General features: G+C 57.7%; 3 protein-coding genes across 12 annotated transcripts in view; 1 reads left to right on the top strand and 2 right to left on the bottom strand.

Annotated features, from left to right (window-relative positions):
- The window catches only part of RDH13 (retinol dehydrogenase 13), a 17,729-nt gene extending 3,602 nt beyond the window's left edge, over positions 1-14,127 (bottom strand). Inside the window, exons 1-6 of one of the 2 annotated variants that reach the window (XM_080643331.1) lie at positions 13,938-14,127; positions 11,210-11,328; positions 9,189-9,344; positions 3,637-3,741; positions 2,006-2,167; positions 1-28 (exon numbers count right to left, since the gene is read on the bottom strand). The exon at positions 1-28 is cut by the window's left edge and continues 74 nt beyond it. In XM_080643331.1, coding sequence (XP_080499457.1) covers positions 1-28; positions 2,006-2,167; positions 3,637-3,741; positions 9,189-9,344; positions 11,210-11,328; positions 13,938-14,002 — 635 coding nt within the window. In that variant the 5' untranslated portion in view covers positions 14,003-14,127. Of the gene's footprint in view, positions 29-1,954; positions 2,168-3,636; positions 3,742-9,188; positions 9,345-11,209; positions 11,329-13,937 lie in introns of both variants that reach the window. The other variant, XM_080643330.1, reaches the window with a different exon arrangement.
- Positions 14,128-28,568: 14,441 nt separating this feature from the next.
- EPS8L1 (EPS8 signaling adaptor L1) lies at positions 28,569-44,082 on the top strand. Of its 2 annotated transcripts, none has more exons than XM_080644448.1 (20): positions 28,569-28,730; positions 30,339-30,392; positions 33,193-33,233; positions 34,025-34,083; positions 34,672-34,833; positions 35,139-35,288; positions 36,229-36,311; positions 36,708-36,969; positions 37,272-37,398; positions 37,581-37,669; positions 37,781-37,855; positions 37,968-38,116; positions 38,781-38,922; positions 39,032-39,060; positions 42,090-42,222; positions 42,311-42,442; positions 42,645-42,765; positions 42,908-43,082; positions 43,445-43,577; positions 43,690-44,082. In XM_080644448.1, the coding sequence occupies exons 2-20, from the start codon at positions 30,376-30,378 to the stop codon at positions 43,774-43,776; spliced, it is 2,166 nt and encodes a 721-aa protein (XP_080500574.1). In that variant the 5' UTR covers positions 28,569-28,730; positions 30,339-30,375; the 3' UTR covers positions 43,777-44,082. The 2 variants fall into 2 exon arrangements, with proteins under 2 accessions (XP_080500574.1, XP_080500573.1); XM_080644447.1 differs by having other exon boundaries at positions 28,611-28,844.
- Positions 44,083-46,314: 2,232 nt separating this feature from the next.
- PPP1R12C (protein phosphatase 1 regulatory subunit 12C) lies at positions 46,315-65,960 on the bottom strand. 8 transcript variants are annotated; one of them, XR_013959272.1, is made up of 22 exons: positions 65,510-65,960; positions 61,782-61,912; positions 61,581-61,699; positions 54,742-54,901; positions 52,859-53,003; positions 52,695-52,769; positions 51,930-52,003; positions 51,711-51,841; positions 50,851-50,924; positions 50,429-50,587; positions 50,276-50,343; positions 49,353-49,436; positions 49,124-49,214; positions 48,521-48,604; positions 48,378-48,438; positions 48,155-48,240; positions 47,998-48,038; positions 47,827-47,910; positions 47,551-47,655; positions 47,238-47,288; positions 47,013-47,063; positions 46,315-46,939 (listed from the first exon to the last, which is right to left on the bottom strand). XR_013959272.1 is itself a non-coding variant. In XM_080646035.1 (22 exons), exons 1-22 carry the CDS (start codon positions 65,822-65,824, stop codon positions 46,853-46,855), a joined length of 2,286 nt encoding a protein of 761 aa, XP_080502161.1. In that variant the 5' UTR covers positions 65,825-65,960; the 3' UTR covers positions 46,315-46,852. The 8 variants fall into 8 exon arrangements, 5 of the variants coding, with proteins under 5 accessions (XP_080502161.1, XP_080502162.1, XP_080502163.1 ...); XM_080646035.1 differs by having other exon boundaries at positions 47,827-47,920; XM_080646036.1 differs by having other exon boundaries at positions 47,827-47,920; positions 48,155-48,237.
- Positions 65,961-67,903: the final 1,943 nt, after the last annotated feature.

The raw sequence follows: 67,903 nt of genomic DNA, 5'->3' as shown, positions 1-67,903 counted from the left end.
TGCAGCGCGTTCACCGTCACGCCCGTGCCTGAGGAGAGAAGGGAAGGACGGGGTTGTGGGACGGGGTGGCGGGACGTGGGGGGAGGGGGCAGACGGATGTCAGATTCACTCCTTCCCAGGAAGCCTGACGCTGTCCACCCTGAGCTCCGGGGCTCCCCCGTTTCCTGCCCTTGACCCCGCATCACCTTCTAGATGCTCTGAAACCTCCACGCCAGGTGGTTTCACCGTGCGAGGCGGCTCTGTCACACGGCTGCCCAGAGCACGGCCTCCATCCGAGGGTGTTGAAATCGCGTGGAGCCTCGGGAAACCCAGACCACTGGCCCCACCCCCAGAGGCCTGAAGCAGTGGGTGGGGGGGTGGGGGGTGTCTGACAGGCTCCCAAGTGAGCAACACTGCTGGCCCCACCCCCCTACGAGAAGCAAGGGCAAAGGGCGGGCTTTGCAACGGCCGCACTATGGACGCTGAGGTCCAGCCATTCTTTAACCCGTGCACTGGAGGTGCCGAGGGTGTCCCTGGCTTCTGTCCACTAGATGCCAGTAGCAACACCCACCCCTGAAGTGACAGCCAAAAGTATCTCCAGATATTGCCAAAGGTCCACTGGCCTGGAGCACCAGAGGCTTAGAGGCCAGTCCTAGATGACCAGGAAAGAAGGTGTGATTGATTAGTGATGTCTGCTTCAGGCACTGGAGGGGAGCCTGGTGGTGTGTGATTGATTAGTGATGTCTGCTTCAGGCAGCGGGGGGGGGGGGGGGGGGGCCTGGTGGTGTGTGCTTGATTAGTGATGTCTGCTTCAGGCACCAGGGGGGAGCCTGGTGATGTGTGCTTGATTAGTGATGTCTGCTTCAGGCAGCAGGGGGGGAGCCTGGTGGTGTGTGATTGATTAGTGATGTCTGCTTCAGGCACCAGGGGGGATCTTGGTGGTGTGTGATTGATTAGTGATGTCTGCCTCGGGCACCAGGGGGGAGTCTGGTGGTGTGTGATTGATTAGTGATGTCTGCTTCAGGAACTGGAGGGGATCCTGGTGGTGTGTGATTGATTAGTGATGTCTGCTTCGGGCTCTAGTGGGGAGCCTGGTGGTGTGTGATTGATTAGTGATGTCTGCTTCAGGAACCAGAGGGAATCCTGGTGTTGTGTGATTGATTAGTGATGTCTGCTTCAAGCACTGGAGGGGAGCCTGGTGGTGTGTGATTGCTTAGTAATGTCTGCTTCAGGCACCAGGGGGGATCCTGGTGGTGTGTGCTTGATTAGTGATGTCTGCTTCAGGCAGCAGGGGGGAGCCTGGTGGTGTGTGATTGATTAGTGATGTCTGCTTCAGGAACTGGAGGGGATCCTGGTGTTGTGTGATTGATTAGTGATGTCTGCTTCGGGCTCTAGGGGGGAGCCTGGGTGTGTGATTGATTAGTGATGTCTGCTTCAGGAACCAGAGGGAATCCTGGTGTTGTGTGATTGATTAGTGATGTCTGCTTCAAACACTGGAGGGGAGCCTGGTGGTGTGTGATTGCTTAGTGATGTCTGCTTCAGGCACCAGGGGGGATCCTGGTGGTGTGTGATTGATTAGTGATGTCTGCTTCAGGCACCAGGGGGGAGCCTGGTGGTGTATGATTGTTTAGTGATGTCTGCTTCAGGCACCAGGGGGAAGCCTGGTGGTGTGTGCTTGATTAGTGATGTCTGCTTCAGGCACGGGGGGGGGGGGGGGGGGGGGGGGGGGGGGGGGGGGGGGAGCCTGGTGGTGTGTAATTGATTAGTGATGTCTGCTTCGGGCACCAGGGGGAAGCCTGGTGGTGTGTGCTTGATTAGTGATGTCTGCTTCAGGCACCAGGGCGGAGCCTGGTCATGAGTGTCATGCATTTGCCTCCTGTGTCCTAGAGCCCATGCTTCACCTCCCATCAGCCCAGGGTCACAGCAGGACCGCTCCAGGCTCAGAACTACAGGAAGAGGCACGTCACACACGCACCTTGCAGCCTCCGGCTCAGCTCCCTGGTGAAGAGGACGATGGCCAGCTTACTCTGGCAGTAGGCCGCCTTGGTGTTATACTTCCTCTTCTCCCAGTTCAGGTCGTCAAAGTCTATGTGCCCAGCCACGTGGGCCAAGGACGAGAGGTTGATGATCCGCGAAGGGGCCGAGGCCTTCAGCTTGTCCAGCAGCAAGTTTGTCAGGAGAAAGTGACCTGGATGAATGACGACAAAAAGAGAACTATCTTTAAAGTCTGACCACGTGCCTAGGAGTGGGCTGAGCACATACTTATCTCACCCTCCCAATAACGCCTGGTTCTCAACCAGAAGCAGCATGGCCCCCAGGGGACATGTGGCAACCTCTGGAGACAATTTTGTCTGTCACAACTGTGGAGAGTAGGGACACCACTGCCATCTAGTGGGTGGAGGCCAGGGATGCTGCTCAACATCCCACAACGCACAGCAAAGTCCCGGCAAAAAGCAACTATCCAGCCCCAAATGTCCAGCCCTCTGAGGTCAGCTGGGGAGGAGACTGCCTTCTGCCTCCCAAAATTTTTTCTCCACTTCTTCAGTAATAGAACTTTTGGCTGGGCCCAAGGCAGGCCAGTGAAGGACTACATTTCCCAGGCTCCTTTGCAACTAGATTGGTCATGTGACTGAGTCCCAGCCAACAGGGTGCAAATGAGTGTGTGTGTGTGTGTGTGTGTGTGTGTGTGTGTGTGTGTGTGTGTGTGTAGGGTTGAGTTGTGTCTCCCTACTCCCCATCCCCCAAAGAAATATGTTGAGGTCCTATCCTCCAGAACCACAGAATATGACCCTGTTTGGAGATGGGGTCTTTGTAAAGAAAATTAAATTAAAGTAAGGTCATTAGGGTGGGCCCTGATCCAATATGCCCCATTGCCCCCTGGCCCTTCCTAACAGAACCCCAGGTACATGCAAGGTGACAACAGAAAGGCTAATGGCCCTGACCGGTTTGGCTCAGTGGATAGAGTGTCGGCCTGCGGACTGAAGGGTCCCAGGTTCAATTCCGGTCAAGGGCATGTGCCTTGGTTGCGGCCACATCCCCAGTAGGGGGTGTGTAAGAGGCGGCTGATCGATGTTTCTCTCCCATCAATATTTCTGGCTCTCTATCCCTCTCCCTTCCTCTCTGTAAAAAATCAATAAAAATATATTTAAATAAAAGTATGTTTAAAAAAAAAAAAAGACTGACGGAGTGACTGATGGACAGACTGAGACTGAAGGATGGACAAAGGGATAAAAGGTCACGAGACTGATGGTGGATCCCAAAGACTTTACGAGCGCGCAGTGAGGAACCGGCAACTCCCAGAGCTGCTGAGCGACCCCAGGAGTGACCGCCTGGTCGACGTGAAAAGTGGACACCCCCGCCCTAGCCGGTGTGGCTCAGTGGATAGAGAGTCAGCCTGCGGACTTAAGGGTCCCAGGTTCGATTCCCGTCAAGGGCACATGCCTGGGTTGTGGGCTTGGTCTCCAGTGGGGGGCGTGCAGGAGGCAGCCGATCAATGATTCTCATCACTGATGTTTCTCTCTCCCCCTCCTTTCCTCTATGAAATCCATAAAAATATTTAATAAAAAAAAAAAAAGAAAAAGAAAGTGGACACCCCCTCCCAGAGCACGTGCCTGACCCACTAGGCTCACGTCCCAGGCGTGCACAGCGCGGCCTCACCCAGGTGGTTCACGCCGAGCTGCATCTCGAAGCCGTCCTCCGTGGTCCAGTGTGGGCAGCGCATCACGGCCGCGTTGTTGATCAGCACGTGCACTTTCTCCTCCTCTGGAAGACAGGGACCAGGGCAAGTGTGTCAGCTCCGTGCCTGCCCTGGGCGGCACGGTGTCCCCCGACATTCACTACCACCTGAAACCTGGGCATGTGACCTTCCTGTGGAAACGGAGTCTTTGCGGAAGTAACCGAGTAAAGGTGAGGTCACAGGGTCCTCATCCAACTCATCCAACATGACTCAGTGTCCTCACAAGAAAGGGAAGTCTTGCCCTAACCGGTTTGGCTCAGTGGATAGAGCGTTGGCCTGCAGACTCAAGGGTCCCAGGTTCGATTCTGGTCAAGGGTGTGTACTTTGGTTGCGGGCACATCCCCAGTGGGAGGTGTGCAGGAGGCAGCTGATTGATGTTTCTCTCTCATCGATGTTTCTAACTCCCTCTCCCTCTCCCTTCCTATCTGTAAAAAATCAATAAAATATATATTTTAAAAAAAAAAAAAAAAGGAAGGGAAGTCTGGCCCTGGCTGGTGTGACTCAGTTGGTTGGGTGTCGCCCCAGGTACCATAAGGTCACCAGTTCAATTCCCAGACAGGGCACGTGCCTGGATTTGGGGCTCGATTTCCAGCAGGGAGCATGCAGGAGGCAGCTGATGGGTATTTCTCTTTCTCTCTTCCTCTCCCTCCCCCTCTCTCTAGAAATCAGTAAACATCCTCTATAATAAAAGCCTAATGTGCTAAGTGTCCAGTCGACTGGTCAGCCATTCAACCAATCGAAGCATAATATGCTAATAATAGGCTAAGGCCGCTCAACCACTCGCTATGATGTGCACTGACCAGCAAGGGGCAGACGTTCCAACTGGTAGGTTAGCTTGCTGCTGGGGTCTGGCTGATAGGGACTGAGCAAGACAGGCCAGACATGCCCTGGAGCCTTCCCGCAGTCCCTCCCCAGCTGGCCAACCTCCTGCATCCCTCCCCGACCCCGATCGGCCTGGCCTGTGCCCTTTCGCAATCCAGGTCCCCTGGGGAGATGTCAGAGAGACGGTTTCGGCCCGATCCCGCAAGCCAGGCTGAGGGAGCCCACTGGTGCACAAATCCGTGCACCAGGCCTCGAGCATTTAAAAGGTTTGGCTCAGTGGATAGAGCATCGGCCTGTGAACTGGAAGGTCCCAGGTTCGATTCCAGTCAAGGGCATGTACCTTGGTTGTGGGCACATCCCCAGTAGGGGGTGTGCAGGAGGCAGCTGATTGATGTTTCTCTCTCATCGATGTTTCTAACTCTCTCTCCCTCTCCCTTCCTCTCTGTAAAAAATCAATAAAATATATTTAAAAAAAAAAAGAAAGAAAACTTCACCATGCAGCAGGGGAAAAGTTAACAGTGAGTCCCCTGAGGTTGGTGTGGAATCAAAGGTGTTCAGTTCTTCTTCACTATTCCGGATTTTATCCATTTTCCATAAGGAGCATGTATTTCTTTGCATCAGGGAAAACAGTCCATTCGTGTTTATTTGTTCACCTCTTCTAAGCCCCCGCTCCTCTGTCTCCCGGCTAGCTTCCCTGCTGTTATTTCACACGCAGCCGGATGGAGAGGAAGAGGCTGTCTCTGAGACGTGCAGACACCATCACATGCGAGTCAAATGACACGGACACGAGGTCAGACGTTTACAGCAGCCGCGGGAAGGCTGGCAGCCAAACGGCCGGAACCCGTCAGACCACAGGAGGGAACACAATACAATGTAGCCACAAGAAAAGAATGAAGAGAGACAATGTAGCCACAAGAAAAGAATGAAGAGAGACAATGTAGCCACAAGAAAAGAATGAAGAGAGACAATGTAGCCACAAGAAAAGCATGAAGCCAAAACCGGTTTGGCTCAGTGGATAGAGCGTCGGCCTGCAGACTCAAGGGTCCCAGGTTCGATTCCGGTCAAGGGCATGTACCTTGGTTGCGGGCACATCCCCAGTAGGGGGCGTGCAAGAGGCAGCTGATCGATGTTTCTCTCTCATCGATGTTTCTAACTCTCTATCCCTCCTCTCCCTTCCACTCTGTAAAAAATCAATAAAATATATTTAAAAAAAAAAAAAAAAAAAAAAAGCATGAAGAGAGACAATGTAGCCACAAGAAAAGCATAAAGAGATACAATGCAGCCACAAGAAAGGAATGAAGAGCCCTGACTGGTTTGGCTCAGTGGATAGAGCGTCAGTCTGTGGACTGAAGGGTCCCAGGTTCGATTCCGGTCAAGGGCATGTACCTCGGTTGCAGGCACATCCCCAGTAGGAGGTGTGCAGGAGGCAGCTGATCGATGTTTCTCTCTCATTGATGTTTCTTGCTCTCTATTCCTCTCTGGAAAAATCAATAAAATACATTACAAAAAAAAACTTTAAAAAAAAGAAAGAAAGGAATGAAGAGAGACAATGTAGCCACAAGAAAAGAATGAAGAGATACAATGTAGCCACAAGAAAAGAATGAAGAGATACAATGTAGCCACAAGAAAAGAATGAAGAGATACAATGTAGCCACAAGGAAAGAATGAAGAGATACAATGTAGCCACAAGAAAGGAATGAGCCCTAACCGGTTTGGCTCAGTGGATAGAGCACGGGCCTGTGGACTCAAGGGTCCCAGGTTCGATTCCGGTCAAGGGCATGTATCGGGCATATCCCCAGTAGGGGGTGTTCAGGAAGCAGCTGATTGATGTTTCTCTCTTATCGATGTTTCTAACTCTCTCTCCCTCTCCCTTCTTCTCTGTAAAAAAATCAATATATTTTTTTAAAAAAAGAAAGGAATAAAGAGATACAATGTAGCCACAAGGAAAGAATGAAGAGATACAATGTAGCCACAATAAAGTCATAAAGAGATACAATGTAGCCACAGGGAAAGAATGAAGAGATACAATGTAGCCACAAGGAAAGAATGAAGACATACCATGTAGCCCCAAGAATGAGGAAGCTGAGAGAACCGGGGAGGGGAACGCTGGGGCACCACCGGGCGGAGGACAGGCTCCAATTTGTATGAAAAGGTCACGGGCGGTGACACACCTTCCTGTTTGTAGATGCATGAACTCTCTGCAGACGGACATGTGAGCACTGGACACACGTGAGGAAGGTGGGGCTGGGAGCCAGGGGCGGGCGTGGCAGGGAGACGTCTGACTGCCTCCCCTTTTGTACTTTCTGAACATTGAATACTGTCAACCTTATTCCTGTTCAAAAAAATTAATACGCCAACAGTTCAGAGAACACCGGGTGGGAAGCAAAATGCGTGAGTCGGCAATCCATGTGACGAGTGCAGAAAACTCGAGCCTGATCCTAGGATTTGCAAAAAAACAAAAGTCCACCCGGCTGGTGTAGCTCCGTGGTTGAGCATCGACCTATGAACCAGGAGGTCACGGTTCGATTCTGGTCAAGGGCACATGCCCAGGTTGCAGGCTCGATCCCCAATAGGGAGCATGCAGGAGGCAGCCGATCAATGATTCTCTCTCATCATTGATGTTTCTATCTCTCCCCCATCTCCCTTCCTCTCTGAAATCAATAAAAATATATATATTTTTTGCCGAAACCGGTTTGGCTCGGTGGATAGAGCGTCGGCCTGCGGACTGAGGGGTCCCGGGTTCGATTCCGGTCAGGGGCATGTGCCTTGGTTGCGGGCACATCCCCAGTGGGGGTGTGCGGGAGGCAGCTGATCGATGTTTCTCTCTCATCGATGTTTCTAGCTCTCTATCCCTCTCCCTTCCTCTCTGTAAAATATCAATAAAATATATTTTTTTAAAAAAAAAAAAAAAATATATATATATATATATATATATATATATATATATATATATATATTTTTTTTAATGTCCAGCGAAGATGTGGGAGGTCCAGTGAACTCGCACTGGGCCTGGGGTCCTCCAGTGGCCTAGGGATTGTCACAGCCATGTCCCCACAGGACCCGGTGCTCCTTGGGGGCACAGCCTGATTCTGACTCATCGGTGTGTCCCCGGCATCACCCGAGAGGGACCGAAAGCCTCAGGGAACAATGGATGAATCCCTGTTTGGGCCCCTCTCCCCCTGGCTAACTGCTGCTCCGTGTCCCATCCTGGCCTCCGCTTCTGGTAGGATCCAAGCTAATACAGAAGGTGTCTGCTTTCCTACTGAGCAGGAGTCAGCAAACACCCTCTGCAGAGGGCCAGACAGCCCTGGCCGCTGTGGCTCGGTTGGTTGATCCTGGTCCCATGCACTGAAGGGCTGCCAGTTTGATTCCCAGTAGGGGCACATGCCCGGGTCGCGGGGTCGATCCCCAGTGTGAGGCGTGCAGGAGGCAGCTGATCGATGCTTCACTCTCACATCGATATTTCTCTCTCTCCCTCTCCCTTCTTCTCTCTCTAAAAATCAATCAAAGTGTGTGTGTTTTTTTGTTGTGTTGTTGGTTTTTTAAGTAGCAGACAGCCAAGCCGGCGTGTCTCAATGGTTGAGTGTCCAAGTCTGAACCAGGTCACGGTTCAATTCCCGGTCAGGGCACATGCCCAGGTTGCGGGCTCGATCCCCAGTGTGGGGTGTGCGGGAGGCAGCCAATCCATGATTCTCTCTCATCATTGATGTTTCTATCTCTCTCTCCCTCTCCCTTCCTCCCCGAAATCAATAAGAATATATATATATTTTTTTAAAAGGACCAGGCCCTGTGCCCTGACCAGTTTGGCTCAGTGGATAGAGCGTCGGCCTGCGGACTCAAGGGTCCCAGGTTTGATTCCGGTCGGGGGCATGTGCCTTGGTTGCGGGCACATACCCGGTGGGGGGCGTGCAGGAGGCAGCTGGTCGATGTGTTCTCTCTCATCGATGTTTCTGGCTCTCTCTCCCTCTCCCTTCCTCTCTGTAAAAAAAATCAATAAAATATATTTTTAAAAAAAAAAAAAAGAAAGGAATAAAGAGATACAATGTAGCCACAAGGAAAGAATGAAGAGATACAATGTAGCCACAATAAAGTCATAAAGAGATACAATGTAGCCATAAGGAAAGAATGAAGAGATACAATGTAGCCACAAGGAAAGAATGAAGACATACCATGTAGCCCCAAGAATGAGGAAGCTGAGAGAACCGGGGAGGGGAACGCTGGGGCACCACCGGGTGGAGGACAGGCTCCAATTTGTACAAAAAGGTCACGGGCGGTGACACACCTTATTTTTTAAAAAAAGGACCAGGCCCTGGCCGGTTTGGCTCAGTGGATAGAGCGTCAGCCTGCAGACTGACCCGGGTTCGATTCCGATCAAGGGCACATGCCCAGGTTGCGGGCTCGATCCCCACTGTGGGGCGTGTGCAGGAGGCAGCCGATCCATGATTCCCTCTCATCATGGATGTTTCTATCTCCCTCTCCCTCTCCCTTCCTCCCTGAAATCATTAAAAATACATTTTTTTAAAGGGACCAGGGCCAGACAGTAGAGAGCATTGGCTTTGTGAGCTTCAGGTCCAGGCCTGGTGTAACTCCTGGGTCCTCAGAGCCTGGCCACCCGAGGCCTCACCCACACGGCCAGCGCCCTCCCGCCGACCTTCAATGATCTTCTTCGCAAACTCTCGGACGGACTTCAGCGAGGCCAAGTCCAGGCGCCGGGCGTTGACGTGATGATTCAGGGTCTCCCCACGAATGTCCTTTGCCGCCGCCTCACACTTCTCCATGTCTCGACAGGCCAGGATGATGTTGCCGCCTGGAAGGCCAGGATGGAAAATAATTTTTTAAAAAAAGCCAAAACCGGTTTGGCTCAGTGGACAGAGCATCGGCCTGTGGACTGAAGGGTCCCAGGTTCGATTCCAGTCAAGGGCATGTACCTTGGTTGCGGGCACATCCCCAGTAGGGGGTGTGCAGGAGGCAGCTGATCGATGTTTCTCTCTCATCGATGTTTCTAACTCTCTATCCCTCTTCCTTCCTCTCTGTAAAAAATCAATAAAATATATATTTTTTTTAAAAAAACACCCCTATATGCGTATACCCAACACAAATGAAAACATGGGCCCGCACCGGAATGTGGACGCACGAGCTCACAGCAGCCCAAAGGTGGGACAGCCCAAGGGTCCGTCGATGGAGGAGCGCACGAACAAAGCACGGCCTGCCTGTGCCGGGGAGTACCGCTCGGCCGTGAAAAAGGCAGGAGGCCCTGACGCGGGCGACAACACAGAGCGTGATGCTGGGCGAAAGGCCACAGGCCGAGGACACGCAGTGAACGACTCCCTTTCTAGGAAACGTCCAGGACAGGCACAGCCACGGAGGAGAGATTTATATCGACGAGGGAGGCGGGGGGAATGGAGGGGCGGGGAATAGGAAGCGGCGTTTCCTTTGGGGGTGTTGAAAGTGTTCTCATTGAGCCGAAACCGGTTTGGCTCAGTGGACGGAGTGTCAGCCTGCGGACTGAGGGGTCCCAGGTTCGATTCCGGTCAAGGGCATGTACCTTGATTGCGGGCACATCCCCAGTAGGGGGTGTGCAGGAGGCAGCTGATCGATGTTTCTCTCTCCTCATTGATGTTTCTAGCTCTCTATCCCTCTCCCTTCCTCTCTGTAAAATATCAATAAAATATATTTTTAAAAAAAAAAAAAAAAAAGAAAGTGCTCTCATTGAGACCGGTGGCAGTTGCACGACTCTGAATAGACTTAAAAACCCACCACTCAGCAAACCCTGAGAAGGGCCCGGCCCGCGTGGCTCAGTGGTGGAGCGCCGACCTATGACCCAGGAGGTCATGGTTCAATTCCCGGTCAAGGGCACGTGCCCGGGTTGCATGTAGGTCCCCAGTGTGGAGTGTGCAGGAGGCAGCCTATCAATGATTCTTTCTCATCAGTGATGTTTCTCTCTCTCTCCCTCTCCCTTCTTCTCTCTAAAATCAATAAAAACATATATTTAAATATATACTAGAGGCCCAGTGCACGAAATTCGTACAGGGTGGGGGGGGTCCCCTCAGCCTGGCCTGCACCCTCTCCAATCTGGGATCCTTCGGGGTATGTCCAACTGCCTCTCGCAATCCGGGACCACTGGCTCCTAACCACTTGCCTACCTGCCTGCCTGATCGCCCCTAACTGTTCCCCTGCTGGCCTGATCACCCCTAACTGCCTCTGCCTCGTCCTGCACCCAGGACCCAGGATTCCCTCCTCCAGCCGGTCGCTGGTACCCGGGACCAGGGCTTCCCTCCCTCTGGCCAGCTGCAGGCACCCAGCACCCAGAACGACTTTTCCCGGGCCGGCCGCAGCTGCAGGGGACCGTGGGAGAGCGACCTCGCCCGGGCCACAGCCGCAGGTGTCCGGGACCACAGGGCGGGCGGCTTGTCCCTCTCCCGGGCCCCAACCTGGCTGGTCCCCATTCCTCTCTCCCCAGGGTTGAGTGTCTGAGCTTTTAGGGTGTGAGGGCATGCTGACCATTTGCATATTAGCTCTTTAGTCTATAGGATTGACTGCATTTCCCGTGCTGTATGTTACATCCCGTGACACTCCTGTGACTGCCCATTTGTGCTTCTTAGTCCCTTTCCTTTCCCCCAGCCCCCAACGCCCTGCCACCCCCAGCCCCCAACGCCCTGCCACGGGACTCACCTCTCCTGGCCAGCTCCAAGGCGGTCTCTCTCCCGATGCCGGTGTTGGCGCCCGTGACGATGACGGTCTTGCCCTGAAGGGTGGCCTTGCTGGGACAGGCCCCGCCCGCGACATAGTCCCTGAAGGCAAGAAAGACCCCCTCAGCTCCACCTGCCTGACCACTCAGCACAGGTGACCCCACCGCTTGGATCGCAGGCAAGTGACCCCTCTGAGCTTGTGTTCCCCCAACGGAAAGACGGACGGACACTGCCTGACTCCACAAAGCCGTTGCCAGGTTACGGCTGATGACTTGCTGTTCCGCTTACTTATGCATCACTGTTTGCTCCTTGTTATGTGTCCAAAAAGGGGATCGAACCCGGAACCTGGATGTATTGGGATGAGGCTCTAACCCACTGAGCTACCTGGCCAGGGAAAAATCATCTATACTAATAATAGCCTAGGTGGTGTCACGCCCTCACGTCGTCACAAGATGGCCACGCGCACAGCGGAGGCAGGGCCAGCAGCCACTCCATGCGGTGAGGCCTGGGGATGCCGCAGCTCCGCGCAATGCAGAGGAGGCCGGTCCAGGCAGAGGAGGCAGGTTGTGGCAGGGGGGGCAGTTGGGGGTGATCAGGCTGGCAGGGGAGGGCAGTTGGGGGCGATCAGGCCAGCAGGGGAGCAGTTAAGGGGCGATCAGGCCAGCAGGGGGGCAGTTGGGGAGGATCAGGCTGGCAGGCAGAAGTGGTTAAGGACAATGAGGCAGGCAGGCGAGCGGTTAGGAGCCTAAACCAGCAGTCGGACATCCCCCAAGGGGTCCCAGATTGGAGAGGGTGCAGGCCGGGCTGAGGGACACCCCCCCACCCCCGTGCACGAATTTCATGCATCGGGCCTGTAGTTATTTTATAAAGACCCACTGTATTCCTTGCCTATGGCCGCTGTAACAAGTGGTTAAAACCAGGCAAATGCATTCTCCTACGGTTCTGCAGATCAGGCTCCAAAATGGGTCTCTCGGGGCTAAAATCAAGGTTTCGGGCTGCGTCCCTGCTAGGGGCTCCAGGGCAGAACCACACCCCTAGCCTTGTCCAGCTTCTCTCCATCCCTCCCACCCCCATTCCTTGGCTCATGGCTCCATCCTCTGTCTTCAGGACTGACTCTGGCCCTGGCCGATGTGGCTCAGTTGGGTGAGCGTTGCCCCGGGCACCAAGGGGTTGCCGGTTGGATTCCTGGTCAGGGCACAGGCCCTGGTTGCTTGCGGGCTGGATCCCCAGGAGGGGGCATGCAGGAGGCAGCCCATCGATGTTTCTATCTCTCCCTCTCCCTTCCTCTCTCTCTAAAATCAATTAAAAAAATAAAAAAAAAAAGACTGACTCTGGCCCCCTTGTAAGGGCCCCGGTGACATAAGTGGACCCACTGACTAAGCCCGGATCATCTGCTCACCTCAAGGCCTTTCACTCAGTGACTTCTGGTTCTGGGCATTAGGACCCGCACATCCTTGGGGGCGGGGATGCTGCTACTATAGCGTAACACCCAGAGGTTAAATACGAAACAGCCCAATGTCACCGACAGGGACCAGCTAAGTAAACACAGGTCATCCCCACACAAGAAAATGGCATGTACAACACGACGGTCGACGGTCACCAGCCACCTGAGGCTCTTTCATTTTTTTTTTAATATATTTTATTGATTTTTTACAGAGAGGAAGGTAGAGGGAGAGTTAGAAACATCGATCAGCTGCCTCCTGCACACCCCCCACTGGGGATGTGCCCGCAACCAAGGTACATGCCCCTGGACCAGAATCGAACCTGGGACCCTTGAGTCCGCAGGCTGACGCTCTATCCACTGAGCCAAACTGGTTAGGGCTGAGGCTCTTTCATTTAAATCACTTAATAACTAACCAATCAGTGTTGCGCTCTGACATCGATGTTTCTCTCTCCCTCTCCCCTCTTAAAAAACTAATAAACTATTTTTTAAATAAAAAATAAAAAAACACTTCCATCACCGCAGTAAGTTCTACTGAACAGTGCTGCTAGAGAGCAGTAGAATCCTGTTCTTTGGGGTTTGTTTTGTGGGGTTTTTTAATTGTCTCAAGTTTTACGTATGTCTCCCTTTTCCCCAGTTGACCTACCCCCCAGCCATTCCCACCCCGCCAGTCGGAGAAATATCACATGATCTCACTCATAGGTGGGATATAATGAGCAACATAATTTGATGAACAAGAATAGATCCAGAGACAAATGGCATGGGAGGGAGGGGGGGTTAGTGAGCAACCGGAGGACTTGTACGCATGCCTATTAGCATAACCAATGGGTTTGTTTCGTTTTTTAAGTGAGCTACATACACACACACACACACACACACACACACACACCATGCAACACGAGCTTTTCCTGTGTCGAGTTGCACAGTTCTCTCTGTTCCCCTAATTTCGTATTAGAGAGTTTAGGGGGCACACATTTTTCCTTGCACCCCGGCCCAGCCGGTGACATACGGGACTGCTCGATAACTATGTGCTGAATGAATGAATTCCTCCGTTAGAAGCCCGGAAGCCGCTAGACCAACATGTTTACCAGGGCCCGGACCCGCCCCTTCCTCTGCGTGACCTTGGCGGTGACCTGCCATCCCCGGGGCTTCGGTGCGTCCCCACGTCCTCCGGGGGCGCTGCAGGGGGGCTGGCTGCTGGGCGAGGGGTCGGTGGTCTCCGCCGGGCCTCCCCTCCCCTGGCTGCAGACCGGAGCCGGCACGCACTCACCTGAGCAGCACAGCGCCGCCCACCGCCGTGCCCAGCATGGACACCGGCACCAGGTAGCGGTTCATGCCGGGCCGGCGCGGGACGCAGCGCGAGGCCGCCCGCACATCCGCCGCGCGATCGCTCCAAGGAGCGTGCGACCCGGGATCCACGTGGGGAAGGGCAGGCGGCAGGGCTGGAACCGGTGACTTCCTGAAAGAGGCGTGGCGTAGCGGACCGGGGGCGGGGCTTCCAGGGCGGGACCTATGGGGGTGGGCCGTGAGCGCTACTGCTGCTGGGAATGGTAGTTTACTGGGCTGTGGGCGTGGTCGTGGGCTGTGGGCGAGGCTGGAGGGGCGGGGCCTACGCGGTGTTGGAATGACGTCACACTCGTTCTGCTGCAAAGCGCCGCTCAGTTCTGGGGTGAAACCAGCATTCCAATCCTGCAGCTGCCGCTTCAGGACTGTTCCTCTGGGTGTCTTTCCAATACATCAGCCTGTTGCCTCGTCTAAAATGTGTTTAGACCTTCCTCACAGACGGTGTGGCTGAATTTTAGGATTCCGATGCTCAGAAAGCAGGACCAATATACTACCTTGGGTTTCCAAACTCCTGGTTCTGAGGGAGGAGAGCTGGGGGCCTGGACTCCTGGGTCTGAGGGAGGAGGGCTGGGGGCCTGGACTCCTGGGTCTGAGGGAGGAGGGGCTGGGGGCCTGGGCTCCTGGGTCTGAGGGAGGAGGACTGGGGGCCTGGACTCCTGGAGCTGAGGGAGGAGGGATGGGGGGCTGGACTCCTGAGGCTGAGGGAGGAGGGCTGGGGGCCTGGACTCCTGGGTCTTACTGAGGGAGGAGGTGCTGGGGCCTGGGCTCCTGGGTCTGAGGGAGGAGGGCTGGGGGTCGGTGCCTGGGCTCCTGGGTCTGAGGGAGGAGGGCTGGGGCCCTGGACTCCTGGGTCTGAGGGAGGAGGGCTGGGTGTTTTGACTCATGGATCTGAGGGATCCTAGAGGCAGACCCTAAGGACTGATTGGTGCTGTAGGATCCAGTTACATGACATTGCAGGAAAGTCAAAGCTATAGTGAGAGGATGGAGATCAGTGGCTGGGGCAGAGGGAGCAGGGCAGCGATGACTGGAAAGGAATTTGGAGGGGGGGGCGGAGAGGTGTTGGAGACAGTCTATCTTCATCCTACTGATGGCTATACACCTGACTGCATACATTTGACAAGTCTCAGCGTTCACTTACAAATAGTGAATGCGCCCTGACCGGTTTGGCTCAGTGGATAGAGCGTCGGCCTGCGGACTGAAAGGTCCCAGGTTCGATTCCGGTCAAGGGCACGTACCTTGGTTGCGGGCACATCCCCAGTAGGGGGTGTACAGGAGGCAGCTGATCGATGTTTCTCTCTCATTGATGGTTCTAACTATCTCTCTCCCTTCCTCTCTCTGTAAAATCAATAAAATATATTAAAAAAAAACAAAAAACAAATAGTGAATGCCATTGCATGCAAATCACACTGCAATAACGCTGGCTAAAAAGAAAACAACCCCCTAGAGATTTTTAGGATTTTGTTTTGGAAATTACTTGGCAACAAGGACTTGGTTTAATTTATGATTGGATCAGCTTTGTCAGCGATCAGCAGACATACTTGAGAATGCTTTGAAGTGAAAAATGTCGGACTGTTAAATTATTTCCAACTGTCCCAAAGAGTTTTTTGAATACTGGCTTGGACAATAAAGCTGACAGTTGACGTAATGTTTTGTTTTCTAGACATGGAATGAAATGTGTTCGCTTTGGTTCTGCGGCTTTTATAGTTTAGAGCTAATAACTTTTCTTCTTGGAGAGGTGTGTCTTCTTTCTGGAGTGGGCTGGAAAGCTCAAAGGGAACACAACAGCCCTGGGTCCAGGCTCTATTAATGGAAATTCAGTCTAGGCGTGAGGGAAGACTTCCCAGAGAAAGGGGAACCTAAATAGGGTTTTGCAGTATGAGTAGGAGTTCTTCAAAGGGACCAAGTAGAAAAGGTGGAATAACATATGCAAAAGCTAGGAGTCAGAAGGCAACTTGCGTGGGGAGTGCCTGATATTTCACATTACAGGAGGTGGGTTCGAAGGAGGAGGCAGCTGGTAAGACATGTGGCTGAAGAGAAAAACTTTAAATTAAAAGTAATAATAATTAATAATAATACCAGATACTGCCCTGGCTGGGTGGCTCGGTTAGTTGGAGCATCATCCTGTGCAGGAAAAGGTTTGATTCCCAGTCAGGGCACATATGGGAGACAACCAATCTATGTTTCTTTCTCACATTGATGTTTCTCTCTCTCTCTCTCTCTCTCTCTCTCTCTCTCTCTCTCTTTCTCACCATTCCTCTCTCTTTCTAAAAATCAATAAAAACATATGCTCTGGTTAGAATTTAAATAACTAAAATAAAAATAATACCAGATACTATTTATTGAGTACCTAGTATGTGCCAAGTATTTAATCGATCCAACACACCGAAAAATCGGTTTGCTGTTGAGGATGTAGTAAGGGTGGCTGGATCTGGTGAGAGGCCTCTCCCCTTTCTGAGGTTCTGGGAACTCAGAGCTCCTGGGCCATGGCGGGGCAACGCCAGGGAAAGGAGAAGGTGCCATGGAGGCTCTGTGGTAAAGATCCCCAGACATGGATCTAGACCAGCCGTGGGCAAACTACGGCCCGCGGGCCGGATCCGGCTGTTCTATCCGCTTCTCTTGCTCTCCCCTCCGCTCCTTTACTTTGAATTTATATTAGTTCACACAAACACTCCATCCATGCTTTTGTTCCGGCCCTCCGGTCCAGTTTAAGAACCCATGGTGGCCCTCGAGTCAAAAAGTTTGCCCACCCCTGATCTAGACAGATCTTGTTTCAAATTTCTGATCCACCTCTTCTTAGATGTGTACCTTACGCAGCAACTTCCCCTCTCTCAACTTCTGGATCCCCTTACCCACCAAAATGACAAAGAGCTGGTATCCTTAATATGTAAAGAGCTCTTATGAATCAATAAGAAGATGAAAAAGCTTGCCTCCAACAGGGAGATGGGAACATAGGCAAAGGACGTAACGGGCAATTTGCAAAAAACAAAAGTACGTTAGCAAATGTCAGGAAGCTGCTCAGCCTTACCGGGAGTCAGAGAAATGCTCCTTAGGATCCTAACAACGTATTTCCCGCCTATCAGATTGGCAGGACCAAAACAGTGATGATACCGAGTGCCGGCAAGGATGTGGCAAAACAGGTACGCATACCAGCCGATGGGCGTGTCAGTTAGTAGCGCCTTTCTAAACGGCCATTCCAATGCGTGGCAAAACCATCTGTTCTGTGCAGAGTTTTGATCCCCCTCCCCCGTGGAAGAATGTAAGTAAACAATGGGTCCCGCCAAAACCGGTGTGGCTCAGTGGATAGAGCGTCGGCCTGCGGACTGAAGGGTCCCAGGTTCGATTCCGGTCAAGGGCATGTACCTTGGTGGCGGGCACATCCCCGGTGGGAGGTGTGCAGGAGGCAGCTGATGGATGTTTCTCTCTCATCGATGTTTCTCTCTATCCCTCTTCCTTCCTCTCTGTAAAAACTCAATAAAATATATTTTTTAAAAAAAAATAGGTCCCTGGGAAAGAAACATACATAGGAAACTGTTTCCTCACAGCCCTGCCTCTCTGTCCAAGCGACACACCGGAGGCAAAGGAAAGCAGCCTCAATGTCCATGAGGAGGAGACCGGTCCTTCTCTCTCCTTTCCTACCCCCGCCCCTTCTGCGACCATTATTTAATGAGCACCTGTGTGTCCCCGGCATTGAACTAGACACTGGAAATTCGGCCGCAAGACACACAAGGTCGCCGCCTCATGGATCGCTGACACGGACAGTGAACGTCAACTTCTCTGTACGTATTTCTGGACAGACTCTGTCTATGGCGTCATTGGGTTTATTTTTTTTAATATATATTTTTTATTTCAGAGAGGAAGGGAGAGGGAAAGAGAAATAGAAACATCCATGATGAGAGGGAATCACTGATCGGCTGCCTCCTGCACGCCCCCTACTGGGGATTGAGCCCGCAACCCAGGCATGTGCCCTTGGCTGGAGTCGAACCTGGGACCCTTCAGTCCATAGGCCCACGCTCTATCCACTGAGCCAAACCAACTAGGGCGCGTCATTGGGTTTAAACGTGTAGGAACACCCATGAGTTCCTTAAGTGCCGATACCGGTGGGGAGGCGGGGGAGATGAAGCAAGCTGGCTCTTTCTTAAGTTTATATAGTTACGTGCATACTTTTAGAGTAAAAAAAAAACTAGGCCTTAGAATAAAAAAATAAAAAAACACCAAAAAAAACTATGCCCTGGCCAGTGTGGCTCAGTGGATAGAGTGTTGGCCTGCGGACTGAAGGGTCCCAGGTTTGATTCCGGTCAAGGGCACATGCCTCAGTTGCGGGCTCCATCCCCAGTGTGGGGCGTGCAGGAAGCAGCCGATCAATGATTCTCTCTCATCATGGATGTTTCTCTCCCTCTCCTTTGCCCTCTCTGAAATCAATAAAAATGTATTTTCAAAAAAAAATAAAAGCAAAGCTTACATATGATGATAATGGTGCATACTTATAATAAAAATTACTAGTTGAATACCATGGCTTTTGCTATGATCTATACAAAAATCTCACTTTATTTCCATAATTACAAGATTCCATAATTCCAAAAAGGATGTTAAGAAGGTTATTGAAATAAATATAGCATAAACATTAAACAACAACAACAACAACAACTAGGCCCTGGCCGGTTTGGCTCAGTGGATAGAGCCTCGGCCTGCGGACTCGGGGGTCCCAGGTTCGATTCCGGTCAAGGGCATGTACCTTGGTTGCGGGCACATCCCCAGTAGGAGGTGTGCAGGAGGCAGCTGATTGATGTTTCTCTCTCATCTATGTTTCTAACTCTCTCTCCCTCTCCCTTCCTCTCTATAAAAAAATCAATAAAACATATTAAAGAGATCAACCAAAGGACTTATATGCATGCATATAAGCCTAATCAATGGACACAGACAACAGGGGGGTGGGAGCATGAATGGGAGGTGGGGGGTAATGGGGGAATAAGGACACATATGTAATACCTTAAACAATAAAGAAATTTTAAAAAATGAAAAAATATATATTAAAATGAGACCAAAATAAAAATAAATAAAACAGCAGAGGGCCGTGGTTGGCTGGCTCCTGTCCTAGACTTGGGGAAGCTGCCATGCCACAAGGACCTGACCCACGGTGAGGGCCTGGGCATCCCTGGCCGCCAATGTTATTGTAAAGGAACAATGGATGCCGATGCCTCCCGCTGGGTGCCTCCCACCTGGTTCCCAGACACACCCAGGCTGTTCAGAATCCTCCCTCTGATCTCTGGACTACATACAGGTAGGCTATGCGTGTTTACATACCAGTGTTGATGTCCTTAATAGATGCCTAAGTACTGGGCGCTGTCCCAGGTGCTGAGAGGATTTTCCCACAATGCCCTCTGATTTCCCCATCGGAGGGCTCCTGGGTGTCCAAGTCTCTCTCTCTCTCTCTCTCTCTCTCTCTCTCTCTCTCTCTCTCTCTCTCTCTCTCTCTCTCTCTCTCTCATTCTCTCTCTGTCTCAAAATCTGCTGTTTTTAGGAAGTACATAAAGTTCTTACGGGTAAAGGGATATCAAAGTTTTTAGGGGTAAAGGGATATCAAGCCTGCAATGACAAACGATTGAGAGAAAAGGTGTGTGTATGAGAGAGAAGGAGAGACAGAGAAAGAGAGAAAGATGAAGCAAAAGCACTCATGTTCACGGCTAATTTTGGGGGAACTGAATTTAGTAGATGGGAATTCTTCGTATTTTTTACATTTTTTAAAATTGATTGATTGATTTGTTTGCTTGTTTGTTTCTGGTTAATCCTCAGCAGAGGATATTTTTTCCACTGATTTTCAGAAAGAGTGGAAGGGAGGGAGAGAGAAACATCGATTAATCTATACAACAACCTAAGGGCCAGGGATCAAGCCTGCAACCGATGTACGTGACCTTGACCGGACCCGGGAGACTTCGGTCTAAGGGCCAATTCTCTATCCACTGACCCAACTGGCTAGGGCAGATCCTTCTTATTACAGCTGCAGGAAAGTCTACAATTTTTTAAAATATATTTTATTGATTTTTTACAGAGAGGAAGGGAGATGGAGAGAGAGTTAAAAACATCAATGAGAGAGAGACATCGATCAGCTGCCTTCTGCACACCTCCTACTGGGGATGTACCCGCAACCAAGGTATGTGCCCTTGACTGGAATCGAACCTGGGACCTTTCAGTCCGCAGGCCGATGCTCTATCCACTGAGCCAAACCGGCCAGGGCTAAAGTTTACAATTTTTTTAAAAAAAAGTTTAAAAATAGACATAATGTCCAAAGGTAGAAGACAATATCAGATCTACTGAGCCAACCTGGTTTCCAGGCATCCGATGTTCATCCCCACACAGATATACACACACTCTCCACCTACGATGAGGTTGCTTTTATTTTTTTTTAATATATTCTTTATTGATTTCAGAGAGGAAGGAGAGGGATAGATAGAAATATCAATGATGAGAGAGAATCATTGATTAGCTGCCTCTTGCAGGCCCCACACAGGATTGAGCCTGCAACCTGGGCATGTGCCCTGACCAGGAATCGAACTGTGACTTCCTGGTTCATAGGTCGGCGCTCAACCACTGAGCCACGCCGGCCTGGCGGATGAGGTTGCTTTATAGTCACCCGCGGATCACCCATCTCTTCCTCATCCCAAGGATCTTTCGAATTCACATCTGGTTCACTTTTTTCCTGCCAGGAAAGAAAACAATTAAAAAAAAAAAGTTTCTATGCCGCGGGGGACATGTTGTAAAGTACATGATTGTCTAGCCACTATGCTATCCACCTGAAACGAATACAAAATAGTATTGAATGTAAACAAAAATTGAAAAAAAAAATAACTTTTTTTCAAGTTTCTATTACCAATCCCTTAAAAAAATTAAATTTAAAAAACTAGGAGGCCCTAGCTGGTTTGGCTCAGTAGATAGAGCCTCGGCCTGCGGACTGAAGGGTCCCAGGTTCGATTCCGGCCAAGGGCACATGCCCGGGTTGCGGGCTCCATCCCCAGTGTGGGGCGTGCAGGAGGCAGCCGATCCATGATTCTCTCTCATCATTGATATTTCTCTCTCTCCCTCTCCCTTCCTCTCTGAAATCAATAAAAAAATATTTTTTTAAAAAGTGAGATCTTTCTTTGTCACTGGCCCAGCTCCCCCGCCTCGGAGCCAGCAGTTTCCGGAGCCCTTCCTTCCTCTGATCCCTCCCAGATAGCAAACAGCTCACAGCTTGGCCACCGCCCTCCGCCTCCTGCCCTGCGGGTTCTCAGCCCCGCCCCCTGCCGCCGCTCCCCGCCCCTCCACCCCCGCTCCACCCCCGACAAACACACACACACACACACACACACACACACACACACACACACACACAGCGGCGGCTCTCAGAGGGACTCCGAGGGGAACCTGCCCTGAGCCCATGGCCTGGCCAGGGCTCCTCTGAGCTTCCACACTGCCTGAGCCCACCCGCCCACACCTTTTTCTTTTTCTTTTTTTTAAATATATTTTATTGATTTTGTACAGAGAGGAAGGGAGAGGGAAAGAGTTGGAAACATTGATCAGCTGCCTCCTGCACACCTCCCACTGGGGATGTGCCCGCCACCAAGGTACATGCCCTTGACCGGAATCGAACCTGGGACCCTTCAGTCCGCAGGCCGATGCTCTATCCACTGAGCCAAACCGGTTAGGGTCTTTTTCTTTTTTTTTTAGGAAAGACTTGATTTTATTTTATATGTATTTTTTTTTAATCCTCCCCTGAGGATATTTTTCCATTGATTGTTAGAGAGTGGAAGAGAGAGGGAAAGACAGAGAGAAATATCGATGGGAGAGAAACACATGGATTGGTTGCCTCCTGCACGAGCCCCGACCAGGGCCTGGGCCTCCGGGAAGGAGCCTGCAACCGAGGGCCATGCCCTTGACCGGAATCGAACCTAAGACCCTTCGGGCCGCAGGCTGACGCTCTATCCACTGAGCCACACGGGCCAGGGCCGGTCATCACACACGTAAAGAAGCCACGTCTGCCCTGGCTGGTGTGGCAGAGTTGGCTGGCACCAGAAGATTGCCGGTTGGATTCCTGCTCAGGGCACATGCCCGGGTTGTGGGCTGGATCCTCCGAAAGGGGCGTGGAGGAGAGAGGCCGCTGATGCATGTTCTGCTCTCACATCGATGTTCCTCTCTCTCTCTCTGTCTCTCTGTCCCTCTCCCTTCCTCTCTCTTTAAAAATCAATGCACAGCCCTGGCTGGTTTGGCTCAATGGATAGAGCGTTAGCCTCCAGACTGAAGGGTCTCGGGTTCGATTCCGGCCAAGGGCACATGCCCGGGTTGCGGGCTCCATCCCCAGTAGGGGGCGTGCAGGAGGCACCCGATCCATGATTCTCTCTCATCGTGGATGTTTCTCTCTCTCTCCCTCTCCCTTCCTCTCTAAAATCAATAAAAGTATATTTGAAAAATAAAAATAAAATAAAAATCAATGCACATACTTTTTTTAAAATATGTTTTTATTGATTATTTACAGAGAGGAAGGGAGAGGGATAGAGAATTAGAAACATCGATGAGAGAGAAACATCGATCAGCTGCCTCTTGCACACCCCCTACTGGGATGTGCTCACAACCAAGGTACAAGCCCTTGACCGGAATCGAACCCGGGACCCTTCAGTTCACAGGCCGACGCTCTATTCACTGAGCCAAACCGGTTTGGGCGCACATACTTTTTTAATAAAATAAAACACGTTTGTGTCGCCTCCCCAGCCAGAGTGGGAGCTTCTTAGGCTCAGGTTTAGGACAAATCCGCTTGCCCTGGAGGCGGGCCACCCTCTGGTTTGCTCTCTGTGGCCCTTGCAGCAACATCAGGAAGGTCCCCATAGCTAGGTCTCCGTGCCACCCCCTCCCCCCAGCCCTGCCTCCTACAGATTCCCCCGCCCCCCCCCCCCCCCCCCCCCGCGTCCCCAAGGTGTCTCCTGGCCTGAATCTCTCTCTCATTCTCCAAATTCAGGTCACAGCTTGCATGCCACCTCCTCACAGAGGCGTCCCCCACACCCCCTGACGGGGCCGCGCCTGCCGGCCCTCCACCACGTCCATCGCTCCGCCTTCGTTTCATTTCCACCCTGGCGCTGCTGAGCACTCTCTGGAAGTCTTATCCGTGTGTGTGTGTGTGTGTGTGTGTGTGTGTGTGTGTGTGTGTATTCCAGTCTGTTTACCTTCCAACTCCCCACCACACCCAATAGGATGACTAACACATGGGCAGGGTTTCCTCTGTCCAGGGCTTAGCATGCGCTTGGCACACAGTAGGTGCTTAAGAATGTACTGCTGCCCTGACTGGTTTGGCTCAGTGGATAGAGCGTCGGCCTGCGGACTGAAGGGTCCCAGGTTCGATTCCGGTCAAGGGCATGGACCTTGGTTGTGGGCACATCCCCAGTGGGAGGTGTGCAGGAGGCAGCTGATCGATGTTTCTCTCTCATCGATGTTTCTAACTCTCTATCCCTCTCTCTTCCTCTCTGTAAAAAATCAATAAAATATATTTAAAAAAAAAAAAAAAAAGAATGTACTGCTACAGCCCAACCCGGCATGGCTCAGTGGTTGAGCATCAACCTACGAACCAGGAGGTCACGGTTGGATTCCCGGTCAGGGTACATGCCCGGGTAGAGGGCATGCAGAAGTTAGCCCATCAATGATTCTCTCTCACCAGTGATGTGTGTTTTTTTTTTTTTTCCTCTCTCTCTCCCTCCCTCTCCCTTCCTCTCCGAAATCAATTCAAATATATTTGTAAAAAAAAGAATTTGCTGCTTCAGGACTTCGAGACTTCCTGCGTGCCATTCCCATGTTTGTGTTTTTGTTTGTTTGTTTGTTTGTTTTGTTTTAAATATATTTTATTGATATTTTACAGAGAGGAAGGGAGAGGGATAGAGAGCTAGAAACATCGATGAGAGGGAAACATCGATCAGCTGCCTCCTGCACACCTCCCACTGGGGATGTACCTGCAACCAAGGTACATGCCCTTGACCGGAATCGAACCCGGGAACCCTTCAGTCCGCAGGCCGACGCTCTATCCACTGAGCCAAACCGGTTTCGGCCCCGTGTTTGTGTTTAGATATCATTCCTTGCCACATCTTCCTTGGCGAACTCCTATTCACCCGTCAGAACCCTGCCCAGTTATCACTTAAGCAGGGAAGGCTTCTTTGACTGCCTCACACACCCGTCACAGCAAAGCTGGAATAAAGGCGTCCTCAGGGGAATCGGCGGGGAGGCACCTTGAGGTCTCGGAACCTTGTAATGAATGAGTAAATGAATTTATTAAAAAATAAATAAATAAATAAATAAATAAATAAATAAATAAATAAAAATAAAAAAAAATGAGTAAATGAGCCATAGTTGTACCTCCCTGCCGTCCGGCTGCCATCTTACCACACCCTCCCCACAGCACCCCGCCATCCCTCCCACTCCCTGGGAATTTGACCTCCTTCCCAGTCCTAGGAATTCTTCAGCAAACCCTACAGGTGGGTGGGGGAGGGGTAGGCTGGGAGAGAGGATGCGGGAAGGCAGAGGGCGTGACACCAGGGATCTTAGCTGGCGAAGCCCCAGTGGGGAATTCTCTTTGGTTCCTGGGCTCCCCGGCCCAGAGAATAAACACCAGCCCAGCCCCCTAACGTCAAGTCTGAGGACAGAGATGAGGACAGAGATGAGCCCAGGGCCCCGGCCGGAACTCACTCAGTGAAAGGCGGCCTGGAGAATTCTGGGCAGGCAGGCCGGGTCCCCCTGGAGAGTCTCCCCGACAGGGGCTCCTGGCTCCCCCGGGACTTACTGAGCAAACCCTACAAGGGTGGGAGCCCCATTGGAATGTGGGAACCACTTGTTACGGTTTGGAGAGAGGGAGGGGCCCGCCTTTGCGGCCAGAGAAGGAGGAAGGAGTTACTGGGCCCAGGAGGTAGGGCGGGGACTCAGTTTCGGTCTCGAAGACTGCTCCAGACTTCTGCGGGGGGGGGGGAGGGGGGTGCCTGCTCCAGGGCAGTCTCTTCCCTCAGACCAGCAGTCAAGCCCCCAGCCTCCCCCCTCAGACCCAGGAGTCCAGGCCCCCAGCCCCTCCTCCCTCAGACCCAGGAGTCCAGGCCCCCAGCCCCTCCTCCCTCAGACCCAGGAGCCCAGGCCCCCAGCCCCTCCTCCCTCAGACCAAGGAGTCCAGGCCCCAGCCCCTCCTCCCTCACACCCAGGAGTCCAGGCCCCCAGCCATCCTCCCTCAGACCCAGGAGTCCAGGCCCCCAGCCCCTCCTCCCTCAGACCCAGGAGTCCAGGCACCAGCCCCTCCTCCCTCAGACCCAGGAGCCCAGGCCCCCAGCCCCTCCTCCCTCAGACCCAGCGGTCCAGGCCCCCAGCCCCTCCTCCTTCAGACCCAGGAGTCCAGGCCCAGGACTCCTCCCTCAGACCCAGGAGTCCAGGCCCCCCAGCCCCTCCTCCCTCAGACCCAGGAGTCCAGCACCCAGCCTCTCCTCCCTCAGACCCAAGGGTCCAGGCCCCCAGTCCCTCCTCCCTCAGACCCAGGAGCCCAGCCCCAGCCCCTCCTCCCTCAGACCCAGGGGTCCAGGCCCCCAGCCCTCCTCCCTCAGACCGAAGGGTCCAGGCCCTGACTCCCACCAATTGCCTCTATGAGGTCAGTTTCTCCACCTGCACGTGAAGAAAGGGCCTGGGCTCAGCTGCATGTGAGTCAGTGTCAGAGCCTGGGGCCCTGTGACCTTGGCTGGTGACCCTCCTCCCCCACTCTGAGCCTCCATCTGCTCCTCTGTGAAGGGGGTGCCCATCCCGTTTGCCTGCCTCACAGAAGGTAAGGGGTTTGCTCCTTCCCTCGGACCCTCGGACCCCAACCCAGGCCAGGCCGGGCTCAGAAAGCATCTGTGACACGGAGGTGACAGGGACCCAGAGCTCGGCCTGCTGACAGCACCCAGGTGTGCCCAGCCCTCCCCTCCGAGGCTCCGCAGGCTCCCTGGCCTGGAACCCTCCTCCCCCGTCCTCTGGGCCACCCTGGGCTGCCGAACTGGCCCTTCAGGTTCCTCGCCGGCCGCCCCTCCTCCTCCTCCAGGAAGCCTGCCGTGCCCTCTCCCTCCCGCAGCCTCCTCTGGGCTTCCGATCGCTGCCCTTTGCCTCCACGTGACAGCACGTGCGGGAAGAGAGAGGCCGCCTCTGTCATCTCCTTTCCTCTTGGCCAGTTAGCCCGCTGAACGCTCGCCGTAACCTCATGCAACCCTGCCCGTGCTGTGCGGCACAGAGAGGTGAAGGCACTGGCCCAGGGTCACACAGCCAGCCAGGGGCCAGGTCAGGGGAGGGTAGCACCCAGAGATGAAGGGGCCGCATTGCATGATTGCATGGCCCGCGTTCAACAGTCTCCATCATCACGCCCGGCCGCCATGGCTCAGTGGTTGAGCGCTGACCTAGGAACCCGGAGGTCACAGGTGGATTCCCGGTCAGGGCACAGGCCTGGGTTGTCGGCTCCACCCCCAGTGTGGGGCGTGCAGGAGGCAGCCGATCCGTGATTCTCTCTCCTCATTGATGTTTCTCTCTTTCTCCCTCTCCCTTCCTCTCTGAAGTCAATACAAATATCTATGTACATTTTTTTAAAACATATTTTAATATTTTACAGAGAGGAAGGGAGAGGTATAGAGAGTTAGAAACATCGATGAGAGAGAAACATCGATTCAGCTGCCTCTTGCACATTCCCTACTGGGGATGTGCCCGCAACCAAGGTACATGCCCTTGACCGGAATCGAACCTGGGACCCTTCAGTCCGCAGGCCGACGCTCTATCCACTGAGCCAAACCGGTTTTGGCTATGTGCATTTTTAAGTCTCCGTCATGTATTGGTTGTGTGGTTGTAAACAAATTACTTACTAGTAACTTGTAATGGGCCTCCGTTTTCTCATGGATAAATGGGGTTCCCGGGACCCATTTCCTAGGTTGTGGTGGGGAGAATCCACACACTAATATAACGTGCCCTGACCAGATCGAACCGTGACCTCACGGTTCATGGGTCCACGCCCAACCACTGAGCCACACTGGCCGGGCTCCTGTTCCAGTCATTGATGCATTCCTTGGTTGGACGTGCCCGGACCAGGGATCAAACCATAAACACGGGCACATCCGGACAATGCTCCGACCACCGGAGCTTCCTGGCCAGGGCGAGGTGCAGTGATCTTAAATGGGGAGTTTCAGGGGGCCTCTCTGAGGAGGTGACATTCAGGCACGACCTGAAGGAGGGGAGGCCGTGGAAGGGAACAGCATTCCAGGAAGAGAGAGCGGCACGTGCAAAGGCCCTGGGGCAGGATGGGGGTCTGGGTACGTGAGGAGCAGCCAGGAGGCTGGTGTGCTGGGACAGAGTGAGGGGGGGAGGGGGACGGTTAGAGTAATGTCGCTGACCACCCCGATGACTCTGCTTTTATCCTGAGAAGGGGCGCCCCTGGAGGGTTCTGAGCAGAGACTGGGACTAGCGCGAGAGGAGGGCGGGAGCAGGGAGACCAGTGAGGGGGCAGGGCCAGGGGAGAGCCTGTGGCGGTGGGAACCAGGTGGGGGTGGGGTGTTCCCCCTCCTGCTCCCAGCCGTCTGAGCTCTGACCTCTGACATTCTGGGGGACTCGCTGCCCATGCCGGGCCTTGGACTCCTAGAGTCATCACCGCGGGGTTTATGAGGGAAATCCCCGAAGGGGCTGGGAAAGGGAGCCGTGGGGGGTGAGGGAACAGGTGGAGACAGAACCACCGACAGATGTGCCGAGGGGCAGGCACTAGCTCTGGGGACAGAAGGACAGCCCTGGCCCAGCCGGCCTGGCTCCGTGGCTGAGCGTCCACCTAGGAACCAGGAGGTCAGGGTTCGATTCCAGGTCAAGGGCACTTGCCCGGGTGGCGGGCTCGATCCCCAGTGTGGGGTGTGCAGGAGGCAGCCGATCCATGATTCTCTCTCCTCATGGATGCTTCTCTCTCCCTCTCCCTTCCTCTCTGACATCAATAAAAAATATATTTAAAGCCCTAGCCGGCTTGGCTCAGTGGATAGAGCGTCAGCCTGTGGACTGAAGGGTCCCAGGTTCGATTCCGGCCAAAGGCACATGCCTGGGTGGCGGGCTCGATCCCCAGTCGGGAGTGTGCAGGAGGCAGCCGATCCATGATTCTCTCTCATCCTGGATATTTCTATCTCTCTCTCCCTCTCCCTTCCTCTCTGACATCAATAAAAAATATATTTAAAGCCCTATCCGGCTTGGCTCAGTGGATAGAGCGTCAGCCTGTGGACTGAAGGGTCCCAGGTTCAATTCCAGCCAAAGGCACATGCCTGGGTTGCGGGTTCGATCCCCAGTGTGGGGTGTGCAGGAGGCAGCCGATCCATGATTCTTTCTCATCCTGGATGTTTCTATTTCTCTCTCCCCTTCTCCCTTCCTCTCTGAAATCAATAAAGAAACATATTTAAAATAAAATAAAATAAAAAAGGAAAAGAAAATGAAAGAAAGACAGGCCAGGTTCGAAGGCCACCCTTCCAGGTACTTCCAGGTCGCCGGGCCCTGGCTTGGACCTTGAGCGAGCGGAAGCGATCGCTGACAGCCCAGAGGGACCGGGAGAATTCCGGTGGCGGCGTCCAGGGCTGGTGTTGTGACGGCTGCATTGTTGTTACAGGGAAACAATCGAGGTTCCCGAGACCGTCCCGCCCCGCCCGCCGGGTGCCCCTGCCAGCCCCGCCCGCCCGGCCACTCCACGGGGCAGTGCCAGGTGAGTGCTCAGGTATGCGGAGGCGGGCCGCCCAGAGGGCGGAGGAAGGAGCGGCGCTCGGTGTGGCTGGGACAGCAAAGCAGGCCTGGCCTCCGTAGGAGCCTGACGGGGCAGGTGAGGAGGGGGCCCCCCGGCGGGGCTGGGGGCGAGGACGCCTGGGTCTGCGGGAGGGAGAGCAGGGCCCCGGACTCAGGAAGGGCTGGGGGATCTAGACTTTTGAGTCTTAAAGGGGTGAGGGCTGAAAATTGGGCCCCTGTGGCTAGAGGAAGAATACAGGGTCATGGGGACTAGGAAGTGGGTGAGGGGTCCCCCTGAGGAGACCCGGGGTCAAACCCCCTGGTTCTCAGGGATGAGCTCCTGGGAGCTGGGCCCGGGGCCCTGAGAAGGGAAGGCTGGGAGACTGGACCTTGGGGAGAGGAAGCAAGTGGGGTTCCCCAGAGATTGGGGAATTGAATGCATGGATTTCTGAAGGATTTTGGGGGAAAGAGGACAAGGTATGAAAGAGGAGGGGCTGGGCATCTGGGCTCCTGGGTCTGAGGGAGGAGGGGCTGGGCATCTGGGCTCCTGGGTCAGAGGGAGGAGGGACTGGGGGCCTGGGCTCCTGGGTCTGAGGGAGGAGGCTGGGGCCTGGGCTCCTGGGTCTGAGGGAGGAGGGGCTGGGCATCTGGGCTCCTGGGTCTGAGGGAGGAGGGACTGGGGGCCTGGGCTCCTGGGTCTGAGGGAGGAGGGGCTGGGGGCCTGAGCTCCTGGGTCTGAGGGAGGAGGGGCTGGGGGCCTGAGCTCCTGGGTCTGAGGGAGGAGGGGCTGGGCATCTGGGCTCCTGGGTCTGAGGGAGGAGGACTGGGGGCCTGGGCTCCTGGGTCTGAGGGAGGAGGGGCTGGGGGCCTGAGCTCCTGGGTCTGAGGGAGGAGGGGCTGGGCATCTGGGCTCCTGGGTCAGAAGGAGGAGTGTCTGGGCATCTGGGCTCCTGGGTCAGAAGGAGGAGTGTCTGGGCATCTGGGCTCCTGGGTCAGAAGGAGGAGGGTCTGGGCATCTGGGCTCCTGGGTCTGAGGAAGGAGGGCCTAGGGGCGGGGACTCCTGGGTCTGAGGGAGGAGGGGCTGGGGGCCTGGAGGAGGGGCTGAGGGCCTGGACTCCTGGGTCTGAGGGAGGAGGGGCTGGGGGCCTGGACTCCTGGGTCTGAGGGAGGAGGGGCTGGGGGCCTGGAGGAGGGGCTGGGGGCCTGGACTCCTGGGTCTGAGGGAGGAGGGGCTGGGGCCTGAATTCCTGGGTCTGAGGGAGGAGGGGCTGAGGGCCTGGGTCTGAGGGAGGAGGGGCTGAGGGCCTGGACTCCTGGGTCTGAGGGAGGAGGGGCTGAGGGCCTGGACTCCTGGGTCTGAGGGAGGAGGGGCTGAGGGCCTGGACTCCTGGGTCTGAGGGAGGAGGGGCTGGGGGCCTGGAGGAGGGGCTGAGGGCCTGGGTCTGAGGGAGGAGGGGCTGGGGGCCTGGACTCCTGGGTCTGAGGGAGGAGGGCCTGGGGCCTGAATTCCTGGGTCTGAGGGAGGAGGCTGGGTGGGAATCATAGGTCCCCCAGGGCAGAGCAGGCCCTCACCTCTTTGCTGGCTCCCAGGGCACCTCCAGGTGACAAGAGCTGCCCACTCGGCACCATGAGCACCAGCATCGGGTAAGTGCCCTGCCCCCAGCCCCTACCCCGGCACCGGTCCCCACCGGCTCACCACACCCGCAGGGCATTCACAGAAGGTCGCCTGGGCTGCCTCCCTCCAGCCCAGCCCGTAGGGCAGCTCAGCTCGGCTCGGAGCAGACAGACCTGGGTTCTAACCCTCAGCAGTGGTGTGACCCTGGCCAAAGGGTGTGGCCTCCTGGAGCCTCAGTCCTATGCAAAACAGGTGCTTTTTTGAAAATACATATTGTATTGATGTCAGAGGGGAAGGGAGAGGGAGAGAGAGAGAAACATCAATGATGAGAGAGAATCATTTATCACTGCCTCCCGCACATCCACACTGGGGTTGAGTCTGCAACCCAGGCATGTGCCCTGACCGGGAATGCTACTGTGACCACCTGGTTCATAGTTCTAAGCTTAACCACTGAGCCACACGGGCTGGGCGGGATTTTTCTTTAATCCTCACTGGAGGACATTTTTTTAAATTTTATTTTAGAGAGGAAGGGAGGGCAGAGAGAGAAGGAGAGAGAAAGAGAGAAACATCGATCCACTTGCCTCCCCTAGGCACCCTGATTGGCGGTCGAACCCCCTACCTAGGTACGTGCCCAGACTGGGAATCAAACCCCCAAACTTTTTGGGGTATGGGACAATGCTCCAACCACTGAGCCACCCGGCCGGGCCACACAGGGACGATTTTCAGGACTTGATGAGATGATGTTCACACAAGAGTTGGTGGAGAACCTGATGAACAGCAGGGGCTCAACTCACAGGAACTGCTCTTGCTGTTGTTATCTTATTATTAAACTAGAGGCCCGGTGCACGAATTCGTGCACCAGTGGGGTCCCTCGGCATGGCCTGCGGGATTGGGCTGAAACCAGCCTTTCGACATCTCCTGAGGGGTCCTGGATTGGGAGAGGGTGCAGGCCAGGCTGAGGGACCCCACCGGTGTACGATCGGGGCCGGGGAGGGACACAGGAGGTTGGCTAGCCGGGGAGGGAAGACAGGAGGGCTCCAGGTCGTGTCTGGCCCGCCAATCAGCCAGACCCCAGCAGCAAGCTAACCTACTAGTCATAGCATCCACCCCCTAGTAGTCAGTGTACATCATAGCGACTGGTAGACTGGTCAGCTGTCTGCCCCCCGGTGGTCAGTGCACGTCATAGCAAGCAGTTGAGCGGCCTTAGCATATCATTAGCATATTGCGCTTTGATTGGTTGAATGGACGACCTGACACTTAGCATATTAGGCTTTTATTATATAGGATATAGAATATCGACCCCTTGCCCTGGCTGGGTAGCTCAGCTGGTTAAAGAGTTGTTTCAATCCACAGTCAGGGTGCATACCAGAATCAACCAATGAAAGTATAAATAAGTAGGACAATAGATCTCTCTCTCTCTCCCTTCCTCTTTTTTTTTAAAAAAAATATATATATATTTTTAAATATATTTTATTGATATTTTACAGAGAGGAAGGGTGAAGGAGAAAGAGTTAGAAACATCGATGAGAGAGAAACATCGATCTGCTGCCTCCTGCACACCCCCCACTGGGGATGTGCCCGCAACCAAGGTACATGCCCTAAACCGGAATAGAACCTGGGACCCTTGAGTCTGCAGGCCGACACTCTATCCACTGAGCCAAACCGGTGAGGGCTCTCCCTTCCTCTTTCTCTAAGATCAATAAGTAGGAAAAAATATATATTTGCTAAGAAGTCAGGGGTGTTTATAATGATGGCTCAGGCCTCCTAGAGTGAGCAAAGACAGACACTTGGGAATGGCTGCATGGGGCGGGGGGTGAGGTAGTGAGTTCTCCAGCCCAGAGGTAATCCAATTGTGGCGATATCTGACAGACAGGAGCGGGGTGAGGAGTACCTGTGTGACTGAAAGGGTTTCTCATTCCTCATCCCTCACCCCACCTGGGCCCCAAGCCTCTGTTATTTCTGTGGAAATGAGGACTCAAGAATTCTTCTTGGAGGAGGTGGCCTTGAAGAGGCGGTGGAAGGCAGGAGACAGAGAAGGGTTTCTCGGGGTGGAGCCTGGCCCATGGGGGGTGGGAAGGGAAGAAGGTAGCTCTCCATCGGCTCCAAATATTTTTTTAAATAGAACTTTATTGATTTCAGAGAGGAAGGGAGAGGGTGAGAGAGAGAAACATCAATGATGAGAGAGAATCCATTGGCTGGCTGCCTCCTGTATGCCCCACACGGGATCGAGCCCGTAACCCAGGAATGTGTCCTGACCGGGAATCGAACCGTGACCTCCTGGTTCATAGGTTGATGCGCAACCGCTGAGCCACGCCGGCCGGGCGCTGCTCCAAATATTAATGCTATTTTAAAATTCCCATTTATTAAGCAACTACTATGTGCCAAGCCTTTAGCATTATAGTAATGATAATAATAACAATTATTATCATTACTATAATGCTAAGAACACTTCACCTGCCTCACTGAATCCACCTGATAGCCCTACCAGATGGAAGCCGTAGGGCAGCCAACCCCTATCTTGCAGAGAGGGAAACTGAGGCAGGAGAGATGAAGTCTCCTACCCTGGGTCTTATGGCAAGGCAGCATCTGACAGGGGATTTGAACCCAGGTCTGTGTGGCAGTAGAGACCACACTCCCCACCACTGCCCAGGACCGTCACCTCCGCTGTCTTCCTAAACTTAGCCTAGCTCTGCCCTCTCCTCCTCGGCTCAGAACCTTCCATGGCTCCCCGATGCCCTCCCAATGAAGCCGCTGCTCTTCTTGGCATTTAAACCCCATGATCTGTCCCCAGTCCCCACTGTCCCTCTCACCCCTCTTTTCCTTCACCAGCCCAGAAGCTGCCCCCAAACCGAGCGCCAAGTCCATTTATGGTAAGTTTATTGGCAAGGGAACCCCCAGCCAAGAGAAACTGGGTCTGAGGGAGGAGGAACTGAGGACTTGGAGTCCTGGGTCAGAAGGAGGAGGGACTTGGGGGGGCCTGGATTCCTAGGTCAGAAGGAGGTGGGGCTAAGGGAGGGGACTCCTGGGTCTGAGGGAGGAGGGGCTGGGGGGCCTGGACTCCTAGGTCAGAAGGAGGAGGTTCTAAGGGCGGGGATTCCTGGGTCTGAGTGAGGAGGGGCTGGGGGCGGGGACTCCTGGGTCAGAAGGAGAAGGGGAGGGGCCTGGACTCCTGGGTCTGAGGGAGGAGGGCTGGGGGCCTGGACTCCTGGGTCTGAGGGAGAAGGGGTGGGGCCTGGACTCCTGGGTCTGAGGGAGGAGGGCTGGGGGCCTGGACTCCTGGGTCTGAGGGAGGAGGGCTGGGGGCGGGGACTCCTGGGTCTGAGGGAGGGGGGGCTGGGGGCGGGGACTCCTGGGTCTGAGAGAGGAGGGGCTTGGGGGGGGGCCTGGATTCCTAGGTCTGAGGGAGGAGGGGCTAAGGCGGCGACTCCTGGGTCTGAGGGAGGAGGGGCTGGGAGCCTGGACTCCTGGGTCTGAGGGAGGAGGGCTGAGGGCGGGGACTCCTGGGTCCGAAGGAGAGGGGAGGGGCCTGGACTCCTGGGTCTGAGGGAGGAGGGCTGAGGGCGGGGACTCCTGGGTCCGAAGGAGAGGGGAGGGGCCTGGACTCCTGGGTCTGAGGGACAGGGAATCCAGGTCCCCTGACCCATCTTCCTCCTCCCCCCAGAGCAGAGGAAGCGGTACTCCACGGTGGTGATGGCGGATGTCTCCCAGTATCCCGTCAATGTAAGTGTGGGGTCTGCGCTGCCGCAGGGAGTCTTCCGGGACGAAAGGAGATGGGGGTGTTGAAAGCAGGTGGGCTTCCGAGCAGAAAGAACTGGGGAGACTCAGTCTGCTCATCTACAACGTGGGCTTCCAACGCCTGCCTTGCCTCGGACGCGGGTGGGCATCAGCGGAGGAGCTCAGAGCCACGCGGATCTGCCAGCTTTTCCCCTGGACCAGCTCTTGAGCTGGCCGGCGTGGCCACAGGCGCAGACCAGAGGCAATCCTGGATGAGCAGGGGGCAGACACGGTCCGGAGGAACAGCAAAGGGAGGCAGGCAGGGGTGCTCTGAAGGGACGAGATAGAATCCAGAACATTCCCGGACGTCAAGGAGCCTCCAGTGTCGGTGGGAAGACAGGCCCAGGTGGTCGCCATTCTGATGAAAGAGAAATAAAGGGCACTGAGCGGAGGCGCCCATGGGGGGAGCGAGTGATCAGGGAAGGCGTCCTGGAGGCGGTGTGGTTAGTCACCAGCTGGAAGGCTGGTTCCAGGGATTCTGAGCCCACCCGGCACCACGCTGGGACTCACCGCTTCCTCCGCGGCCCCTGCCAGCACTTGGTGACGTTCTGCCTGGGCGAGGAGGATGGCGTGCACACGGTGGAGGACGCCGCGAGGAAGCTGGCCGTCATGGACAGCCAGGGCCGCGTCTGGGCCCAGGAGATGCTGCTGCGCGTGTCTCCCGACCACGTCACGCTGCTCGACCACGTCTCCAAGGTGCCAGGGCCACGTGGGGGGACGGCGCGGCCGGATGGAACAGCCGGGCACGCAGAGCTTGGCCCTGGGGAGGTGTGGGGGGGAGGGGGAGAGAGGTAAGAGGGGAATCTTGGTGTGAATCTTGGCTTCCGTGCATCCTTCTTCTGGGAACTGAGGCAAGGAACCCCGCCCCTTCTTGGAGCCCTATTCGTCTCATTTATTAAACGGCCTGCGCAGTGCGTGCACCTGCTGGCACTGCCGTCTCCACGTGGCAGTGTCATGGGTTCCGAGCCTCAGTTTACCCGCTGTCCCGCCCCGCCCCGCAGGAGGAGCTGGAGTCGTACCCGCTCAGCGCCATCCTGCGCTGCGACGCGGTGACGCCGCCGGGCCGGAGCCGCTCGCTGCTGCTGCTGGTGTGCCAGGAGCCCGAGCGCGCGCAGCCCGACCTGCACTTCTTCCAGGGCCTGCGGCTCGGGGTGAGCGGGTGGGGGTGGGGGCGGGGCCACCGGGAGGAAGGGGCTGCGACCCCGCGCTTCCCCTGCTGGAGCTGGAAAGGGGCGGGGGCGGGGCAAAAGGCGGGATCAGGGCGGCAGAGGGGCGGGGCTGGGAAAGACTTCGGGAAGGGAGGGGGCTTTTTAAAAAATTTTTTAATTTAATTTAATTTAATTTTATATATTTTATTGATTTTTTTACAGGGAGGAAGGGATAGGGCTAGAGAGTTAGAAACATCCATAAGCTGCCTCCTGCACACCCCCCACTGGGGATGTGCCCGCAACCTAGGTACATACCCTTGCCTGGAATCGAACCCGGGACCCTTGAGTCCGCAGGCCGACGCTCTATCCACTGAGCCACACCGGTCAGAGTTTTAATTTTTAAAAATTATTTTATTTTTATTGATTTCAGAGAGGAAGGGAGAGGGAGAAACATCAGTGATGAGAGAGAATCGTGGATTGGCTGCCTCCTGCACGCCCCCTACTGGGGACCAAGCCCGCAACCCGGGCCTGTGCCTTTGACCAAAATCGAACCGGGACCCTTCAGTCCGCAGGCTGATGCTCTATCCACTGAGCCAAACTGGCTAGGGCGGGAGGGGGCTTTGAGTGCAGGTTGGACTCAGGGTCAAGGGCTCGGCCAGAGCAGGGGAGAGGGGGCCTGGAGGACAGCCACAGCGGGGATGGGGGGGTGTGGTCTAAGAGTGGGGAGCCACCAGGATGGGGCCTCCGTGGGAGGGGGCGTGGCCTCGGTCTGGGTCAGATTTAGGGCGAAGGAGGTATGAGTCTAGGGGTGTGGACCTGCGTGGGGCCACATGCGTGAACGATGACTGGCCATGGTCTGGGACCGAGCCAAGCAGTCCATCCCGCGCGCGGCCCGGGGCGGGCGGTGGGTGGGGTGGGCGTGGCCTGACCGCGTGATTGGCAGGCGGAGCTGATGCAGGAGGACATCCAGGGGGCTCTGCACAACTACCGCTCCGGCCACGGGGATCGAAGGGCGGCGGCGCTCAGGTAAGGGGCGGGGCTGGGAGCCGGGGAGAAGAGGGGACGGGTGGGTGTGTCTGGGCCTCAGTCTCCCCATCCGATAAATGGGCTGTTACCACTAGCCTTCAGCAGAACGAATGGAGTCCAAGTCTCTTCAAGTCTGGCGTGTACCTCCCAGACAAGTGCGCCCCCTCTCCTGGGCCCTCCTTTTCCTGGTTCTGGTCCTCGTGTTCTCCCCGCTTAGCCCGTTTCCCCCCCCCAAAGAGGCGCTTCCCCCGCCCTCGCCAATATCTTGGAATTCTCCCTACCACTCTGAGCCTAGGTTTGACCCATGTGGGCCACTGTGTCTATTTTAAGCCCCAAATTTTTCCCCTCCTAGAGTCCTCGAGGGACCCAGCTTCAGTTTCCCCTTATTCCACGCAGGGCCACGCAGGAGGAGCTGCAGCGCCGCCCCGCGCCCGCCGCCGAGACCCCGCCCCTGCAGCGCCGCCCGTCTGTCCGCGCAGTGATCAGCCCGGCAGAGTCGGCCACGGCCCGCGAGCGCCCCCAGACGGAGCCCATCCCTGAGGAGGAAGCAGAGAGGAAGCCGGCCCGGGCGGAGACCCCCAGGAGCGCTGACCCGGCCTCCCCGGACCTGGGCCCCCGCCCCCCGGACCTGGCCAGTCTGCAGGCGGAACGCGACGTGGTGAGCCGGGCGGGGCCAAACGTCCGTGGGGCGAGAAGGGCGGGGCTGGGGGCTGGACCGCCTGTGGGGTGTGAGTCCCCCCCCCCCCCCGGCCAGGAGGTGGGGCCAGGTCTGGAGGCGGAGTCAGACATCTGGGAGTGGGACCCGCGGTGACCGAATGGGGGCGCAGAGCCAGGCATCAGAAGGTGTGGCCTGGGTTGGGGGGGGGGGGGTGTCTGAGGGCTCCTGGCTGGAGGGCTTTGCCAGGAGTGATGAGGGTCCGGGATCAGGAGTCCCACACGTCCCCCCATTCTGTCCTCCAGGACATACTGAACCACGTGTTCGACGACGTGGAGAGCTTCGTGTCGAAGCTGCAGAAATCTGCGGAGGCGGCCCGAGTGCTGGAGCACAGGGAGCGCGGCCGCAGGACCCGGCGCCGGGAGGCCGGGGGTGAGGGGCGCCCCGGTGTGGGATCCCGATCACCCCCTCCCCTGGGCACTGCCAGATAGCCTCCCTGTCCCTAGGGTCTCCCCTCGCACCCCCTGCCAGTTTGACTTTCCATCCTAATCTCTCTGGGGCGCTCCCTCTCTCTGACGCTGTCCCCTGTCACCTTGCCTGCCCCCCACCCACAGAGGGCCTCCTGGCGCTGCGGGCCAAGCCTCCCAGCGAGGCCGAGTACACCGATGTGCTTCAGAAAATCAAGTACGCCTTCAGCCTCCTGGTAAGGACGCGCTCCCGGGGTCTTCAGGAGCGGGGGTCGGGGGGGGGGGCACGGCGGCTGGCGACCCCGACCTGTCCATGGTCTAATGCCAGCCTCTCTCCCGCCCCGCAGGCGCGGCTGCGCGGCAACATCGCGAACCCCTCCTCCCCGGAGCTGCTGCACTTCCTGTTCGGACCCCTGCACGTGGTGAGACCAACCCCCTCGGCCCTCAAGACCCCCCTGCAGCAGGAGGAATCGGGGCTCCTCTTCTAGAGGGTCTGAGGGTGTGCCCATTCCTGCCCCCCCATCCCTTCGGCAGATTGTGGAGATGTCGGGCGGACCCCAGCTGGCGAGCGGCGTGAGGCGGCCGCACCTGACGTCGGAAGCCGTGGCGCTGCTGCGGGAGAATGTCACCCCTAGTGAAAATGCGCTCTGGACCTCGCTGGGGGACTCGTGGACCCGCCCCGGGTGAGGGGCGGGGTGATTGGGGCGGGGCGTGGGGGCGCTGAGCGTGGTGATTGGATGGGGCGGGGCAAGTAGCGGGGGCGTGGTTACTGAGGGGCGGGGCAGGGAGGCGGAGCGTGGTAATTGGAGGCCCGAAGGGAGGGTGTGGCCAATGAAGAAAGAGTGGGACCTAGGATAAATGCCAGCATCCGATTGGAGGAAAAGCCAGAGATTAGTGTGAAGGAGAGATTTCAAACTACATCAGATAGATAATCGGACAGGAGCGAAAGGCGGGGCTTATGGGAACGAGGCGGGGCTGCAGGGCGGAGCCATATAGAAGGGGCGGGGTTTAGGAAAGGCTCGGTCTGAGGGTGGGAAAGGGGGCGGAGTCTGTACCCCGACGCGGAGATCCTCCTGTGGTAGGGGCAGCGCCAGCGAGGAACGCGTGTGGCTAGAAAGCGGTTTGGATTCAGAGGCTGGGGGACCATTCGTTGGAATCAGCATATTTAGAAATATAATTGATGTCAGGGGGCGGGGCTTAGAGGCAGGGCCAGAGCTTGGCAAAAAGAGGCAAGGACAGAATAGCTGGGTTAGAGTGCGGTTTGGGGGCAGCGGACAGGGGAGAAGTGACGGGGCTAAGTCGGGGTGCAACAGGGTCATTGAGCCCTCGGCCTATCTTTGGCTGCAGGGTGGAGTTGCCCCCGGAGGAGGGAGCCCCATATATCCCCGAGTTCTACAGCGGCTGGGAGCCCCCGGCCGCTGACCCGCAGGGCCGCCCCTGGGAGGACCCAGTAGATAAACAGCTGCAGCACGAGCGGCGGCGCAGGCAGGTAAGGCTCTGCCCCAGGTGACACAGCAGGGCCAGGACTGGGAGGTCTGGGAGGATGACACCTCCCCCCACCCCGCCCTGCCCCTGACCTGCCGCCTTATCTCCTGCAGCAAAGCGCCCCCCAGATCGCTGTCAATGGGTGAGTGTCAGCCCCAGGGCGGGGCAGCTGGGGTCCAGGAGGGGTGTATCCTGGGGGCTCCCCGCGCTGACTCCGCCCCCCTTTTTTTTCTGTCTTTTTTCCTTCTGTCTTCCCGACTCTTCTTCGCAGGTGGGTGAGGTGGTGACCAGGCCTGGGGCCCGGGCTGGGAGAGGGGGGGAGGGGAAGGGAGGGAGGAGCAGGGAGGAAGGGGCCTGGGCCCAGATTTCTGGGTCTGAGGGAGGAGGGGCTGGAGGCCCGGATTCCAGGGTCTGAGGGAGGAGGGGCTGGAGGCCCGGATTCCAGGGTCTGAGGGAGGAGGGGCTGGGTGTGGGTAAAGTTTTGAGAGGTTGGATCCAGAGTCCCCAAAGGGCTGGTGGAAGGCACTTTCGTTTCCCAGGATCTGGGACGCTCCCTGCTCGGGTCCCTACCAGGACAGAGCCCTGGGTGTTGGGGGGAAGAGGCTGGGAATTAAACATCTGGGTTGTGAGGAAGAGCTCCGGTCTGGTCCTTAGAACCTTGGAGACCAGAGAAGCAGGCTCAGGACTTCAGGGGCTGAGGGGCCAGTCTCAGGGGAGGTCAGGAAGTGGAGAGGGGATGGCTGCGAGGCTGGCCCCTCGCTTTCCCAAGGCTCTGCAGCAATTGTCTCGGTCGCTGCTGAGCGTCAGACTGGGGCCCTTTAAGGATGAAAAGGGCCAAGAAATGAAAGTTTTAAGACTTGGATTCCTCTGTCTCTGGGGGAGGAAAGAACTGGGGGGGGGGGCCAACTTCATGATTCCAACAAGCAGTGGGGGTGCAGACTCTTGGGGCCTGGGGAAGAGGGGGGATAGAGGGTGCCTGGACAAGTCAGGGCAGCCAGCCGGGAGGAAAGCCTCGTGGGATGAGAAGAACCAAGCAGGAAGGCTGGAGGAGCAGAAGGGGGGTCTGGGCATGGGCCCGGACAGCGGGTCTCAGCAGGGACAGCGTGCTGGGAGCCGCCTGCCCCACACAGGGGGTGCCGCGGCCCTGAAGACCCCCCCTCTCCCTTGCACAGGTAGGCCTGATCCGGGCTGAGGTCCCTCTTACCGGGGGGGTCGGAGGTCAAATCCCACGCCTCTTCCCCCAGCTGCCTGGTCTCGCAGACCCCCCCCCACCCCCATGCTTCTGATACCCCCAACTTTTAACTCGCCTTCTCTGTGCCTCAAGTTCTTTGCAGGAAAAAAATATGGGAATAATAATCCCTTCCTGGAAGCCCATGAGGCTATAAGGCTTTCCGTTAAGAGCTCAAGGCCACGGCAGAGCTCAGGTTCATGGCCACCTGAAAGCAGAATTCCTCAGGACAGGGACTCTGGGGCCGGCCGGCCTGCCCAGGTCCCAGGCTGCTGTGGGACCTTCCCATCAGGGGTCACCGCACATCCCTGTCCCTCCGCTTCCTCACCTGTAGAATGGAAATAATAATAGGATCTCTGGGAGGAGGCAGGGAAAGGGGAGTCCAAATTCATGCTTCTACCAGGGGTTGTCCTGAGAATCAAATCAGCGAATATATGTTCCAAACTCTGAACAGTGCCTGGCATATGACGACTGTGAGGTATCGTTATGTAGGAGCCCAGTACATAGTAGATGCTCAGTAAGGAGCAGCTGCCCTCGCCGGTTTGGCACAGTAGATAGAGTGTTGGCCTGCAGACCCAAGGGTCCCAGGTTCGATTCCGGTCAAGGGCACGTACCTTGGTTGCAGGCTCCTCCCTGGTCCAGGCCCTGGCCACGGGCTTGTGCAGGAGGCAACCAATCGATGTGTTTCTCTCACATGGATGTTTCTCTCTGTCTTTTTTTTTTTATATATATATTTTATTAATTTTTTACAGAGAGGAAGAGAGAGGTATAGAGAGTTAGAAACATCGATGAGAGAGAAACATAGATCAGCTGCCTCCTGCACACCTCGCACCGGGGATGTGCCCACAACCAAGGTACATGCCCTTGACCGGAATCGAACCCAGGACCCCTCAGTCCACAGGCCGACGCTCTATCCACTGAGCCAAACCGGTCAGGGCTCTCTGTCTTTCCCTCTCTCTTCACTCGCTCTAAAAACAATGGAAAAATATCCTCGGGTGAGGATTAACATAAATAAATAAATAAATATTAAATATTTTTAAATATTTTATTGATTTTTACAGAGAGGAAGGGAGAGGGATAGAGAGTTAGAAACATCGATGAGATGAGAGAGAAACATTGATCAGCTGCCTCCTTCACACCCCCTACTGGTACATGCCCTCGACTGGAATTGAACCTGGGACCCTTCAGTCCGCAGGCCCATGCTCTATCCACTGAGGCAAACCGGTCAGGGCAAAACATTAAATCTTTAAAAAAAAAATAAATAGCAGCTGTCACAAGCTGTCTGATCTGGGACATTTTATCATCTTTTTTTTTTTTTTTTTAAATACATTTTATTGATTTTTTACAGAGAGGAAGGGAGAAGGATAGAGAGTCAGAAACATCGATCAGCTGCCTTCTGCACACTCCCCACTGGGTATGTGCCTGCAACCAAGGTACATGCCCTTGGCCGGAATCGAACCTGGGACCCTTGAGTCCACAGGCCGACGCTCTATCCACTGAGCCAAACCGGTTAGGGCTATCATCTTTTTTTAAAAAAAAAACAAAAAACTTGTATTGATTTTTAGAGAGAGAGGAAGGGAGAGGGAGAAAGAGAAACATCAATGTGAGAGTGGAACATCGATCCATTGCCTCCTGCACGCCCCCTACTGGGGACTGAGCCCCAAATGCCGGCCTGTTCTCTGACCAGGAACAGAACCAGCAACCCTTGGGTGCAGGGGTCTATGAAATGGAGGTGATGCTAGTACCCGCACAGCATGTTGCAGGCGCATAAGAAGCAACATATATTCCAGCTGTTTTCCAACGTTAAGTCTCGATTAACAGTACTAACCTGGCCCCCTGCCTTGGCCCCTGCTTGGCTCTCACCCCAGCTCACACCAACACCCTCCAGCCCAGAGCAGTGGCGGGGGCTGCCTCCTTTCCCCAACCCTCCCCCTTCTCCTCAGTCACCAGGACCCGGAGTCGGAAGCTGAGCCCCAGCCGGAGCCGGAGCCAGCAGGGAAGTGGGTCCTGTGTAATTATGACTTCCAGGCCCGCAACAGCAGCGAGCTCTCCGTCAAGCATCGGGACGTGTTGGAGGTTAGAGGGGTGGGGGCTGAGGGGCTGGAGGGTACCCAACCCTAACTGCAGACACAGGCCCCGAACCCTCCCTTCTGACCTCCCCCAGGTCCTGGATGACAAGCGCAAGTGGTGGAAGTTGCGGGACCAGCGCGGGCAGGAGGGATACGTACCCTATAATATCCTGACACCCCACCCGGGGCCCCGCGGGAGCCGCAGCCCAAGCCCTGCCCGCATTCTGGTGAGCCAGGGCGGACCCCCGGGTCTTGAGGGAAGAGGCTCTTGGAACCAGATCCTGGGTCCTGGGAAGGAGGGGTGGTGGGTCGAGTCAAGGGTACTGGCGGAGGAGGTGCTTGGGGGTTCAGAACTTGATCTCCATCCAGAGGGGCTGGGACTTGGAGTCCTCCCTCTGATCCAGGTGCTCTCCTCTCGGTCCTCTCCAGGAGAACAGCACTCCCCCGCCCCCACCGACTTCGGCCCCAGCCCCAGCTCCAGCTCCCGCCCCTGCTCGGCCCCACTGGGACAGCTGCGACAGCCTCAACAACTTGGACCCGGGCGACAAGGGTGAGTGGTGCGGGCACCCCGTCAGGGGAGCGGGCCCTGTCCTCCCCGTCCAGGAGGGAAGCCGAGGCTCAGGAAGAGGAGGTTGGCCCATCGCGAGGACCCTCCTCCCTGATCCGCCCTCCCTCGGGTGTCCCGCTTGCAGAGAAATTCTGCCAGATGCTCAGTGTCAACGAGGAGCTGCAGGCGCGCCTGGCCCAGGGCCGCTCGGGCCCCAGCCGCACAGCCACGGGGCCCCGCGCCCCCGAGCCGCAGCTGCACCCGCGCTCCGACGCCTCGGAGGTCCGCGCCTGGCTGCAGGCCAAGGGCTTCAGCTCCGGGTGAGTAGCGGATGCGGGCTCCGAAGGCCTGAGATTCGGGCGCTAGAGGCGAAGTGTTCTCATTGGTCCAGAGGGGAGCGTGGCGGGCCGCGGGGGACCGGGATTGGCCCAAAGCGAGGGCCTGTCTGGTTGCAACAGTGAATGGCAGGTTGTGATTGGAGTCTCTCTAGAGAAATCCCGCCTCCCTCAAATTAGGGTGCCCCCGGCACGCTGTGATTGGTGGGTGGGGATGCAGGACCTGCTTAGCTAGGATGCTGCTGATTGGACAAACGGCTGTCCGGGCATGAAGTGATTGGTAGGACTTGGGAGGCTTGCATTCTGATTGGCTGGCAGGCTGACCGCGCCCCGCTGTCCTTGCTCAGGACCGTGGATGCGCTCGGAGTGCTGACAGGCGCGCAGATCTTCTCGCTGCAGAAGGAGGAGTTCCGCGCGGTGAGCCCCGAGGAGGGGGCCCGCGTGTACAGCCAGGTCACGGTGCAGCGCGCGCTGCTGGAGGTGAGCCGGGCCGCCCGTCCGCCCGTCTGCCCGTCCGCCCGTCCCAGACCGGGACCAGGGAGGGCGCCCAGGGTTCGGACGCCAGAGTCCTGATTCCCACCCCGCCCTCCAGGACAAAGAGAACGTGTCAGAGCTGGAGGCCGTGATGGAGAAGCAAAAGAAGAAGGTGGAAGGCGAGATGGAAACAGAGGTCATTTGACTCTTCCCGGACCTTCGGTAACTGTCCGGGCGGCGGGCTTCCCCGCGCCCCGTGGGAGAATGGACTCTGCATGCAGACTCCCCGCCAAGGGAACTAGACCCCTCGACGGATCGTGGACCTGTTCCAACCCTGCTCTTCCCCAATCCCAGTGGATAAAATGGACCATCCTTGCTGGACAGTCCTGAGCGAGGACTGGCCGGAGCGGGAGGGGCAGGGGAGAAGACAACGTAGGGACTCGCTCAGGAGCCCTGTTCCTTGTCATGTGCTGCCCAGTCTATAAACAGCCTCCTCTTAACAGGCCGTGCCAACTGCTGTCCTTTCTCTACCGGCTCCCAGGGGGCTCAGGAGCCTGCCCACCCCCACCCCCACCCCGGCTGTAACTTCACAGGGGAAAGGAATCCTGGTCCTAGAGTCTAAGAGACGCCCCCACCTTCGCTGGTTCCTTTCCCTGAGTCCTCCTCTCCTTACCCAGAGCCCCAAGCCAGGCTTCCTCCTGACCTCCGGCCCCCAGTTCACTCCAGAGGGCTCTTCTGAACACCCAGTAGCCCAGCCCAGCCCTTGCTCTGACTCCCCATGGCCCTCTTAGCCCCACAGCCTGGTACCCCAGGGCCTGAGTGCTTTGGTCCCTACCCACCTCTGCAACCTCATCTCTTCCTCATTCTTCCACGCGTTGCATTCTGGGCCTGCCCTTTTCCAAATACTCCCGAAACCTCTTCAACCACTGGTTTCTGCTGTTGCAACAGCAAGTCTCTGCCATCTGGTGAACTCCCATTTGGCCTTCCAGGGCCAGCGCCGACACCCAGTTCAGGGAGGCCTGCCCTCATTGCCCCCGCCCCAGTCTCCCAGCATCGGCTCGGCACTGTCCCACCTCCTGCCAGGGGCCCAGCCACGGAGGAGCGACAGCTCCTGAGGGTGACAGGCTTCCTGGCCACGCCATCCCATGGCTTCCTCCCCTGGCTCCTGCTTCCGCGGAGCACCATGGCCCAGCTCCCCCAATGGAATTCCTGCTGGCCCCTCCCCATGGAGCTCAGCTCCTACCCAAGCCACCGATGGCCTGTGGCCGGCAGGGTCACCCGCTTCTCGGACCCACTGCTGTTTCCTTCTTCCTGCCGCCAGGCCCAGTCCCTGCGGTTCCTTCCTCCTGGGACAACCTTGCTCTCATGGGTGCCTGAACCTTAAACCTCTTGTCTGGGCCCCAATCATTTCTATCAGAGGGCCAGAGATGCAAGTGGATCCCCAAACCTGCTCGCCCCAGTTTCCCCTCCTTGATGACCCCCACGCTGCCATCACCTAGGCCAGTGGTCGGCAAACTCATTAGTCAACAGAGCCAAATATCAACAGTACGATTGAAATTTCTTTGGAGAGCCAAATTTTTTAAACTTAAACTTCTAATGCCACTTCTTCAACATAGACTCACCCAGGCCGTGGTATTTTGTGGAAGAGCCACACTCAAGGGACCAAAGACCCGCATGTGGCTCGCGAGCCGCAGTTTGCCGACCACTGACCTAGGCTAACTGGAATGATTCGGGAACATTGGAGGGGCCTGCCTCCAGGGTGTCCTGGCAGGTGGGATTGTGATAGGAATGGAGCTTGAACCAGACAGCTGACCCATGAGCAAACTGGACTGGCCTCCCGTTTCTGTCCCACACTGCCCTCCCCCGGACTGTTCTGATGCCGCAGCCAGAGAGACCTGCACAAATGTAGGTCCCCCCTCAGCTCAAGTCCTTCCCAGGGCCACATCCCTATGTGCAGCCTCTCCAGGCCCATCCCCTACTTTCCTCCAGCCACGTGGGCTTCTTTGGGCCTCAATATGTCCGCACACTTCTACCTCAGGGCCTTTGCACATGCGTTCTCAACACCCAGAAGACTCTTCCCTCAAATACCGACATGGCTCATTCCGACGCCTTCAAGTATGTCTGAGCCAGCTTCTCCGTGAGGCCTACCCTGATCACCCTGTACACACTACATGCACGCAGGCACGCACACACCAGCCCCCCACCCCCGCCCCCTGCTTTTTCTCTGTAGCACCGCCACCTGAAATGCATTCCTTTTGTTGTTGGGTGCCTTATGCCCCTAAGATGTTTCAGATTGCTGCCTTTCTCATTCACTAAGGCATCAGCAACAAGTAGGCCAGGACCTGGCATGTAGAGTATGAGCAGGAATGGATGGATGAATGAATGAATGAATGAATGAATGAATGAATGAATGAATGGGTGGACGAATGCCTGCCCCGCTCGTGGCTCCTACTCAGCTCCAGCTGTTACCATGCAGGACTGTGCGCTCACCGTCACGGCTTCCTACTTCCGAGAAGCCAAATTCCAGAGTTTTCTATGTGAATCACCCACATTTTAAATGCTGGCAACTGCCTGTTTCACAAGCAGTGATGATAAGACCCACCCTCGCCAGCTCCATCTCACCGCTGGTGAGCATGTCAGCCTGCCGGGCCGAGGCACGCACCTCTGCCCTCAGCACCCCACCCTGCCACACACAGCCAGCGGATGCAGCGCCCCACCTCCAGCAGGGGACCCAGCCACTGAGTGGCAACTTCACGACCTTTATTTGTGGTGCCTGTGCTATGTCTCGAAAATACCTTCTCCCCCTGCCCCGGACAGCGCCGGGGAGGGGGCAGCAAAAAATAGAAGACGCCCTCCCTATTGCACACGGACCCTATATACAGGCCCAGCCGGCCCTGGCCGGCGGGATGCTTGGCACATTCTCGGATCCCTGCTCAGGGGCGGGAGGGGTGACTGGTGGCAGCACACGTGAGAGGGGACCTCTGGGTGGCCACTCTGGTCCTGGCTACTGGTCCTGGCACTTCCTGGTCCTCGGTTCCTTCCTGGTCCTGCCTGCAGCCCTGGTCCCCTACTTGGCTCAGCTCCGTCTCCATCCTGGCCTCAGAGGGCCCCCCTGGCTCCTGGGGGCTCTGTCCTCCCCTCCCAGCCTGGAGGTCCCGAGGGGAGGTTATGGCTTCTCAAAGACTCCCCGGCAGCCCTGTCACTCGTGTTCACACAGGGGAAGGGGTGCGTGTGGCAGAAGCAGCTGTATAAATGCGGGTGCAGGGGCAAGTCCTCCGGGGTCACTTGGACAGTTTGCTGATGACGCGGATCAGAGCCGCGTTCTCGTCCTTGAGGCGCTGGTTGTCAGCCCGGAGGTTGGACAAGCCCTGTGGGATGGGATGGGTCAGCTGGAGGCCCCGGCAGGCGAGCCACGGCCCACCGCGCCCCGTGAGTATTCACCTTCAGCTCCTCTTCCAGCTCAGCGGCCTTGCGCTCCAGGGCCCTGCGCTCCTGCAATAAAAGGGGGCGCGGGAGGTGTGTGTTGGGGAGGGCCAGAGGGAGGCTAAGAATGGTGGGGAAAGGTCAAAGGGCCAGGTTAGAGGGTCACTGTGTCCCCTCCACGCAGACCTCCATAGGCTGGAAGCTGGGGACATGGCCTGACCCCACCCCGGCTGCCCCACTCACGAATCTCTCCAGCTCCAGGAGGGCCGGCCTCTCTGCAAAGCGCTCCTGCCTCTGATGGGGACAGAGAAAGCGCAGGGGTCAGAACAACATCCAAACCGCAATGGCCGGGAATGGGGAACCAGCGGGGAGGGAAGGGAGGCGAGGATTCTGTCTGAGTCCTCTGCTCATCGCAAGCCCCGCCCCTATTAGCCAGGTCCCGCCCCCAGAATCCTAGCCCCACCCACTGGTGTAGGGCCCGCCCCCTGAAGGCAGAGTTTTGCTCAGACACCACCCCTCACTGCTCCAGCTCCTGACACAGCCCAGGTGCCCTCACCTGCGTGGCGCGCTCCAGCTCCACCTTGAACTGCGCCAGCCGCAGCGTGGTCTCGGTCAGGGCCTCACGAAGTCTCTCGTTCTCAACGCGCAGCTCTGCGTAGAGCTGGGGGCACGGGGGAGAGGGACACGGCGTCAGGCCCCGAGCAGCGCGTTGGCCGGGCGGGGCTCACTGCGCACAGGTGAGGTCAAGTGAGGCAGAGAATGTGGGGCGCGGGGCAGAGGCCCCGACAGGCAGAGGGCAGGTGTGTAAAGGCAGAGTGTGGGGTTCGCCAACCTTCCTGAAGCCGCCCTCGGGCTCCTCCGATTGGGGCTGAGGTTCTGGGTTGAGGGCCCGCTGCCTCCGGTGGGAAGGGCTGGCCTTGGGAGTGCTGGGGTGGAGGCAAAGCTCGGCGTCAGGGGCGCACGGCCATCGGACAGCCCAGGCCCTGCCCTGCCCACCCCATACCTGGATTCTGGGCTGATGTCCGAGGGCTTCGCCTCCTCCCCCTGTGGGCGGGGCGGGGTTCAGTGGGATGCCCAAAGGGGGTGTGCCCCTGCTCCCCACCCCCACCCCTGCCCAGGCCCGCCCAACATTCCAGCTCGCCCGCCTGGGCCCCCCTCACCTCCGCAGGCCCTCTCCTCTCCTTGCCAGCTCTGCGGTGCTCCCGGGAGGCCTGCGGTCCCTGTCCCTGCCCGTCAGGCACCTCTACTGGGGGAGGGGCAAGAGTTAGGACTCCCTCTCTGTGGTGTCAGGGTCCCTGGGCCCAAGACTCCAGGAAGACGGGCAGACTGCAGCGGGAGGGATGGGGCGGGCTCAGGAGATGACCTCCAGAGACCAGACCTCACCTCTCTGGGCGGGGCCATCGGAATTCTCAGCCCCAGGGACTCGGGGCTGCCAAGAAGGGTCCTGTGGGAGAGGGCAGGGGGTCAGAGGACGAGGGCTGCTTGGACCACCCCAAGCCCCGTCACCTGACCCCGCGGCCTCTCACCACGCTCTGTGGGCATGACTTCTCCAGCTCTGGGGCCTTCCCTGCCACCTTCTCTGCTTCCTTCAGGTCTGTCAGAGTCACACCCTGCAGGCCAGGGGCAGTCAGGGCCACGGTCCAGGCCCCAGCCCCTCAGACCCAGGAGTCCAGGCCCCAGCCCCTCCTCCCTCAGACCCAGGAGTCCAGGCCCCAGCCCCTCCTCCCTCAGACCCAGGAGTCCAGGCCCCCAGCCCCTCCTCCCTCAGACCCAGAAGCCCAGGCCCCCAGCCCTCCTCCCTCAGACCCAGGAGTCCAGGCCCCCAGCCCTCCTCCCTCAGACCCAGGAGTCCAGGCCCCCGGCCCCTCCTCCCTCAGACCCAGGAGTCCAGGCCCCCAGCCTCCTCCTCCCTCAGACCTGGTGTCTAGGCCCCCAGCCCCTCCTCCCTCAGACCCAGAAGCCCAGGCCCCCAGCCCTCCTCCCTCAGACCCAGGAGTCCAGGCCCCCAGCCCTCCTCCCTCAGACCCAGGAGTCCAGGCCCCCAGCCCCTCCTCCCTCAGACCCAGGAGTCCAGCCCCTAGCCCCTCCTCCCTCAGACCTGGTGTCTAGGCCCTGCCCGCCCCCCACACCTGTGTGGACCTCCGAGACTGGCGCATGAGGCGAGAGCGAGCTTTGCGCTGGGATTCTGACTCCTCGTCGCGCACAGGCATCTGGTAGGACCTGGGTGAAGAGCCCCTGACCTCAGGGAGGGTTCCTTGTGGGCCTGCCCCGTGGCTGACGCCCCTGGGGGAGGCAAATTCTTGGAGAGGACCCCTCCCCCACAGAGCCTGGGGAGACCACTGCAGGGGCCTCTTTTACCTCCGGCGGTCCCGCGAGTCCACTGGGGGCGCTGTGGAGGCGGCAGGGACAGCTGGCTTCCCTGGGGCTTCAGGCTGGGGGATCCTGGAGGGGGAGTGGAGTTATGAGGGAGGAGGCTTGGCGCTCTCACACCCTCACACCCGTGTGAATTCACTCGTTCGGCAGACATTACTGGGGCTCGCCGTAGATGGTAGATGGCAGGCGCCCGCCACACAGCAGTGAGCAAGGGCACAAATGACCTCCGCCCAGTGAGCCAAGCTGCGCAGAAAGGATGCGAAATCAGTAACAACCATGAAAACTTAGTCCAGCCCTGACCGGTTTGGCTCAGTGGACAGAGCGTCAGCCTGCGGACTGAAAGGTCCCAGGTTTGATTCCGGTCAAGGGCATGTACCTTGGTTGCGGGCACATCCCCAGTGGGGAGTGTGCAGGAGGCAGCTGATCGATGTTTCTCTCTCATTGATGTTTCTAACTCTCTATCCCTCTCCCTTCCTCTCTGTAAAAAGTCAATAAAATATATTTTTTAAAAAAGAAAACTTAGTCCATCCCAGCACACACCGGGAGGGCAGCCCGTGGGAGAAGACACACAGCAAGGACGGGACACGAGGGCCTGCGTGTCCGGGCTCCACTGAAATGTGACCCGTGGCCGCGGGGCGCCTCCCGGGGAAGGTGACGGGGAACAGACCGAGCGAGGGAGAGCAGAGCAAAGGTCCTGGGGCAGGAGACGGAGGTGTGGGCAAAGGGACAGGTGGGAGCCGGGGGCGAGGCCGCAGGAGGCCGGAGCACTGTGGCCTGACACATTTCTCCGTGAGCTTTCTGGCGCAGCGAAAGGGAAACAGGCAGAGTGGGGGGCAGGGACCAGGCTGCGGAGAGCAGCGCTTGCTCGGGGTCACCTCAGCAGGTCACCTCAGGCCCTGGGTACTCACGGGGCAGAGGGCTCTGGCACCTTCCGGGCGGGAGTGGGGGTAATTCTGGCAAGACGGGGCTCCTTGGCCTGCCGAGACAGGGAAAGAGGGGTATTCTCTCTGACTGGCAGCTTTGCCTAGCAGGGCCTGGCCCCTGCCTCTCGCCCCACTCACCTGAGTGGCGGTCCCTTCCAGTAGCGAGGAGGAAGCTGAGCGCTGCAGCCCAGCCCCAGGGGCACCCTCCGCCCCCTGTCTGTCTGCAGGGCCCAGGGCACCTGAGCTCCCCATCTTCTGGAGGCCAAAGCGCCTGGAGAAGGGGACCTCCTCGGAGGTCTGGGGTCAGAGAAAGGTCTCAGTGATGGAGAAGGGGTCCCTCTTCCCATACATTTCAAATATTACCCCCAGAAGGACCATAGCAAACTACAATTCCCATCAGCCCCTGGAGCAGGTGCAACCAGAAAAAGATCGTCAGCTGTACTAGAGGATTCTGGGAACTGTAGTCTTCACCCTATCTGCCCAGGCAAGAGATGTACAGGATTCATGGGAGCCCCTCCCCTGCCCTCTGCATGCAGGGCCTCCAGGGCCTGCAGACTCACCGAGGGGCCTTTAGGGCTGGCGGGTGGCGGGGAGGACACTCCATTGAGGGTTCTGGTTTCTGCAGGGGGCGACTCTGTTGGGTAAGAAAATGAGATCTTAGTAAGAATATGCCAGCAGCACCGGCCAGTGTAGCTCAATGGTTGAGCATCAACCCATGAACCAATAGGTCACCAGTTTGATTCCTGGTCAGGGCACATGCCCAGGTTGTGGGCTCGATCCCCCACACAGGGTGTGAGCAGGAGGCAGCCAATCAATGTTTCACTCTCACATCAATGTTTCTTTCTTTCTCTCCGGCTCCCTTCCACTCTCTTTAAAATCAACAAAAACATTTAAAAAAGAAAAAAAGAATATGCCAACTGCCTGTGAGAACCAGGCCGACCTTCCCAAACCCAGGAGTCCAGGTCCCCAGCCTCCTCCCTCAGATCCAGGAGTCCAGCCCCCCAGCCCCTCCTCCCTCAGACCCAGGAGTCCAGGCCCCCAGCACCTCCTCCCTCAGATCTAGGAGCCCAGGCCTCCGGCCCCTCCTCCCTCAGACCCAGGAGCCCAGGCCCCCAGCCCCTCCTCCCTCAGACCCAGGAGCCCAAACCCCCAGCCCCTCCTCCCTCAGACCCAGGAGCCCAGGCCCCCAGCCCCTCCTTCCTCAGACCCAGGAGCCCAGGCCCCCAGCCCCTCCTCCCTCAGACCCAGGAGCCCAGGCCCCCAGCCCCTCCTCCCTCAGACCCAGGAGCCCAGGCCCCCAGCCCCTCCTCCCTCAGACTCAGGAGCCTAGACCCTCAGCCCCTCCTCCCTCAGACCCAGGAGTCCAGGCCCCCAGCCCCTCCTCCCTCAGACCCAGGAGTCCACGGCCCCAGCTGCTCACCTGTGGGGCCTTCCTCTCTCTCGTCGTCATCATCCCGGATGGGGGGTCCCCCTGCCCCCCCAGGCCGGCGCTCCTTGGACAAGTCCTGGAGGGAGATCTTCTCTCGGCTGCTCAGACGACACACGGAGCTCCTGGTGAAAGGGAGGGTGTCAGGGTCCAAGCCCTGGGCGCCTCAAGACCTGGGCGCCTCCAGCCCTGCCCCAGGGAGACCCCCGGTACCTTCGGTGTTTGCTGCTAGAGGGCACCTGGGGCTCCGGGACCCGGCTCTGGGAGGCTGCCTTCTGGTTCCGCAGCTGCAGGGAGAAGGGGGCTGCTGGGAGGGGCAGAACATGGGGGTCCCTCCTGGTTCCCACATCCCCAACATGGACGGCCGCCCGCACAGCTGTGGCCACGTCTTCCCAGGTGCTCCACGGGGGAGCTCAGCTTGGGGCGCAGGGAGGGCTGCAGATGGCCAAGCAGCGCGCACCGGAGCACCTGGGTCTCATCGCGCATGCGCCACGTGCACCCACAGGCGACCTGTCCTCCCTGGGCCTCCCGCTTCCCGGCCTCTGGTCTCATCCCCAGAGGGGTGTCCCCACCCTCCAGGGGAGACCTACTCCAACTCCTCCAACCTCCCAGGACCCGGACGCACGCTCCCACAGAATCCACCACAGAGCCGGAGCCGGAGCCAGAGTCCACACCGTTCACTCTTCGCTCCCCGTTTTTCCAGAAACAAGGCCCCGCCTGGTGCTAGTCGGAGGGGCCCTGGGGGTAGCGAGGCCCAGCCCGCACCGGGCAATACCTGTGCACATCCTCAGGCCCCGCCTCCTGCGACGGCCCAACGCAGCCCTCCCTGCACCCTCCCCTGGGGGGGCTTGGTCACCAGTGGGAATGAGCACTGCCCTGGGGAGTCAGGACCGGAGCCCCCTCCCTCAACAGGGGGATGCTGCTAAACCCCACAGTGCAGCTGCGGAGGCCTGACGGGAGGGGCGGGCCGAGACTCACGTCCTCCTGCTTCTGGGCCAGCTCCTCCAACAGGCTCAGCACCTCCTCGTCAGCCAGGTCACAGGGCCGCTGCCCCTGTGGGAGAGGGGAGGAGGGCAGATGAAGGTGTGGGGGCCTCCTCACCCCCCCACCAGTCCCAAAGGGGGGCGGGGCTAGGGCCTCACCGCATGGGTCAGCGAGTCCATGCCCCCACCGTGCTCCGCCAGCAGGCGGCAGGCGTCCTCCACGCCCCAGTGGGCCGCCGCGTGCAGCGGGGTCCAGCCGTCCCCATCCCGGAGCTCTGGGTCATAGCCAGCCTGGAGGAGCAGCCTGGGGGTCAGAGAGGCTGGGGGTCAGAGGGGCTCGGGGTCAGAGGGGCTCGGGGTCAAGGACCAGGACAAAGGCTGTGGTGGCAGCACCGGCTGTGACAGTGCTGACAGCATCCCGGACCAGCTCGTTCAAGGCCCAGTGTCCCGAGCCCCTCCCACAAGTGACCCCTCTGCCAGCAGCCCTGACCTCTCCCCTGCCCGCAGGTGGCCTCTGGTCCCTGCAGCTGGGGGTGGGGCCAGCACTGTCCTGGGACCCCCAGGAGACAGCTGGCGGGCCTGGAGCCGACTCTGGCTGCCACACTGAGGGGCGGGTGCCAGCGGCATCAGGCGTGGGTGCCAGGGATGCTGCTAACCCCACAGCGCAGAGGACGGCCCCGCGGCAGAGGGTGATCTGGTCCAGACGCCACCCGTGGGAGGCTGAGAAACCAAACCCGCCTAATGTTCTTCTCTGGAGACAGTCACCCCCTCAGACCATGCGGTTCAGGGGGAGGCAGGGCTACAAGTCCAGGTGATTCTGCACCCCAGCTCGGGCCAGGCACGGCCGCTTCAGAGGACTGCGTCGGCGAGAAGAGCAGCCCGAGGCTAACGAGATCGCTGCCAAGGAACCTTGTTAACAAAAGCTGCTCCACGGCCCTGCTGACACGGGCACGCCTGCCCCGAGTGCCCTCCGCTCCAGCCCTGCTGGGTGCGTGCTCTCCCCCGGGGTGCCCGCCTCGGTCCTGCCCTGCTGCCCTCTGCCTGCTGCTGTTCTCAGCGCGCCCGGTGTTCCACACAGCGTCCCTTCTCGACAGGGCCTGGCTCAGGGGCGGGCAGTGCCCAGGCAGCCCTGAGCGTCAGACCCAGGACATTGGCTGGAGCGGGGACGGGGCAGCTGGACACCAGCCTGGAGCTGAGGGGTCGTCTTAAACACCTCGCTGGAAAGCCTGCCTGGAGATTCCACACGGAGGGGAACAGAGAGGAAGGGTTCCTCTTAACTCCGTTTTCACACTCAAAATAAAGCTTAACGTCACAACGGGGGTGGGGGTGTTAGAGCCCGAGGGTAAGAACTGGAACCAATGCCAACAGAAGGGGGCGGGCAGCCGCAATGGACAGGACGGAGGTGAGTGGCAGAACGGGAGTAGGCGCCCTAACAAGTTAACCTCTACGTGCCCCAAACAACCGCGCCTCGAATACGTGACAGAGATGGATGGGGCCACAGGAGGACGCGCAAAATCCACAGCATGGTGCTTTATCACGCCTCTTACAATAACTGCCGGAATTAGCAGGAGAAATAAACCACGAAGGACACAGATTTAAATTGCATGACTACGAAGCTGACCTAATAACCTACATACAACACTGTGCCTGACAGCACAATTCTTTTCCACCTTTCTTACACTAGAGAATAAAGCAAAACTTCAACAAATTCAAGGAATCTGGAATCATACAGAACCCCATTCTCTGACCACAGTGCAATTAAATCAGGACATGGGTAATGAAACAAAATTCCATATACTTGGAAATTAAGAACATACTTTTAAATAACCCATGTGTCCAAGAATAAAAATTACGTGCTGGAAAGTGTTTTAAACAGGATGGTGATGAAAGGTCTATACATCAAGACTTGTGGATGCAGCTAAGGCTGTATTTAGAGGCAAATACATAGCCTTAAGTACATAAATTAAGGAAAAACGGCAATGGACAGGCTGGCCCCACAGAAAGAGCAGGGGAAAGGGAGGGTCCCTGCCAGCCGCACTCACCTCATCACTTCGATGTAGCCCTTAGCAGCCGCCACATGCAGAGCGGAGGCCCCCGTGCGGGGGTGCCGGGCCTCAGGCATGGCACCTCCGTTCAGCCAGCACCTTGTGTCGTGAAGCAGCAATTCCTCCTCGGCTCGTTTGGCTGCCTCCACATCCACACCTGGGAGGACAGGAAGGGGTGACAGGTGGGACTCACCCCAAAGTCCAGGAAGCGCAGCTCACCCTGTGCCTTCCCCTCCCTCTCCATCTGTGTGCTCCTCCGGGACTCAGAGGTCCTGGGCCAGCTCACCCCCTTCCCAATCACGTTCTGCGCAGCCCAGCGTGCCACTAAGGGTCTCCGAGTCCCTGTAGGGAGGGGGGGCTGGGAGACTGGAAATCACAAGTGTTTTCTCACTTCAACCCAAGAATCCCCGTGATCGTTCTTTTTAAGGATAGCACCTAAAGTTTACTGAGCAAATACAGCGTTTGATGTATTTAACTCTTCCTATCACTACTGGTACAATCCTTAGCCCACCACCTTCAGGCATTCTGTCACCAGTATCACTTTGGTAACTCGTTAGGACAGACCAAGCAAAAAGCCCCTAAACACAGTGTACATACGGGGGGCCGGGGGCAATTGCTTCTTTCCTCCTTGGCGCTGTTCCCAGCTGTGCTAGCACCTAGCAGGGGTCCTCAAACTTTTTAAACGGGGCCAGTTCACTGTCCCTCAGACCGCTGGAGGGCCGGACTATAGTTTAAAAAAAAAAACTATGAACAAATTCCTATGCGCACTGCGGGCCCAGGACGAGTCGGCTGCTAAGCAGGACAGGCAGCGGCACCCGGCGGGCCGGATAAATGTCCTCGGCGGGCCGCATGTGGCCCGCGGGCCGTAGTTTGAGGACCCCTGATCCTAGAGCAATCTGGTCTCCTAGCTAGGCAATGTCATTGCATCGAATCAGCTTCATGGAAAGCTGTGCTGCATTTACGGGGGCAAAAGGCAAGGTGTGACTTCATCCCGTACGCCCGAAGGTGGCAGGCTCAATTCCTGGTCAGGGCACATATCCAGGTTGCGGGTTTGATCCCCGGTCGGGCCACATGGAGGAGAAACCCGATTGATGTTTCTCTCTCGCACTGATGTTTCTCTCTCTCTCTCCCCCTTCCTCTCTCTCAAATCAATAAAAAGATAATGGAGCGTAAATGAAAAACACGTGCTGAATTCTGAAGTAACTAAAAAAATGTGTAGAAACTCATAGTTTTCTTTATATTGGTTACATGTTGAAATGATATTTTCAGCATATTGGATTAAAAAATAGCCGAAACTGGTTTGGCTCAGTGGATAGAGCGTCGGCCTGTGGACTGAAGGGTCCCGGGTTCGATTCCGGTCAAGGGCATGTACCTTGGTTGCGGGCACATCCCCAGTGGGAGGTGTGCAGGAAGCAGCTGATCGATGTTTCTCTCTCATCGATGTTTCTAGCTCTCTATCCCTCTCTTCCTTCCTCTCTCTGTAAAATATCAATATAATATATATATATATATATATATATATATATATATATATATATATATATATATAAAACCGCCCAACTGGCGTGGCTCAGTGGTGGAGTGTCGACCTATGAACCAGGAGGTCATGGTTCGATTCCCACTCAGGGCACATGCCCGGGTTGCAGGCTTGGTCCCCATTGGGGGGCGTGCAGGAGGCAGGCAATCCATAATTCTCTCTCATCACTGATGTTTCTGTCTCTCTCTTTCCCTGTCTCTTCCTCTCTGAAATCAATAAAAAAATATATTTTTTAAAAATATTACTAAACTTGCCCTAGCTGGTTTGGCTCAGTGGATGGAGTGTCGGCCTGCAGACTGAAGGGTCCCAGGTTCGATTCCAGTCAAGGGCACATGCCCGGGTTGCAGGCTCAATCCCCAGTGTGGGGTGTGCAGGAGGCAGCTGGTCAATGATTCTCTGTCATCATTGATGTTTCTATCTCTCTCTTCATATCTCCCTTCCTCTCTGAAATCAATAAAAATATATTTTTTTAAAAAAATATTACTAAACTTAATTTCACCTGTTTCACTTTACTTTTATGTTTTTAAATATGGTTGTGTTGATTTTTAGAGAGAGAAGAAGGGAGAGGGAGACAGAAACATCAATGAGAGAGAAACACTGACGGGCTGCCTCCTGCATGCCTGCTGTCGGGGGCCCGGCCCACAGCCCAGGCAGCGTGCCCGAACTGGAACGGAACCCGTGACCTTTCGGTGCGCCGAACGAAGCCCGAGCCACGCCAGCCAGCGCTCTCCTGACTGTTTGAAAATGCACCTCCTGGGAGATGTGCAATTACTCCGTGGCTCACACTGGTTTTCCAATGGACAGCACGGGAAAGGACCCCCACGTATCACCGCTCGGCTTAGAATTAAAACGACAGATGCCAGAAGCCCGTGTGCCCCTCGCTGACTCACCCCACACCCCGCGCCCCGAGGGAACCGCCACCACGGGTTAGCTGCCGGGACTGTGTGTTCCGTTGTGTACGTGCTACACACACTGCAAACCTGGGCCCAGTCCACACACGTCCCAGACACCCGAGCCCCACCACCCCTGGCTGAGGGCTCCCCGTTTGGCGCCACCTGGTGGCACCTGGGCCTAACGCCAACCGGACACCTTGGGCCGCCCAGCCGGCCAAGGACAGGGGCTGCTATTCCAGGAATGTCTGCTCGGTCAGGGCCATCTCCGGGCGGTCTGGGTGGAGAGGCCGGAGTGTGCTGGTGTCTGGGGACCCGCCCTCTCCCTCACCCTCTGCCACTTCCTTAAAGGGAATCACCTCTGCCCAATCCCAGGACGGCTGGGTGTGCCAGGCTGCGGGAGGCAGGGCCGCTGCCTCTATTCGGCAAGCGCAGGGGGGACTGCGTTCCTTCACATGTTCGTGCTCATCCTTCTCAGGTTTGCTTTTCCTGGAGACCTGCCTGTGTCTGGTGACAGCCGACAGCCGGGGGAAACAGGCCACCGGACTTTTTAAGTGGGTTTTTTTTGTGGTGGTAAAATAAAGATGAACGTCAAATTTACTGATGGTGCTATTTTAAAAGGCCCAGTCGAGTGGCATTAGCACAGCCACCACGCTGTGCAAGCCATCAGGCTGTCCAGCTCCTGAATCCCACCCCCAGTGAGCAGTGGCTCCCCGTGCCTCCCTTCCCCAGCCCCTGCGCCCACCAATCTACTTCCTGTCACTGTGCATTTGCCTGTTTGTAAATAAAGTTTTACTGGAACACAGCCAGGCTCACACGCTTACTCCTGTGCCTGGCCCCGTTCCCCACTGTGGCAGCAGGCAGGCAGGCAGAGAGCAGGCTGCACAGAGTCCAAACTGTACGCCATCCCCACCAACCAGCCCCTGAACTCCCCTCATCTTTTCTCTAAAAGGTGAGTGTTTTTTAAAAAAATATATATATATATTTTTATTGATTTCAGAAGGAAGGGAGAGGAAGAGAGAGGGAGAGAAACATTAATGATAAGAGAGAATCATGGATCGGCTGCCTCCTGCACACCCCACACTGGGGAGCGAGCCCACAACCCGGGCCTGTGCCCTGACCAGGAATCAAACCGTGACTTCCTGGGTCAACACTCAACCACTGAGCCATGCCGGCCGGGCTAAACATGGTTTTTTAAAAATTGATTTGAGAGAGAGAGAGAGAAACATCAATGTGAGAGCGGAACATCAACCGGCTGCCTCCTGCATGCTCCCCACTGGGGATGGAGCCCACAACCCGGGCATGTGCCCCGACCGGGTATCGAACCCGCGACCTCTCGGTGCGAAGGATGACACTGAACCGACCGAGCCACGTGGGCCGGGACCAGAAGCCTCTTCAGCTGACAACACGGACACCCTGTCCCCGATAAACAAGAGCTCGCCCCTGCGGTCGCCACCATCCTGCTGTCTGTCTGTGAGTCTGACTTCCGGCGCGTCACGCACATGGACTCACACCCTCTGTCCCTAAGGGTCGCCCGCGTGGTCGTGTGTCAGGATTTCGTTCCTTGTCAGGCTGCACGATAGCTCGTGTGCCCAGGCCCCGTCCTGCCCACGCGCCTGTGGATGGACACGCCGTGGCCACCTGCCAGCGGCTGTGAGTAACGCTGCTGGAACATGGGCGCGCAAACCGCTCTGCGCTGAGCCAGGCTGCACGGTGGCCGGCGCCGGCCCTGGCCCTGGCCCTGGCCCTGGCCCTCGCCGTCGCCGTCGGCCTGGTTCACCGCCTGCCGACCACTTCTAATCACAACAGCCCAGAGGCCTGCACGCTGGGCGGGACCTGTGCTCCGGACCGGGGGGCGGACAGACCGCAGTGACCAGCAGCCTGGAGAGAGGCAGAGGCAGTGAGGTGGGGCAGCAGGGAGGACAGACGTGCTCAGGACAGACGCAGCGGCCAGCCAGCGTGGCTCGGTACGGGGCTTATAAACCTACGGACCAGGAGGCCACGGTTCGATCCCAGGTCGGGGCACATGTCCGGGCTGCGGGCTCGGTCCCCGGTGTGTGCCATGCGGGAGGCAGCCGATGGATGATCCTCTCGTTATTACCAATATTTCTATCCCTCTCCCTCTCCCTTCCTCTCTGAAATCAATAAAAAATTTTCTTAAAAAAGATTCAATGACCACGCTGCTGACACACCTTCCTGCCTGGAGCGTCCAGCCCTGACCACCTCGGTCGTTGGGCCTGGCCCTGCTGTGCGAGGCTGCCAGGTGACACTGGGGGCGCAGCACGCTTGGGGGTTCCCCACCACCCTCCCTGCCGCTGGGGTGCAGCCTGGGACCCGGGTGCTGCTTAGGCAGCAGCGTCCCACCCCCAGCAGTCAGCCGAGGGTCCCTCCAGCAGCACCGCTGACGTCTGTCCTCCAAGCCATCCTCCCAGGCTTCTCCTGCCGCACAGCGGGGAGCCTGGGCCCTTGGCGAAGCTGATGCGCGCTACAGGCGATGCCTCCAGGGAAACCCCGCATGTCCCCGAGTTTGAGGACCACTGATGGCCACTCTCGCCCCAGGGCCGGGGCTCCAGGTGGAGACCCAGCAAAGCAGCCTCCCGCATCACTGCAGACCACTTCCTCACAGGGCAGAGGGGCCTCCAGGGCACAGCCACCTGGCTGGCTCCCGGGTCAAGTTCAAGTTAACTTCCCAGTAACGGGACGGACAGACAGGACCTGTCTCCCAGAGCGCCGAGGGCCCCGCCCCGCATATGGCAGCGGCCTGACGCTGCCCGCTGCTCGGGGAGCAGCGATGTTCATCCCACGGTTCCCGGAGACGGTCCTCACTCTGCGAGACACTGGCGCCTGTGTCTGGTGGAGGCCCCGGTGCCAGCAACATACTCTCAAAACGGTTCGGGGAAAAGGAAGGAAGCCAGGGAAGGAGGGCGGGAAGGGAAAAGGCGGATTTCTGGATGAGGCAGGGAGGAGGGAACCCACAGAGATGCACCCCAAAGTTACAAAACTGACGAACCTCTGCTTTCATCTGAACCGAGCCCGGCCCGGCCGCCGTGGCTCAGGGGTTGAGCATCACCCTATGAACCAGGAGGTCACGGTTCGATGCCCGGTCAGGGCACAGGATCCCCAGCAGGGGGCGTGCAGGAGGCAGCCGATCCGTGATTCTCTCTCATCATTGATGTTTCTATCTCTCTCCCTCTCCCTTCCTCTCTGAAGTCAATAAAAACATATTAACCAGAAAATAATTCAAGGCTTTTTCAGAAAGTCATCTGAACCGATGCGGCGATGGGCGCCCAGCACGTTGGGGCTGTGACCCTAAAGGCTGCTCCGACCGGGGAGCCTCAGCGAAGGTCACGACTGCTCGGAGCTGGAAGTTTCTAATGAGAAGCCGCAGGCGAGGAGGGAGCCCCCAGCTCCGCCTCTGCCGCCCTCACTCCCCACCTGAACCCCAGCAGGGCGGCCAGGCCCATGTGCCCCGTGGGGGGTGTCTGGGTGTCTCTCTCTCTCTCTCTCTCTCTCTCTCTCTCTCTCTCTCTCTCTCTCTCTCTCTCGCAGGCACTCACCCTGCCGATGCCAGGCCCTGACCGCCCCACCCAGGCCCGCGGCGGGGCACCTGGCATCAGGTACCTCTCCACGCCCAGAGCCCTGCCTCCGCCCCAGTCAGCGCTGCCCATCTCCTGCCTCCCACCAGGCAAGGATGCCGACCCGAGACGCTGGGCGCCGCAGCCACACTCGGCCCAGGGCTCCTGCGGGCCCCACGGGCGTCACAAGCCCCCCGAGACCCGAGCTGCTCCTGCCCCCCAGCCCACCTGCCCCGCCTCCTCCGCCTGTCCCGGCAGCCCTCACGTCCACGCGTCCTGGGCGGCTATTTTTAGGTGTCTCGGGGAGTGCCCACAAGCCCTGCTGAGAACCTGCTAGAAGCAATGCACACTCTTCTTAGAAAAACAAACAGGCCAGGCACGTGGGGGTCCTGGACCCCACGCTAAGGACCCCTGGGGTTCGGTGAGCATGGGGAACCCGTCCGCAGGGCACCTGCATTCTACTCCCTTCAGTAAACACTCCCGAGAACACCTCCGTCGGGGGTCCCCCATCCCTCCTCGGGGACCCCTGGATGAGCCACCCCGCCCTCACCATGCTCTCCGCTAATCGGAGGGTAAGTGCCGTTCCGGCCCATGTCAGCCTGAGCGCCGCTTCTGCGCCCAGGGGTGGCACAAGCACTTACACGTCCACTCACGCAAGGTGCCGAGCAACCGTGGGAGGAGGTGCTGACACCCCATCTCACAGGTAAGGAAACTGAGGCACAGAGGGAGTCAGAGTCCTAGGCAATGGAGGGCCGGCCTCTGAGCCCCGACTGCCTGACTCCCAAGCTCTGCACCCCGGGGCCACGGGTGGGGGAGCCCACCCCCAGGGCCCACCTCGGTGAGCGATCTCCGCCTTCAGGAGTCCTTCCATGGCGTCTGACTCGGCCAGGTCCAGCGGCAGGTCCCCGTCGCTGTTGACGGCGGCGATGTTGGCCCCGTGGCTCAGGAGGTACCTGGGGGCGGGAGGCGGTCAGGGCTGAGGGTCCGAGCCCCGCGCCCCCCCCGCCAGGCCCTGCCACCCGCCCCACGCCTCACCTGGCGATGTCCAGGTAGCCACAGGAGGCGGCCACGTGCAGGGGCGTCCAGCCCTCGTTGTCCGCCTGGTTCACCGTGGCGCCCTGCTCCACCAGGAAGCGCACCACCTCCAGGTTCTCGTCGATACAGGCCTGGGGACGGGGAGACAGGCTGTCAGCCCTCGGCTCATCCAGACCCCATGTCCGGCCAGGCAGGACTCCCGACAGGGGCCTTGGGACAGCGCCAGGCGCAAGTGGCCGTGAAGGTCAAGGAGGAGGCCCCAGTGGCCCTGGGACAGGCCCTGAAGGGCACCATCCAGACCTTGGAGGCCCTGCGGCCGCCCAGCTGTTTGCGATACCCCGGCTCCCCGGTGGGTAGGTGAGCCGGCATCCGGAGACCATGAGGGCTCCCAGCTCCCTGCGGTCAGAACGGGATGGAGAAGGTGCTCCTAACCCCCAGCCAGAACCCTGGCTGGGGCCTGTCGTCCGCCGGGACCTACCCCCATCCCCACCATCCCGTCACCACTGACAGGACGGGGCTGCAGGGAGGGACGGAGGGGAGCGGCGCCGTGCCCCCAGGCCCAGCAGGTGCTCTCCAGGGGCTGCCCTGAGGGGAGACCATTGGCCCCGGGAGCAGCAGCTCAGGAGCCCTGAGGACCAGTCACTGTGCCAGGCGCTGACCCGTTTTTCTGTGTGTGTGTTTTCTTCAATATATTTGTATTGATCTCAGAGAGGGAGGGAGAGGGAGAGAGAGACAGAAGCATCCATGATGAGAGAGAATCATGGATCGGCTGCCTCCTGCACGCCTCACACTGGGGATCGAGCCCGCAACCCGGGCCTGTGCCCTTGACCGGGAATGCAACTGTGACCTCCTGGTTCCTAGGTGGACGCTCAACCACGGAGCCCCGCCGGCCGGACAGGACCCTGTTTTGTGAAGGAAAAAATCAAAGCTCCGGAGGCCAAAGCCCACGCGCACGCAGACGCTGGGTGGGCCTAAGGGAGCCGTGGACCGGACTCCGGGGCCTCGGGGTGGGTGAAGCCCCCAGGCCCCTCACCTCTCCCAGGCTGCCCATCGGGAGAGGGGGGAGGGAGCTGCAAGGCCAAGAGCATGAAGTCATGGAAACTCAGGCTGTGCGAGGGGGGCCACACGTGCCCTGGGAACGGGATGAACTCTGGGCTCCGTTTATTTCCACCCGGTTGTCATGGCGATGGCGGAGGGGGGCAAGGAGGGAGATGGGCCTTTCCCTTTCAAGGGCCTGGCCGGGCACAGGCATCCCGTGTGAAAGATGCCTGAGGCCTGGGCACCAGGGACCCAAGAATTCAGGCCCCGGCCCCGCCCCCCTCAGGCCCGGGGGAACGGGTCCCCACACCTCCCCGTTCAGACCACAGAATCCTGGCTCCCAGTCCCTCCGACCCATCCAGACCCCCAGCCAGGATTCACAAGGCGATTTCGGGGCGGAGGAGAGTAGGTACCAGGCCCGTCTCGGGCAAACCAGCACCACCTGGTCACCCCAGACCCGGGCCTGACGCACACCCAGCTCTCCCCTGGCCGTGACATCTGACCTGCTCCTCCCTGAGCCTGGGGCGCCCTAACCCGCAGGCGTCCGCAGAGCCCTGGCAGAGTCTATCCAGTGGGGGCCCGAAGCGGGAAAGACCACCTGGAGGACAACCTGCGGGGCGAGGCCAGAGCGGCCTTTGCAGGGGCCAGGCCGCGGGGGCTGCTGGGCATCAGGGCTGGGCCTGAAGAGCCGGGCCAGGAGCCGCTCAGGGAAGGTCCAGGGGACACTGAAGCCTGACAACCCTCTCCCCGCTGGCCCTACGTGGCCTCCGGGAAGCGGACCCTCCTCTGGCGGGAGAAAATGTCCCAGGTGGCACTAGGGCCTCTGCAGGGGACAAGCCTAAGGGGTGGGGGGGGGAGAAATGGGGGAGCAGCACTTAGACCAGGGACAGCGATGCCCCGCTGGCCACCTAGGCTGCTTCCCACAGGGAGTTTGCACACACACACAGCCTCCCTTCTGCGCCGGCCCTGCCAGGGAGGGCCCCACAACGGGCCCCATTTTACAGAGGAGACAACTGAGGCACAGAGAGAAGAGACGTGGACTTGAGGTCTCGGCTGTGAGGGGCTGAGGTTGGGACTCAGAGCTACCGTGTCCCTGAACGGCTCCCCTTCCCGAGAAGCGGACCTGTGCCCGCACTGTCCCCCTCGCCTGCCAACCTTTCCCTCCTCTCGGCTCCATCCGTAGCCAAACCCCAGGGGCTCTGGCAGGGAGGAAGGGGCTGGGACTGGATCGATCATTGGGAGACGAGGAGGGAGAAGGCCTCGGGGACGGGGGAGGGGATGGAGGCTCTCCAGTGGCCAGTCTTGTCCCTGGTGGTCCCACTGTGCGTGGGCGGGGGGAGGGGGAGATAGATAAAATCACCCAGAACCAGGGAGAACCCTGGGGCATAAGTGGCAACCAGGGCGTCTCAGAAAAGCACCCGGGCCCGGATGGTGTGGCTCAGTGGTTGAGCGTCGACCTATGAACCAGGAGGTCACAGTTTGATTCCCCGTCAGGGCACGTGCCCGGGTTGGGGGCTGGATCCCCAGTGTGGGACGTGCAGGAGGCAGCCGATCAACCAACGATTCTCTCTCATCATGGATGTTCCCATCTCTCCTTCCTCTCTGAAATCAATAAAAATATATGTTTTTTTAAAAGGAAAGCACACGGGCCCAGGTATTGCAGGGAGTGGACTAACGGGGTTCTAGGACCTCCCCCCACCCCGGAAGGCGACAGGACAGAAGGCCAGGAGATGGCACAGCCTGTGGGAGGGAGAAGCTGGCCAAACCCACAGAAGGAGCGGGTGTCTGGGCAGAGAAAGCAAGATCACCAGAGGAGCGAGGGGTGGCCCAGAGCCAGGAAGGGGTGGGGGTGCTGAGAGGGTGCCCAGAAAAAAAGGTGCCGGTGCAGACCCAGCCTGGGCGAAGGGAGCGAGGGGAAGGGGAAGATGCGGAGGTGCCTGCAGGAGGAACATCCCCGGGAGAAGGCGTCTGGCGGGAGCAGGAGGCGGCACCGGGCCAGAAGGAGAATTAGGAGGGCGTGGGAGTGGAGGGCGCGGGGTGACCCAGACCGGGGAGGCACCCCCTTGGAGGGTGCAGAGCCTGCGCGGCGGTGTGAGCCTTTGGGAAGGCGCATCCTCAGACAGCAACAGATGGGCCAGCCCCAGGGGGAGTCGGAGGGGGGAGCGGGGGACCTGAAAGGCATGGAGGGGCCTGGGCCCAGGCACAGAGGCGGCCCGGGGCAGGGACGGAGGAGGAGGAAGCACAGGCCCGGGAGAGAGGACGCTCCTTGGTGAAAGCGGTGCCTGCCTGGAAGGGGGCAACAGCGGGCCCGGGGGGTACCAGTGTTGCCGGAAGAGGTGGCACCGACTCAGGAAAGCGTGGCTGCATTAGACGGCAGAGTAAGGTGGCACCGGTGGGGGTGGCACAGCACAGATGACGCTGGTAAAGGGCGCTCAGGGTCAGGCGAGGACAGCGCCGTGACAAGACGGGGGCCGTCAGCCATGGTGGGGGTCCAGGGAGAGGGCAGTGCAGGGGGGCAAAGACCACGGCCGGTCCAAGCGGCTCAGGGCTGGACCCGAGAGCTCGAGGTGGGCGAGCTGGGGAAGGGGGCTCGGACAGGGGATCAGCCCAGGACGGAAGGACCGGGGCCGGCATCGCCGGTGCAGACCCGCACGGGGAGGGAAGCGGCGGGGCGAGGGCGGGGCGCTGACCTGGTGCAGGGCGCTGATGCCGTCGGCGTTGGTGGAGTCGAGCACGGCGCGGGCGGGCGGCGGGGCGGCGGGGTCGGGCTCGGTGCCGGGGCCGGGGTCGGCCGCGCGCAGCATCAGGCGAGCCTCGTCCAGGTCGCCGCCCGCGCAGGCCGCCAGGAACTCGGCAGCGCGCTCGAAGCGCACGGTGCGGACGCGCCGCTCCCCGGGGCCCGGCTCGGCGCCGGCCCGCGCCCCCCACTGCCGCAGCTGCTCCCGCCGCCGCTCGCGGGCCGCCGCCGCCGCCGCCCCCGGGCACGCCCCGTCCTCGCCCGACATCGCGTCGCCCGCCCGCTCCGTGAGCGAGCGAGCGAGCGCCCAGCCTCAGCCGCCGCCGCCGCCGCCGCCGCCCGCCCCGGGGCCGCCGGGAACTGCCGCTGGTCTCGCACCGCCCGCCGGAGGCGCTGCCGGCCCCGCCCGGCGCGTGACGTCACCACGCCGGTCCGGGGGTCGCTGGGAAATGCAGTCCACGGGTCACAGAGAACCGCGGGGGGCGCTGGGAAGTGGAATCTCTAGCAAGAGGAGGTAGCTAATGGCAACATTCCAACCTCTATCTGCCCCCAGGCATACTGGAAATCCGCTAGTATCTGGGGTCAAGTGTAAATCTAATTGAGGGGATGCATCGAGCGACACTGGGAAATGGAGTTTGTAGGTCGGAGGTGTGCCCCCCCCCCCCCACGGCATGCTGGGAAATGTAGTTGACGACCTCAGGGATGGGACCTGGTAGGAAAAGGGACTCTACAGCCCGGAAGTCCTAAAAGATAGATAATTTTTCCTTATCAGCTTTCCTCATCCCATCGAATTGATGTATTATGGGGCTGTCTGCTCCCTTCAACCAGAAATAAGCCAGAGGAGGACAGCGAATTTGTCTTCAGCGTGCACTCCTTGTTCCCAGAGCCCAGAACCAAGCCTAATAGTAATTGAAAATAGTTTTTGAATGAATGAATAAGGGGATTCCCTAGGTCGTGAAAAACTTCAGGGCACCATGGGAAATTGAGTCCGCAACCCCTAAATCATTAAAGGCAATGCATATTCAAGCCTCCATGGCTGGCCGCCCACGGCATGCTGGGAAATTCATTTTTTGGTTCGAAGTTCACAGCAATCGGCCAACAGCCTAGAGGCCTGCTGGGAAATGTAGTCCGCATGGCCACGCCCCTAAAGGCTCAGTTGGTTCTAAGCCAATTCCCAAACCACCTCAAGAAATCAGGCTCATTGGCAAAAGAAGTCCAAAGTCCCTGATGATAACTCCTGGATCATATAGGGAAAAGAACCCAAGAGGAGGGATCCACCATGAGCACCCACAGAACCTATTGGCTCTTGCTTCCCTTGGTCTCACCCTGGGTTGTGAAGCACGCTGGGAAATGTAGTCCAGTCCCTTCACACCCCTGCAAGCCATGCTGGGATTTGTAGTTCAGGGCAAGTGGTCTCATACATAGTACTATGAAGCACGAAATAATCCTCACCTTAAGTTAAGTATCCTGCACCTAAATCCAAACTGAGAGAGATGCAGTCACTCTGAGATCAGAATAAAGACACATAGAAAGGGGCTGAAACCTGGACAGAAGCAACAGACTCTACCCACTCTGAAGTTTTTGGGCCTGTGCAAAGAAATAAACTACAAACCCCATGAGGCTTTGGGAGGACCAGCCATAGATACAAAGGGCATACCAAGTCTCGATGTCTCTTGGGATATGTAGTCATCAACCTCCTTAGGCAGTAAATCATCCGTAGGTTGCTAGATGTGTCTCCATGCCTATGCACATGGTGACACATTACAAGCGTGTGCATTTGCAATTGTGTCTGTGGCTGGGTGGGTGCTGTTTAGGGTGCTTCTGCTTATGGTGCCTATAAGCTTTGGTGTGAAATCCATCTGCATTTTTTTTAAAATATATATTTTATTGATTTTTTACAGAGAGGAAGGGAGAGGGATAGAGAGTCAGAAACATCGATGAGAGAGAAACATCCATCAGCTGCCTCCTGCACACCTCCCACTGGGGATGTGCCCGCAACCAAGGTACATGCCCTTGACCAGAATCGAACCCGGCACCTTTCAGTCCGCAGGCCAACGCTCTATCCACTGAGCCAAACCGGCCAAGGCTCCATCTGCATTTTTGTGTGACGGTGACCATTTGTGTGTGGGAGACCCAATCTGAGGTGTCTGCTCAATCCACAGAAGGATCTGCAGGGCGCCCTCCTACCATAAGCTCTCTCGGCAAATTTTAATGGACTTTAACTTCCATTTTTAAAATTCTATGCCATCCCCATGGTTCAGGATTCCAGCTGTGGCTTAGGCAGTCCTGAGTTTGAACCTGGTCTCGGCCCCCTCCCCAGCTCTGGGGCCTGGCCCAGTCTCTCCAT

This window comes from Plecotus auritus, assembly GCF_963455305.1.
Source record: "Plecotus auritus genome assembly, chromosome: 10".
Lineage (NCBI taxonomy): Eukaryota > Metazoa > Chordata > Mammalia > Chiroptera > Vespertilionidae > Plecotus > Plecotus auritus.
Note: the sequence above shows the minus strand (reverse complement) of the source record. Positions and strands in the feature narration are given on the sequence as shown.

What these genes read in the sequence shown, in the direction of transcription:
- EPS8L1 (XM_080644448.1), top strand. An exon ending in CCGGCGCCGGGAGGCCGGGG is followed by an intron (nt 37,399 to 37,580) that starts GTGAGGGGCGCC and finishes CCCCACCCACAG; the next exon opens with AGGGCCTCCTGGCGCTGCGG. An exon ending in TGTTCGGACCCCTGCACGTG is followed by an intron (nt 37,856 to 37,967) that starts GTGAGACCAACC and finishes TCCCTTCGGCAG; the next exon opens with ATTGTGGAGATGTCGGGCGG.
- PPP1R12C (XM_080646035.1), bottom strand. Translation starts at nt 65,824, where the DNA reads ATGTCGGGCGAGGACGGGGCGTGCCCGGGGGCGGCGGCGGCGGCGGCC. An exon ending in AGTCATGCCCACAGAGCGTG is followed by an intron (nt 48,439 to 48,520) that starts GTGAGAGGCCGC and finishes CCTCTCCCACAG; the next exon opens with GACCCTTCTTGGCAGCCCCG. An exon ending in AGCTGGAAGAGGAGCTGAAG is followed by an intron (nt 46,940 to 47,012) that starts GTGAATACTCAC and finishes CCCATCCCACAG; the next exon opens with GGCTTGTCCAACCTCCGGGC.